At 31.6% G+C, this 60,293-nt stretch overlaps 2 protein-coding genes and 2 long non-coding RNA genes across 4 annotated transcripts; all 4 read right to left on the bottom strand.

Annotated features, from left to right (window-relative positions):
• Window positions 1–8,239: 8,239 nt before the first annotated feature.
• On the bottom strand, window positions 8,240–43,170 carry LOC111701743 (transmembrane protease serine 9). Its single transcript, XM_023473152.1, has 23 exons — window positions 42,144–43,170; window positions 41,651–41,683; window positions 40,839–41,059; window positions 40,662–40,707; window positions 39,999–40,084; window positions 39,458–39,537; window positions 36,510–36,603; window positions 36,062–36,140; window positions 35,421–35,524; window positions 34,989–35,042; window positions 34,280–34,369; window positions 32,810–32,882; window positions 32,441–32,516; window positions 21,970–22,042; window positions 21,822–21,867; window positions 21,142–21,227; window positions 20,603–20,682; window positions 20,086–20,179; window positions 19,659–19,737; window positions 19,020–19,123; window positions 18,584–18,637; window positions 8,963–9,052; window positions 8,240–8,338 (listed from the first exon to the last, which is right to left on the bottom strand). Exons 1-23 carry the CDS (start codon window positions 43,168–43,170, stop codon window positions 8,255–8,257), a joined length of 2,853 nt encoding a protein of 950 aa, XP_023328920.1. The 3' UTR covers window positions 8,240–8,254.
• On the bottom strand, window positions 16,521–17,969 carry LOC111701746 (uncharacterized). The gene is made up of 2 exons (XR_002765262.1): window positions 17,897–17,969; window positions 16,521–16,864 (listed from the first exon to the last, which is right to left on the bottom strand). It is a non-coding gene; the product is annotated as an uncharacterized LOC111701746 (long non-coding RNA).
• On the bottom strand, window positions 22,189–32,404 carry LOC111701745 (trypsin alpha-3-like). The gene is made up of 10 exons (XM_023473154.1): window positions 32,362–32,404; window positions 32,214–32,259; window positions 31,536–31,620; window positions 30,999–31,078; window positions 26,126–26,219; window positions 25,678–25,756; window positions 25,044–25,147; window positions 24,612–24,665; window positions 23,902–23,991; window positions 22,189–22,522 (listed from the first exon to the last, which is right to left on the bottom strand). Exons 3-10 carry the CDS (start codon window positions 31,608–31,610, stop codon window positions 22,430–22,432), a joined length of 669 nt encoding a protein of 222 aa, XP_023328922.1. The 5' UTR covers window positions 31,611–31,620; window positions 32,214–32,259; window positions 32,362–32,404; the 3' UTR covers window positions 22,189–22,429.
• Window positions 43,171–43,242: 72 nt separating the features above from the next.
• LOC111701741 (uncharacterized) lies at window positions 43,243–44,754 on the bottom strand. The gene is made up of 2 exons (XR_002765260.1): window positions 44,680–44,754; window positions 43,243–43,397 (listed from the first exon to the last, which is right to left on the bottom strand). It is a non-coding gene; the product is annotated as an uncharacterized LOC111701741 (long non-coding RNA).
• Window positions 44,755–60,293: the final 15,539 nt, after the last annotated feature.

Below are 60,293 nucleotides of genomic sequence, written 5' to 3'. Positions count from 1 at the left end.
CTCTCTCTTTGACACCTAGTAAGGGAAGCCAATAATTAACCCCTTAAACCCCTTTATAACCCGTTAAAGAGGCAGATTTATATCATATGTTCTTTCTTATCTATAGATTTATTCATTAATTAAACTCTCTAGCCATCTGTCCATCTGTCTATCTAACTAGATATCAAAAATCTAAATCAGTGAGATGTCAATTACTGGACTAAATAGACACCTTCCTGACTGCGGTGTTTATATTTAGAAACCCTTGAAATCTAGTTTATAACAGTTTGGATATTAAACATATGTTATTTCTGCATGGCTTCCAAAGAAGTCAATTCATTGAAACGATTTTCTGATATTTTTGATTATGTCACATGTTACATGTATTTCTTAAAAAAATTATATAATTTTATTTGTTTTCTTTTTTAAACCTCAAATTTGACGGTTAAAACGAAAAAAAATCCTTTTTACATGTTACTTTTGATTGTATACGGAGATTTGAAATTATCAAGTATGTCCATTGCCTATATATGAATGCTAAAATTATAATCTGCGGCTTAAATACGCAAAACAATTATTTGACAGCAGTGCACAGTGCAGTGCAGAACTGTGCTGCAGAGTGGAGGGAAATTCATCCAAAGAAACCCGTTTTCTGGGTCTGACGAGGACTTACAGAAATATCAAGTAGATATGATATGAATTGCCAGAACTACAGTAGGTTTAATATGTATCCATGGTTCGTTAATTTTCAAGAATTTGATCCATTAAAAATCAACTTTGAAATTATAGAATAAGTGGCATAGATATGAAGAGGGGAAGGTCAGGGAAGGGGAGGGGAGGGGAATATAGCAAAGTAAATGAACAGTGGCCGGAGTAAGGGTGGAGGTGGAAGTGAAGAGGAGGGTTGGTGAAAGTTAAGAGAGGGTTGAAGGAGGGTGAAGGGAGTGAAGTGAAGTGAAGGAGGAGGGTTTGGGTAGGGAAGTGTGGGATTAAAGATGGAGGGGGTAGGCTGGGTAAGGAAGCAAGGAAGTAGGGAGGGTTGGGATAGGGTATGACAAGATAAAAAAAGAACAATCTGATAGAAATGAATAATGATAATTTGCTAATTGGGTAAGTTTGTTATGGAAGGAGAAAATCAAAGTAGGATGGAGAAAAAAATCGGAGTAACACCACATGCCTTAGTTGTATTCTCCCCCCCTCCCCATGTTTTCACACGGGGACGCACAAAAATTTTCTAAAATATTTATTTTCTATCTATCTCCTACCTCCACACTTTTTTATACAGCAGTCCTTTTAAAGTTGAAATAAAGCATCGAGTTATTTAATTCCTTTTCCTGATTTATAACACTAGCTGATTAGCTTTCTATCTAGTATAGTTAATAATAGATAATTGCATGCGTACATGTCAAAAACTAACAAATTAGTGTAGAATCAGGGCGTAGCCCGGCTCAATATTAGGCATTTTATTATCATCATTATAACTACGCAAGTGTTAATGATTAAATACGCTTTTATTGCTGCGGAGCAGTGACAAAGCTAAACAGAACACCGGAAATCATTTTCTAACATTTAATAACTTTGATCAGGGAGGGAGAAAGGGAGGGGGAGGAGAGGGAGGTATAAAGAGTGGGTCAATTTAAAGGGACAGACCGGCTATGTAAGGTAGTTAGACTGAGTATGCTGCCAGTGTTGTGGACAAATTCTTTAGGATTCATTTGAAATGCATAAAACGTTTCCACGATGTATAATTACTGAGTTTTTAGCGCAAAGTCGACGTTCAAAATCATGAATTTGGATGCAGGTATGTTTTCAGAATCGGATTTTTTAAATTAATAAATAACGACGCCGAAAAATATAGTAAAAATTCAATAGTAAACTAATTAGATGTTTAGGAACATATTTCTCAAATGAAATTTGTCATATAAATCGAAGTTAGAATTAATTATTTCCTTTTCCATCATTATATTGAATTTCTTATTTTCTATGAGAATTTGTTCGCAGATTTCTTTAAATTCTTCAAATGTCGTCTTTTTAATAAAAATTCCAGAAAATCTTTGTTATTAAACAGATATTATAGAAACTAAAAATTGAATAAGATTACTTATTTTCAATGATAAGAGTTAATTTTTATTTTCTCAACCTGTTCCTAAACAACTAATCAGTTTACTGTAGAATTTTGTTTACATTTTGTCGTCGTTATTTTATAAAAAACAATTCTGGAAACGTATTCACTCAAAAGTACGATTTTGAACGTCGACTTTGCTCTCCAACTCAGGATTTACAGATCTTTCAAAAGTTTTATAGGTCTCAATAAATTCAAAGGTTTTGTCCACAACACTGCATAGTCAGTTTAACTGCCTAACATAGCCGGTCTCTCCCTTTAAGAAAAAAACTTAAGAAATACTTAAACTCAGAACTCGCCTCAAACTCTTTTTCTCAATGAATCTCTAGACGTAAACTAAACTATTTTAAATAAAAAAAACAGACCTTTTGATGACCATAGCAATATACAGGGTTACCCACAAAGGATGAGACTTCAGAGACGACTTTACAGAAGTTCTGCTGCATGTTTACTTATGTTCATGAATCCGTGCAACAATGAACTTTTTTCGTTCTGTACCATGTCAAAAGTCCAGACAACATTTAAGACAGAAGTCCTAATTTAAACTTGAAATTATAATATTTAAATAACTTCAAGTCGTCTTTACAGTCTCAACCTTTGTGAGTAACCCTGTATATTAAAGATTTGTTTTTTCTTTCCGGTGATTTTTAATTTTTCTACCTCTTAAAATAGATTATACATTTATAAAATACTTCTTAAAAGATTTAAACTTTAGCTTTTTTAGTTTTTTTTGCAATATCGCTTTATATAAATACACATTTTGAAAAATACATTTTAGTTTATGGGAAGATTGCAATGCCCGATGTACCAAGGTACCCTGAAAAATGTTGTCTGACGAAGTATGACTTAGATTTGCATATTTTAATTCATTAAAATTATTCTTTTTTTTTAGTTCTCTCATCAATTTAACTACTTTTTATTTAATTTTTTATTTATTTTTGATTTTAATAAAATTTCACACCATTATCAGAAACATTTTCTGTTTTCACTTCATAATTCATTCTTTCATTTATTACAAATTAGATAATTAGATATTTAAATAATTAAGTTGTTAATCTCATAATTCAATGGAGCATTGTTCCTGTAGCATCATGCTGTCACCAGCACCCTTTACTCCAGATTTTATAAAAGGGAGTGGACACTAATTTCGTTCCAACCCCTTAAATTCTAAACTTATATAGTAATGCTTGTAATACTTTTAGGTTGATCTGAAGGTTGTATTAGAGATTAACCTTCCGGTATATTGGGATAAAAGAAATGCTAAAACAAACCCAAAAAAAACTGTATATTCTCCTAATTTGAAATTTTGAAATTACTGAACACTCCCTTTAATGTTTATATAATAACTACACAGCTCATCTCATTTGTTTAATCACTCATCCTCCCCTTTTACTTCCTATACCCCCTCCCCTCCTGCACTTCCTACATCCCCCTCCCCACCCCTCGCCCATCCCGAAACCGGAAGTCACAAACCACAAAGCACACTTTTCCATGTTTGAACCAGGAACTAGGATCAGATGTGGGGGCGTTACTAAGGTGGCGGGGCATTACCAAGGATGGTGAGCAGGGTTGGGTTGAGGATGGTTTTGATGAAACCCTAACAAAAGAAATTTAACCCAAAGTGACACCATTGAAACAAAATAAAACGGGAAGATTGAAAAAATATAAAAGGCTGGAAAATTTTTATCTCTTTTTTATTAAAAAAAAACAAAATTTGTGAACTATTTAATAATTAAAGTATTTATGAATATTTATGTTTGAAAGCTTCCTTATAGTGTTGAATAAAAGAGCATATGCGTGTTCAGTTATTTTATTATAAAATAATGTGACAAATTTGTTAAAATTTCTCTAAAATTTTTCAATTTGAATTGTGTTGAACATTTTTAGCATTTAATAAATTATATATTTAAACATGTTCTCCACAAAAACGTGTTATTACCTACTTTCAATTTAGCTAACAAAAGAAAAAGCTGTATATTGTATAGCTTTGTGTGTATCTGTATCTTTGAATATGTATCTCTGTATCTGTATCTCTGTATCTGTATCTCTGTATCTGTATCTCTGTATCTGTATCTCTGTATCTGTATCTCTGTATCTGTATCTCTGTATCTGTATCTCTGTATCTGTATCTCTGTATCTGTATCTCTGTATCTGTATCTCTGTATCTGTATCTCTGTATCTGTATCTCTGTATCTGTATCTCTGTATCTGTATCTCTGTATCTGTATCCCTGTATCTTTATCTATGTATCTGTATCTCTGTATATGTATCTGTATCTCTGTATCTGTATCTGTAACTGCATCTGTATCTCTGTATCTCTGTATCCGTACGGTATCCCTCAAAGCATACTGTGCACCATGGATTATACTGCTGTGTAAAATTAAACTGTAAAATTTAATTCCATTTTTAAATTAGTCGAAAAACTTTAAAAAGGATGAAATTTTTAAGGACTCTATAAAATATTTTTATAACTTTTGTAATTAAAAAAAAAATAAAAATAAAAGTAAATTTTTGATTTAAAAAAATTTACATTTTGGTTGTATAAAGAAAGTTATTCAAAATCCCTTTTGTTCAAATTTTATATCCTACTGTATTCAAAATTTTACTTCACTTACATTTATTTAGTGCATCAGACATTACCCCCTTGAGACATTGCCTACCAGCTAACCCCCCTTCTTTTTGGCCTCTGCAGACACCCCCCTCCCCCCTTCTATTCTAACACAAATTTGCACCCAATTTTGAGTAGTGTTATTTGATTGTGTGAATTTGAAAGATATATTTAATCTGTACAATGAAAATGTCCAGGAGGTGCAGGGAGGTTAACTAGTCTAACATAATCTATCTATCTATCTATCTATCTATCTATCTATCTATCTATCTATCTATCTATCTATGTATCTATCTATCTATCTATCTATCTATCTATCTATCTATCTATCTATCTATCTATTTATCTATCTATTTATCCATCTATCTATCTATATATTTATCTATCAATATATTTATCTATCTATCTATCTATCTATCTATATATCTATCTATCTATCTATCTATCTATCTATCTATCTATCTATCTATCTATCTATCTATCTATCTATCTATCTATCTATCTATTTATCTATAAATCTATCCCTCTATTTATCTGTGTTTATCTATCTAACTATTTTCTATCTACCTATCTGTATGTGTAAACGTGCTAGACATGGTTAAGTTTAGCTTAGCTTAAACTACTAATCATTATAAACTTTTACACTGGAATTCAGGGGACATAAAGGGAACTTAAAGGGCTAGAAGGGACATTAATTTCAAATTAGAAATAAACATTGATTTCAAAACATATGGTCACTGTATTATTTCATCAGCTGAACTTTTACAATAATTACTTATTTTTTGTATTTTAAGTGAATACCATTTTTTTAAGGAAAACAAAGTCTGTATTTCTGCATTTAATCCTGCACACCTTTATTCAACTGTAGTGCAAAAACTTGAAGAATTTTTACCAGTTTTGGAAAAACATTTTAGGGCATTTTTAATCCTACAGTCTTGGATGTCCCACGCCAACCTCAGAGATTGTTTGTAGAAGGAATATTCAATGTCAATTTTAATCAGTTTGAGGTGCATAGCGGTGCTCCTGAAAGCGGACTGCCTTAATCTAATGAAAATATAATAAAATAAAATATAAAAAGGAAGAATCAAAAACATATAAAGTAAGTTACAATTTCATATTAAAAAAGTATTAATTCTAGAATATTCGGTTATTCGGTCATTAATATATGCTGCGTACACCAAAGACGACTCCTTATGTTTCAATGAACAGAGTAGTGTATCTTAAAATAAACCATCGTTAAAACTGTCTGAGCTTCTTTAAGGTATTAATTTAACTGCCTTACAACAGATCTAAGCCTCTTATGCATCTATTGCACTGCAAATGCATAAACTGTCTCAAACTCGGCTTAGTTTAGCTTTGAACCGAGTAATTGAAGCGTTTAGGACTTAAACTTTAGGTCCATGTTGGGTATTTTAGGTCATGATGGGAAGTAATAAGGGTTCACATATATATTTTATATCTGGTAGTTTGAATGTTGTAAACTGTTTAAGTGTTTGGTATATTCTAGCGTATGCCATGTTGTGAAAACAGTGTGAATATAAAACTAGTTAGTGTATAATAAATCGATATAATTACTGTTTTATCTGGAAATTTTCCTTTTTTTATTATAAAATTCCTCTATAAAAGGCTGTTTCACAACGGTACCCTTAAAACCTTTATTTTTTTCAATGTCGTTTTATTAGATTTAAAAGTTTTTAATTTTGATAATTCCTGTATGTTTTCATGCGCTAGTAAAGCGCAAGTTACTTTTGTAAACTTTGATATATAATTAATACTTGATCAGACAAAGCTTTTAAAGGTACCGTTGTGAATCGGGCGCCGTATTTGCCTGGAGGTTCCCTTGAAAGTACGCTTACAGTCCCTTTAACTGTAAAGTTGACACTATTATAAAGATAGAGTTACGTACAAAGAGAATAGAATATATATTAGAGAGAAATTTAGAAAATCCCTCGGTATGAATTTTGTCAGTCCCTTTCAGCCTAAAAGGGAGTTCAAAGTGCACAAATCATGTAAATGTTCACAAATTATATGCAGTAGAGTACATTAATACAGTATGTTCCCTAGACTATCCAATTCAATTTCAAATTTTTTAAAGCTGTTAAATAAACTTTATAAAATGAATTAGGTGAATAAAAAACATCATTTGATTTAAATTTATAAATTATATATTATATTATATTATTATATAAATCATTGTTTGTAAAGTGAAAGACATAGAGTCTATGTGAAATGATCATTGGTCAATTATGAAACCAGCCTATTTCATAATTGGTTTTCTTTTAATATTAATTTTAGATTTTCTATGAAATGATGTTCCAGGGTCCAAAAGGTTAAATAGCACAAATATGTGAAGTACACCTGCAGTATGGAAACAGTACAATAAAATGGCCGTTTTACACAATACAAGGGACTTACAGAGGCAAAACTGAAAATTAAAAATTGTATGTCCGATCATAACTCAGAAACTCCTAAACCGATTTGCTTCAAGTTTTTGTTGAGGAACTTAGGAACCACGGGAATTTTCTTAGCTTGGTTTTAAAGTTCTAATTTGAATAGGTTGTCATTCATAAAGAAAACTTTGTTTCCAGGCAAAGGTGGGTTTCCAAGCTAGTAACATTATGAAAACAAAGTTTGAGGCTAGTTTTCAGTTTATTTGATGCCAGGTGTTTAAACCGAGATGGAAGTGAAGCCTTTCCCGATATAAAGATATCTTAGTTCCCCTTCTATTTATATTCAAAACCGCTGCAAATTCTACTTTTATGTTTATTGTGCGAAAATTCGCAGGTGGCGAAAAAATGAAAATTGCAAACCCCACCCGCAGATTTTATAACAGGGGATAGAACGGAGGGCGTTTTTATAGAGAATTGGTTTAGAGAAGATAACGGATTAGATAGATATGAAACGTAACTCTGTCCATGAGTTCCCTAATTTTATTTTTAAACAATCAAAACAAAGACGTTTACCCGCACTTGGTCTATTTTTACCGGAAACTAAATTTTCGCTCTAAAAGTCGACCCACTCAGCTTAGAAACTTAAAACAAAGCTAAGAATATTCCTGTGGCTCTCCCAACTTTCACAATCAAAATTTAAGGTAAATCGATGACGGGGGGGGGGGAAATAAACAGATATACAGAGAAACAGATTGCAATTTTATATATATAAATATAATTTTGAATTTTTAACGTAATTTTTTACGTAAAAACGCTGCGAACACCGGAAGTTGGGGTGCTTTATTCAAACATTGATCACTCTTAATCTATATATTGTTTTATCTATGGTTTTAATTCAAAGTCATGTTTTAAGAGAAATATTCAGAAAGGTTTATCACGGGGTATTAAAGCAAAAAAGTTTGTGCACCCACTTTATTAATAAACAATTCAATAAACATGTAAAACATATATATGCTATTTATTCTTGAAATACATTTTACATAATAATAAACTAAGGCAGAAATAACTATCAAAGATCAATTATCTTTCACTCAAATTTAGCTAGTAACTTAATTGTAAAACACACACAAACTTTAAACTTACGAGGCAAATATGATTAGAGGGTGAGTGTCATTCCACCGTTTTCAGCAAACCATTCACGGTAGTACGCCACATCAGCATATACTGCATACTTACCAGCCTAAACATAAATAAACTTGAGTTAAACTAAAGTAAACTGCAACCAAGATTGTAATGTTATATGTTATGATCTATGGGCAATGGTCATCTTTTTTGTGAACAAACAACATTTTTCGTAAATGATGGTCATTGCAGTGTTGTTCAGACATGATCGAAGATCGACTTAGATTGTCCAGAGAAATGAAAAAAACGATAGTTTTTAAAAACGAACAATATAAATTATTTAAAATTGAATTGAGAAAATGTTTACAATTGAAATAGAAGATGGGCTCAAAGTACCCTGAAAGCCTAGTATATCTATACTTTGCTTGTCTGTCTCTTAGAATCCAAACATCAAAACGTCTGAACCAAATGGGCCCAAATATTTTGTGATACCTCAAATGACAACAAAAACAGGTTTATAGAATTTGCCTTAAAAAATTAAGATTTTTCAAAATCCACAAAAAATTGATTAACTTGTGGAATTTTGTTGTTATTGTTTGATAATTAAAAAAGATAATAGTTAAAATCGAAGATGAGCGCAACCTGCCCTGGAAACCTAGTTTTAATTAATGGCTATGGTATTTTTGTTATGTACGTTAGTCTTTATATAAGGAATATTATTGCTTGAGCAAACAATATATACCTGTGCACAACCATCACCCCAACTGACAACTCCTGCCAATGAATGAATGTTGGTTGCATCAGGAACTGTGAATGGACCTCCACTGTCTCCCTAAAATCAGCAAGATTTGATAATATTTGATTCAACATAAATCTACTGTTATAACAGAAGCATTGTATTATTTGATTTAATCTTATGAGAAATAAGTTTACAAAATTAGCATTGTGTGGTTTAAAAACCTAGAACTTTCTTAGATCAGAGGACGGAACGTTTGTGTGGAGAATTGTTAATCTTGAACTTGTGTTCTCGAAATCCTCCGCGCGCAGGATATTGAAAAGGAATTAAATTGATTTGTAGTTCTGAATAGCAACGGGATTCATTCTTGATCCCAAGATTCAGAACTTAGAAGACCCGACTTTAGAGCTGGTAACTCTTGCATTGTGGATATCGAGATCAATGTTTGATCCTGATCTTTTGTTAATCTGCAGATTAATTAAATTTTTATACAGTTAGTGGATGAATAATTAAAATTAAGATATTGGAAAGTTATAGATTTTATTGATAGCTTTAATCCTTTGATTGAATGTGCACAATAGTAGATATTGAGATCAAGCAACCTGGATTATAAAAATAAAACACAAAAGTTCCCAGCTCATGTTGTACAACATTTAGCGCACTTTTCGCTACAATTCCTATAGCACTGAAGTGTACTTACTCTACAGGAATCCTTTCCTTCTACTCCTCCTGCACACAGCATACCATCAAGAATCTAGAAAATAATTCATAAAAGATAATTTACATCACAAATTGTTAATTTAGAATTTTAAACGTTATAAAATATATTAATTTTACTTACCTATAAATTCAAAAATTAAATTAAATCAAAAATTAAGTTTTGAACATTCTAGAGTTATGTGAACAAATTTATGTTTATTTATTTTTCAGGCAAAGGAAGAAATATTCTTGAGAAGATAATGAATGACACATTAAAAGGTTACATCTATACTAATTTCTTTCAGATTGTAAATTTTACCGTTTCATTAAAAGCCTTTTTACAAGTATCAGTGCTGACAACATCTTGGTTAACTTCCCTGAGAGGATTTATTTGCACTGTTGGCGGTGGTTTTGTTTGCACTGTTGGCGGTGGTTTTGTTTGCACTGTTGGCGGTGGTTTTGTTTGCACTGTTGGCGGTGGTTTATCAAAAAACTTGGACGGCTCTGTGTCACCCCAGCCTTTATATAACATATTGTAATTTTAATCACAATTCCTTAACCCTTTACCCCCACTCCCCTATTTGACTCCCCTCCTCTCATATTTTTTTGTGATAACCCTAACAGTATTTGAGCTAGGAAGCTATAGTTTTCTAAAACATGCCCATCACTTAAGACTAAAAGCTGGGCTTTTATACCTACTGTCTGAGTTCTCAGGCATACTGCCGACATGCTTTATTTTACTTATACCAGACTAAATCTATATTAGGACCTACTTCCAGTCATTGGATTTTAACATTTTATAGCTCTGTGAAACCCAGTAACAAAACCAAGCAGCTTGCACGATTTTGAAAAGAAATTTTGCACAGACTTTTGCACATACGCCTTTAAAGGGAATTTGCGCATTTTCAGTTTTTCTTGAATACACATTTATGTTTTCAAATTTTGCAAATTTGAATTGGCTGGGTCAAGGGTTTTTCAAAAATGTATAATTTGTTGCAATTTGCGCAAAACGCCTTTTTGCTATTTAACTAAATTTCGCAATACATATTTCTTGTAGTTAAAATCACAGTTCATTGGAAATAAGTTATTTTTATTGGAGACCCCCATCTTTTCATTAGAGACCCCCAGATTTTCATTGTAGACCCCAAAAAATTCATTTGAGACCCTAAGCTTTTCATTGGAGACCCCCAGTTTTTATTTGGAGACCCCCAGTTTTTCATTTGGAGACTCCCAGATTTTTATTGAAGACCCCCACAATTTCATTGAAGACCCCAAGATTTTCAATGGAGACCACAACATCTTTGTCAGACCCCAATAATTTAATTTGAGACAACAGAAAATTATGAAATTAATGGGTCGCTAACTAAAAGCTTGGGCTCCCCAATGAAAAGTTTAGACTTCCAAATAAAATTCTGGGGGTCTCCAATATAAATATTGGGGTCTCCAATGAGACTTCCATGAATGTCTTAATAGGGGTCTCCAAAAGTACTCTGATGAGGATGATTTCTTCCCAGACTCTAATTTATTGTCTTTTACACTTATATTTTAAAACATTTCAACAGAAGAAAAGAGATGTTTACCATAAACTGTTCCAGTTTTCCCAACAAAAGATGTCCCAGCAACTGGTAAGCATGCTGGTGTAAATTTAGTGAGATCAACCTAGTAAACATTATTCGTATCAAAGTAATAAAGTAGGAAAGTTAAATGCTGTTGCATATTCTCTGCGTACTTATTGAAACCAGTTCTCTCTGGACGGTGTTTGTAAACAATAATAGATGCATTAGTGTTACTCTAGTATCCGAGGAGGATAAAAGCATTTAATTTTTATAATTTTGATAATTCACATAAAAGTTTTCTATGACCAGAATATTTCATTGATTTGTTATGTGAAAGATGGATCCCATGTCAGGTTGTGACATTAGTCTTGTGTTTACATTACCGCCCAGAGACAGTACATTGCAGTTCAAAAGATGCGTACACCTCTAAAATAACTATCTTTACTTTATAATTCTTTAATTAATATTTAGTTTGATTTTACTGGAAAAAGGGATTTCATTTGGAGTGGCTCTTTGTCTAAAAGAAGATGCTATTTATTAGAATGAGATACAAGAGGTACTCTTACAACTGATTATCAATGATGAATATAGTTGTCTTAGACTTTGCTAAATTCTGAAAATTTACTTCATTATCTCTGTAAAGCATAGATTCGCAGGTCCCTCTTAAAGTGAAACCAGAACATTGAATGATAAATTTTCTAAAAATTAAAGTAGTTTATCTCAATAATCATTGATCAGAAAAAGGCTGAAAGGGTACTGTTCTCAACCCCTATAGATAAATGTCACCTTTGTCTTCAGCTTCAGAAGAGCAATGTCATTTTCGTCAGGAGGTGCTTTAATTATTATATACATATTGATCATGCTTAAAGATCTTCTCAACAAAATATTGCCTCCTAGATATTAAATCAATTTTAAGTCTTTAAAATTATTAATCACTAGCTTAAGAGCCCGGCATTGTCAGTAGAATTTTTTTTTTAATTTGAAAAAAGTGCTTCCTTTGTTTACTTTCTTATTTATTTGTTTTTATTTTAGGTGAAAATATCTATCTATTTCTCAGATGATTTAGTATTGACGCATACGCCAGAAATGCCTACTGAATATATGGTCTAAATATATGCCAAAATTGAAGTTTAAAACAAACCCCTGCAGACACAGCAGTATGTGTTCTATATGAACCCCACAATTCCTCTTGAAATGAGTTAGCTGAGTTTCTATTGTTGTCTATGGAGCCAACCAACTAATCAACTATAAACATGACAACATATACATGATATAGAATAGATATCCAATACCAAACCTGTTTAGTTCTGTAGTATTCAACTGATCATGCACCCCAAGAACAACTGATATATCGTTCTCAGATATACTTTGGCCCTGCAAATATTTATTTTTTGAAATGAACAAGTTCTCATTTGGATTGTTGCAAGCCTTTAACTCTATCACAATTTGGTGGAAGGGGGCTGTTTTCCAACCCCCCCCCCCCTGTGTGGTTTTTTCTAAATAACTCTATAACAGCTTATACATAAGAATCCTTCACTTTTTCAGAAATAGTTAATAACTATTTTAAATTAAGCTACAGGGCTTATATATTTAAAAACCTTTAAAAATGGATATAATAACATAAGTCACATGTTAATATTTGTCAAAATCTATATTAGACAAAAATATCCCGATTGGGATAGGGTTAATGCCAGCTACTGTGAATGTAAACATAAAACAAAAGTCCAATTACCACTGTCCAAAGTCCATCTCTAAAACAATGACCAGCAGACACCACCCACTCTACAGAAACTAGGGTACCTCCACATCCCCAGTGTACTGAATTCAAATTATGTTTACAGTTGAATTATGTCTTTTTATTAAATGTTTGGTTGAGTTTACAATACTGTTCACTCAGGTTCATATCAAGTACCAGGATGATTTGTTACCAGTTAGAACAAGCAGTAGTACTGTACAAATACAGACTAAATCGGAACAGTACACCAAATAAAATCTTCCCTGCTAGGGAAATTTTAGTTATTTTAGTTATTAGGATTTTCACCAAAAGCAAGTTTTCGCAAATTCTATTAGTGTGCATTTGTTGTTTTTCATGAATTCAAAACTATCTTGCAAAATTTGCGTCATCCGTGCCCCTACCGTTCACTTCAGCTATCAAATAGGTTTTAAAAACAAAGACAAAGTTTTTACCTATTCTGAAAGTAGACTATGTCTAGAACTAGCATGTAGGTTTTTAAAAAATATCTGTCAAGTTCTTTTTGAGGAAATAAATTCAATTTAATCTTTGTTGTATGGTTTAGACTGAAAAATTGTTTCATAAGATTATGAGGCCATCCAAAAGATGTTGAGATTTTCTGCTTAATTGTTGTCATCATATGATAAATATATCAATTATAGAATTAACAAATTTGAAGAAAATAACCATACAAACCTCAAACAATAAAAAGTCAAGTACATTTTAGTTGTATAAATTTAGTTTTTCCACTATTCGTCTGCAGAGGCTAAAATGTCAAAGTTGCAGACACTTTTTATGAAATACCCTAAAATCACTTCAATGTTTGGTAAGATATTTTAGAGCTCATTAACCAGGTGAAGCCTTATCAAAAAAAAAGAATTTTTATAAAGATACAGTGGTCAATGAAAATAAGGGATTTCTAAAAATCTACTTGATTCTAGATATGATCTACTTTTAGAATCGGTAAAAACTTCAGGTGTCTTTATTTTTAACACCAACTTTATAGCAAAGGTGAGCGGTGGCAGACCAATAAATAAATGGAATGCAAAAAGCGCCCAAACTGTAGACAGGCAACTAATTTTAGCTACATGGGTACTTACTTCCGTCAGGATAAGCCACCATAACCATCCAAGGGTACTCATTCACCTTTGTAAAACATGTTTTTGAAATTTAAGTTTTTTTGTTCAGTTAGTGACCATGCCTTGGTAAGAGAGATGAACTTTTGATTGAAATTTTGAGGTTTAAACCCACCTCTGTTTCATTGCCTCCCACAATTTTTGAGCCAGCCTTCTTCACACCACATTTGACTTGTGCAGCAGTGGAAACTGTTGTTGTTAATGATGTTTTTGTTGTACTTGTTGTGGAAACTGTTGTTGTTGTTGTTACTTTAAAACAAAGATTATTATAATCTCATCTTTTGCAGAATGAAAATGAACATTTCAGATCTCAAGATCTCTGGTAGAAAGTGTAATATTAAAATTTAACTATTCATGCAAAGTAAAATGATACACTCTGAAATAAACAAATTAAGTGCAACAAATACTATGTTTTTGTTTTACAAGGCTGTATAACAGTTTATATTGTTTTACTATAGTGATAACTAGAAAACTCTGGAATAGGAAGACGACTTTTAGACTTAATTTATGAATTTAAATAGTGCAAAGAACAGGAAAAACAACAATTGTTTAAAAGGCGCAATTCACTTTATAAGTCATTTAATAAATTACTCAAAAAACTAAATTCGCTTTGTAACAAAATCAATTGAATTAATTATTGCATAAATGTCGGCGTTCTATTCTATAGTTTTTTGGGTATCACTGTAGCTCTATTTTTTTCATATGTATAAGTTAACATTTAAAAACTGTCTGATTGAATACCTGCATAATCAGCTTGAAGGGTCGCTATTAACTGTTTCACTAGAAGAATGATTTGATCCAAAATAGCCAACAAAGCTCTTAGGCTTGTTTTTCTGTTGCTGTGCAACTAACAGTTACTGTTTCAATAGCAAGAGCGTTTACTGCAGAACTAGAAGAACTTGATGTTGGATTGTTTCCAGCATTGTTAACAACTGTTTCAAATGTTTTGATGTAAACAGTGCAAGTAACAGCTCTGTTACCAATGCTTCGGATATCTCTGGTTTTTCTTGCTTGATCAGCAATTGCTGTGGCAGCTGTCTTCAATTTTTCTAGAGCCTCCAAGGTAGCTGTAGCTGCATCTATTTTCTTCTTAACGTCTTCAGGGGATTTTGCACAATTGGCAATTACTTAAGATGCCTCATCTTGAAGTCCTCTACATTCAGAAAAGGCTGTAACACAACTTTTTTGTGTTTTTGTAACATCTGCATTTAGTTGTGCAATGTTGCATGGACTAAACTTGGTGTTGAGAGTCTCCAGGTTTGGGTCTTTCCAGCATGTGCAGATGTCAGCAGTTTTTTTTGTACAAATATCCACAGCGTCTGAGAAAAATTTTGCATCTGTAGCACATGTATCCAGAAGAGTAGCATTTACAGTAGGTAGAGCTGTCTCACAAGCTTGCTTGATATTGTCTTGGCAGCTGGTTAAGCTGGCAAAAATAGCTTGTAATCTTAAAGTTGCTGGCGAGGTACTGTTTCCAGAACAAACGAGTGCACTGGCATTTCCACCTCCTGACTGCAGTACATGTTTGACTCACTATTTTGTTGCTATTTTGACTTTTAACTCTTCTTGACTTTTTTGCATTCTTCTTCTTTTTGTTTTTTATTTTCCTTTTTTGCCTCTTTTCCAGTTTTTTAGCTTTCTTAGAGACTTTATTTTTCTTTGCTTTTTTCTTTCCTTCCTTTTCCTTCATTTTCTTGTTTCTTTTTTTATTGCTTTTCTTACTCTTTTTAGCTTTCTTGCTTGAAGAGAGTTTATTGTTGCCGCCTTTTATTTCTTTTCCATGACTTGATTCTTCAACATCTTGGGTTTTTTTTGCCAGCAGCTGTTGGAGCTTTAATAAACAAATTAATTAAAAACATATATTTTTTTCTTATTTAAAACAAATCTACTAAAATCTTCTCTAATTTTAATGATTTAATTTTCACTTTTTCTGAATGATTATACACCGTACACTTAAACGTCTTTAATTTCTTTACAATACCCCATTCTCATCTCAACTACCATGTCTAGTCAGACACTCCCTTTAACGCCAATATTTTTTCCCCACTAGAATTGATAGATAGACTAAAAACATCACAATAATCAAGGGTGTAATGCAAGGAAAGTTAATTGCGGTTGTGTATACTCTGCGTAGTCGTACACAACGAAACCAGTTCTCTTTGGGCGGAATTTGTAAATAAGAATAGATGCATCAGTGTTCGTTAAGTATCCGAAGGAGGTTAAAAGCATTAAATTTTGATAATTTTGATAATTCACATAATAGTTTCCTATGATTTCTTTTATGTGAAAGATGGATCCCATCCATCTTGTGTTTACATTACCGCCCAGAGACAGTACACTGCAGTACAAAAGATGTGTATACTTCTGAAATAACTTTCCTTCCATTACATCCTTGACAATAATGGCCTTCTTTGTTTACCACAATAATAATTTAATGAATATGTACACATATGCTATTTATTCTTGAAATACATTTTACATAAAAATGATAAACTAAGGCAGATATAACTATCAAAGATCTGTTATCTATAACACAAATGTAGCTAGTGACTTAATATACTTATGCATTTATAATATATAATACTTAAAACTTATGAGGTAAATATTCCACCCTCAACTAAGTTTTCATAGCGTACTGCAGCAATTTGCAGTACACTGACTGAAAAATAATCAGATTTAGTGCGGAGAGTGATTAGGTTAGTGTTATTCCACCGTTAGCAGCAAACTGTTCTTGAAGCCAGGCATTGTAGTAAGCCACATCAGCATATACTCCATAACTACCAGCCTAAACACAAATATATTCTGCCTTATCTTCAGGGGTTCCATTATTCTGGAATAAAATTTCCATCTTGGAAATGGAATGATTCAGAATTTTGTTGCTTAAAGTGGAATTCTGGGATAACTCCTGATCAAATGGAAACTGGAATGCTTACGGATTACATAACATAATCCGGAAAAATTCCCAGTTTCCATTTTGTAACCCGGAAATGGGTGCGGTTTACATAATGTAAACCATAAAACTTCTAGGTTCCATTTTATAACCCGGAAATTTTTCCGGTTTACGTGACAAAACAATTTTTATTTTAATTTATTTAGAGCCAGGTGGGATGTGTCCTGGTTGACTTGGATAGCGGACTGGTTGTGCCTGGACTGATACAGTTTGGGGGACGAACTTTTAAGAGTACGTCATTTACTACATAAACACTTTGCTTTCTATCAGGATGTTTGTATCCAATAAATGTTAAAACAGCTGGAACAATCGGCCCCAAATTTTGTGTGGGACCTTTCATGACCCTGGGAAGGTTAAGGGATGATCGGAATTTCATAAATTAGCCTCAAATCAAATCAAATCCACGAATTTCTTATAAAATCCTCGAAGTTTTGTTTTTTTATTATTTTACAATGTATACAATGAGAAAATGTTTACAATTGAAATAGAAGATGGGCTCAAAGTACCCTGAAAGCCTAGTATATCTATACTTTGCTTGTCTTTCTGTTAGAATCTAAACATCAAAACGTCTGAACCAAATGGGCCCAAATATTTTGTGGTACCTCAAATGACAACAAAAAAAAGGTTTATAGAATTTGCCTTAAAAAAATACAATTTTTTAGAATCCACAAAAAATTGATTAACCTTTGGAATTTTGTTGTTATTGTTTGATAATTAAAGAAGTGAAAATGTTGCAGATAAAAGCTGAAATCGGATATGAGCACAACCTGCCCTGGAAGCCTAGTTTTTATTAATGGCTTTGGTATTTTTATTATGTATGTTAGGGTTTATATAAGGAATATTATTGCTTGTGCAAAAAATATATACCTTTGCACAACCATCACCCCAACTGACAACTCCTGCCAATGAATGAATGTTGGTTGCATCAGGAACTGTGAATTTAGGCCTAAAGGGAGGGCTTTGGGTATGTAAGAAAAGTCAGAAAATTTCAACAGCCTCAGACCAATACTTTTTGAGTTATGTAAAAAAAACTACAGGGGGGGGGGACAAATTGACCCCCCCCCAGCGGGAATAGGGTTAAAAACCTAGAACTGTCTTAGATCAGAGGACGAAACGTTTGTGTGGAGAATTGTTAATCTTGAACTTGTGTTCTCTAAATCCTCGCGCACAGGATATTGAAAAGGAATTAAATTGATTTGTAGTTCTGAATAGCATAGAGATTCATTCTTGATCCCAAGATTCAGAACTTATAAGACCCGACTTCAGAGCTGGTAACTCTTGCATTGTGGATATCAAGATCAATGTTTGATCCTGATCTTTTGTTAATCTGCAGATTAATTAAATTTTTATTCAGTTAGTGGATGAATAACTAAAATTAAGATATTGGAAAGTTATAGATTTTATTGATAGCTGTATTCCTTTAATTGAAAGTGCACAACAGTAGATATTGAGATCAAGCAACCTGGATTATAAAAATAAAACACAAAAGTTGCCAGCTCATGTTGTACAACATTTAGCGCACTTTTCGCTACAATTCCTCTGAAGTGTACTTACTTGACAAGAATCCTTTCCTGCTACTCCTCCTGCACACAGCATACCATCAAGAATCTAGAAATTAGTGGTTAGTTTAAATTAAATAGCAAATTGTTACTCCTGCGTTAGAGTCTCTGAGGACCTAATTTAACCAATTTGAGCTGCATAGCTAAACTACCATCTGCCGGTTCAAATTTGAACCACTGTACCGCACCAATTCAAAGGTAAAGAATTTATGAAATCAGTGGCAATAAGTAACTCAATATAAATAATCTCCTCAAGATCTTTTTAAAATTTTTTTAATTAACACAAATCCCATTGTGAACATTTCAGAAGGACGAAAACCAATTTTTTGATCATTTCATAGTTTCTTGCAAAACAAGAAATATGCTTAAAAACTTAATGTCACATTAAAAGGTTACATCTATACTATGGTCTTTAAAATTAAAAAATTTACCGAATTATCAAAAACAGTTTTACAAGTAGCAATGCTGACAACATCTTGGTTAACTTCCAATAGCTTGTTAGAGACCTGTCCACCAGACGATGTTGTACCCCAACCTTTATATAACATATTCAAGTTATAATCAAAAGTGTTTTATATAATTATGTTCAAAGTTATTCCACAGAATTCACTAAATCAATTTTGCTTACAAAACATCCAGAGTGCAGCAAGGGATGTTTTTTCCGCAAAATTTGTCGATGGGTCGCAAGGGAAGAAACTTGATTTTATGTCCCTCTGTTTGGTATCATAATTCAGAAATGTTGGCCAAAATGCGGTAATGTTGGTAAATGTGGTATTTCACAGCTACTTTACAGGGAAGTTAAGGAAATTTAACTTTAAAAGAGGTTACCAAGGGCTATTTTGGAAACAAAACATCCAGACTGCAAGGAGGGATGTTTTTTTTTGGAAAAATTTACATAATTTTATCGTCTTTTTCATGAGATGACAATGGGCGATCTTTTCAAATAAACTTTGCAGAATGTGTTTTTTTAAATAATCATCCCAATGGACGTTAGGTAACTTAGCGCCCTATGTTGGGGGAATCATAGGTCGATAATGTAAAATACATTATTTTTAAGATAGAAAATTTACCATAAACTGTTCCAGTCTTCCCAACAAAAGATGTCCCAGTAGGTGGTAAACATGCTGGAGTATAAATCTTCAGATCAGCCTGGCACACATTATTCATATTTATTTTGATATTTTGTTGTATTGATTTTTGTATGGATGAAATTTCAAGTGACCCACCAATCAAAAAAAGAATGACCTGTATGATTCACAATGGAAATCTCAATCAAATAATGAGGTAAAGTATTGTTGTTTTTCTATCATAAACTTCTGACAATTTTATTTATAATCTCTGTTTAGCTTAAATGCGAAAGTCACCTTTAAAGAGGAACCAGAATATAAAATAATCAATCTTCCAAGAGATAAAGTATGATATCTCACTTATCCTTGATCAGACAAAAGCTAAAAGAGTATCCTTGTGAATTTCTTTATTTTTTCATAAAAATGTCACCTTTGTACTGAGCTTGAGAAGAGCAATGTCATCTTTTTGTTTACCCGGAACATATCCTGGATGTGTAATAATCTTCTCAACAGAAAACTGCTTCCTAAATATTAAATTATTTAGCATTTTGTGTCTGTGTGATTATGAAATATGAAATATAAATACAAATTTGTATCCTAACAGGCCAAAAATAACGTTGGGGCGAATCAGAGTTTAGAAAAATTGGAAACCCGGGTCGTTCGTCAATTGCATGGGCAGTACAAAATGAAATTATTTTCTTTCAAAATGTTATGGTGCACGTACAACAACAAGAAAATGGAGATCTAGAAAACCAGAAATGTTAAAATATTTGCAGCTGCTTTTATCTAATTATTTATAGAATTTTGCTAAAATTAAGATTTAGAAAACAAATATGTTTTAAAAAACGTCTTTGCGATTTTAAAACAGCATAGGGCATGGTGTTGATTGCCAACCAACTAATATGATAACAAGACAACATATATTAATGATTTATATATTTCCGAACCTGATCTGTGTTTCTGTAGTTGAGATTCGATCATGCTCTCCAAGAACAACAGATATTTGGCTTGGTGTGATTGCTTGGTCCTACACATACTTATATATAAATATAAGAATATTAATCAGAATGTCTTATATTGAATTTTTGCAAACCTGTCATGCTAACTTCTGTAAATGTAAACATCACCTTAAAGGAATATTAGCATAATTGCATTTGACCATCTGGCCTCTGTTCAAAGATGGCAATGCCTGATTTATAATTCAGTATCTTTGAAACCTTAAGCTAATCAATAATATGGCAGATGGCTCAAAAAGTGTTTATTTTAGTGAGTTTCTCCATAGCATCTTAAAAACAAAAATTGCAGAAGTCACTTTTGCAGAGAATCCATACAGAAAATTAACAGTTTAAAGAAACAAAAATATTGATATCTTATTCATACTTGATCAAACAAAGGTTTCAAGGATACCAATGTACATCAGGCCTGTATAATCTTTGAAAGCGTCACTTGAAATTATACTTGCAGTCCCTTTCAAACATGTTATTACCTGGTTTGGTCCATCTGTAAAAATACAATGAGAAGCAGTTACAACCCACTCTGCTGAAACTAGGGTAGCTCCGCATCCGTAGTAACCTAAAGTCATATTATGTGAAATATAATAGAATTAAGTCTTAATAGTAAATATTAGGTCAGGACATTGAGATGATAATACTGTTTGTGGGATTTCTACCAAAAGCAAAATATTGCAATTGCTTTGCTTATTATCTTTGCAAGGGGGGTTTGCCAAATCTATTGAGTGTAATTGTGCTGTGTGCACTGTACATAACTGCTTAAAATCATTTTGCACAATATTTGCACTATAACTTATCCACCAGAATAGGAATGGTATTTTCACTTGCTTGAAATGTATAAAAGCCTAAATAAAAGCAAATCAATTGTGCATTCCCTAACTGTAGGTAATTGTACGCATATAAAGTATTGCTTTTTTAAAGCTTGGGTTTCCATTTAAAGAGACTATAAGCTTAACTTTACATGACTCTCCACCAAAAAGATGGCAATGCCTGATTTACACTGGTACCCTTGAATAAACATGGAGTTTGAAATTATACTTGATCAGACAAAACTTTTAAGGGTACCATTGTGAATCAGATATTACCATCTTTCCATGGAGGCAAGAGACTTAAAATTATGCATACAGTGTCTTAAGAACAATCAAAGGGTACTTACTTCCCTGAGGATTAGCCATCATAACCATCCAAGGGTACTCATTCACCTGAGTAAAATATTTTTTTAAAAATCAGAACATTTTTTAGTTCGAGATCTTTCCTTCCCAGATGTAAAAATTTGAGATATGAATCTAAAAGTTTAAACCCACCTGTGTTTCTACGCCTCCCACAATTTTTGTGCCAGCCTTCTTTACACCACATTTGACTTGTGCAGCAGTTGTTGTTGTGGTGGCTGTTGATGTGATGGCTGTTGTTGTTGTTGTTGATGATGTTTTTGTTGTGGTCTTTGTTGTAGTGACTGCTGTTATTGTTGTCACTTTTGAAAAAAAAAAATATTATGATCTCATCTTTTGAATGCAGATTAAATTGATTAATTTCATTTGTCCGGAAGAAAGCGTTTTATTTAAATAATTAAAAAAATGTGTAATAAGCATGTAGAAAATTGTTGTTAAATAACTGAGTTGTTTTTTAAAATTTGTAAGATAAAGATAAAAAGGTTTTACAATCAGCTGTTTGGCTTAATTTATATACAATTATAAAGATGAATTGTTGCAAAAACGAAATAAAGGGATTTTAATATTATTCTTGCAAAGTAAAGATAGAGAGTGATTAGGTTAGTGTTATTCCACCGTTAGCAGCAAACTGTTCTTGAAGCCAGGCATTGTAGTAAGCCACATCAGCATATATTCCATAACTACCAGCCTAAACATAAATATATGTTTAGGGTTTCCATTATTCTGGAATAAAATTTCCATATTGGAAATGGAATGATTCGGAATTTTGTTGCTTATAGTGGAATTCTTGGATAAGTCCTGATCAAATCGAAACTGGAATGCTTACAGATTACATAACATAATCCAGTAATTTGTTCAGTTTACAGAATGGAAACCAAAAAGTTCCAAGTTTTCATCTTGTAACCTGGAAATGTGTACGGTTTACATAACGTAAACCATAAAACTTCTAGTTTCCATTTTATTACCCAGAAATTTTTCCGCTTTACAGGACAAAACAATTTTTATTTTAATTCATTTAGAGCCAGGGGGTTGTGTCCTGGTTGACTTGGATAGTGGACTGGTTGTGCCTAGACTGATACAGTTTGGGGGACGAACTTTTAAGAGTACGTCATTTACTACATAGACACTTTGCTTTCTATCTTTATGTTTGTATCCAATAAATGTTAAAACAGCTGGAACAATCAGCCCCAAATTTTGTGTGGGACCTTACATGACCCTGGGAAGGTTAAGGGATGATCAAAATTTCATAAATTAGCCTCAAATCAAATTCTATTTTCATTGAATTGTGAAAATCCAGGAATTTCTTATAAAATCCGATAAGTTTTGTTTTCTTATTATTTTGGCATTTGACAATCTATGTTGTGTGGGCATGCCCCATAAAATTCCAAAACTGAGAGAGGGGGATTGAATTTTGTAGATCTAGAAAAATAATATCCGTAGGATGCCTGCGTAGAGACAGGCAGCTGGTAGAGTCTTAATGTAAGACATGTAGCCACAGCACTCAGCCCCCTAGCCTATCCTAGCTGCAGAGCTTGGCACATAAAGTGCCTTAACCTAACCTAACCCTAGATCTATAAAATTCAATCCCCCTCTCTCTGTTTTGGAATTTTAAGGGGCATGTGCATGCAACATAGAATGGCAACTCCCTATTATTTTACAATCTATACAACGAGAAAATATTACAATTGAAATAGAAGATGGGCTCAAAGTACCCTGAAAGCCTAGTGTATCTATACTTTGCTTGTCTGACTGTTAAAATCTAAACATCAAAACATCTGAACTAAATGGGCCCAAATATTTTGTGGGACCTCAAATGACAACAAAAAATGTAGAGTTTGCCTTAAAAAAATACGATTTTTCAAAATCTACAAAAAAATGATTAACTTATGGGATTATGTTGTTATTGTTTGATAATTAAAGAAGTGAAAATGTTGCAGATAAAAGCTGAAATCGGATATGAGCGCAACCTGCCCTGGAAGCCTAGTTTTTATTAATGGCTTTGGTATTTTTATTATGTATGTTAGGGTTTATATAAGGAATATTATTGCTTGTGCAAAAAATATATACCTTTGCACAACCATCACCCCAACTGACAACTCCTGCCAATGAATGAATGTTGGTTGCATCAGGAACTGTGAATGGACCTCCACTGTCTCCCTAAAATCAGCAACATTTGATAATATTTGATTCAACATAAATCTACATGTTATAACAGAAGCATTGCATTATTTGATTTAACCAAAAGAGAGATAAGTTTACAAAAATAGCATTGTGTGGTTTAAAAACCTGGAACTGTCTTAGATCAAAGGACGGAACGTTTGTGTGGAGAATTGTTAATCTTGAACTTTTGTTCTCAAAGTCCTCCACGCACAGGATATTGAAAAGGAATTGAATTGATTTGTAGAAATTGATTTGTAGTTCTTCATAGCATACAGACTCATTCTTGATCCCAAGATTCAGAACTCAAAAGTTCCAACTTCAGAGCTGGCAACTCTTGGATTGTGAATATCAAAGATCAATGTTTGATCTTGATATTTTGTTAATCTGCAGATTAATTAAATCTTTATTCAGTTAGTGGATGAATAACTAAAATTAAGATATTAGAAAGTTATAAATTTTATTGATAGCTTTAATCTTTTAATTGAAAGTGCACCATAGAAGATAATAAGATAAAGCAACCTGGATTATAAATATACAACACAAAAGTTCCCAGCTCATGTTGTACAACATTTAGGGTACTTTTTGCTACAATTCCTAAAGCTCTGAAGTGTACTTACTTGACAAGAATCCTTTCCTAGTACTCCTCCTGCACACAGCATACCATCAAGAATCTAGAAATTAGTAGTTAATCAGAATTAAATAGCAAGTTACTCCTGTGTTAAGAGTCTCCGGGGACCTAATTTAATCAATTTGAGCTGCATCGCTAAACTACCTTTTGCCGGTTCAAATTTGAACCACTGAACTGCACCAATTTAAAGTTAAAGATTGTTTGAAATCAGAGGTAATAATTCAATAAAAATAATTTCCTCAAAATCTTTTTAAAACATTTATTTAATTAACACAAATCCCATTGTGAACATTTCAGAAGGACGAAAACCAATTTTTTGATCATTTCATAGTTTCTTGCAAAACAAGAAATATGCTTAAAAACTTAATGTCACATTAAAAGGTTACATCTATACTATGGTCTTTAAAATTTAAAAATTTACCGAATTATAAAAAACAGTTTTACAAGTAGCAATGCTGACAACATCTTGGTTAACTTTCAATAGCTTGTTAGAGACCTGTCCACCAGACGATGTTGTACCCCAACCTTTATATAACATATTCAAGTTATAATCAAAAGTGTTTTATATAATTATTTTCAAAGTTATTCCACAGAATTCACTAAATCAAGTTTGCTTACAAAACATCCAGAGTGCAGCAAGGGATGTTTTTTCCACAAAATTTGTTGATGGGTCGCAAGGGAAACTTGATTTGATGTCCCTCTGTTGGGTATCATAATTCAGAAATGTTGGCCAAAATGCGGTAATGTTGGTAAATGTGGTATTTCACAACTACTTTACAGGGAAGTTAAGGGAATTTAACTTTAAAAGAGATTACCAAGGGCTATTTTGCAAACAAAACATCCAGACCGCAGGGAGGCATGTTTTTTTTGGAAAACTTTACATAATTTTATCGTCTTTTTCATGAGATGACAATGGGCGATCTTTTCAAATAAACTTTGCAGAATGTGTTTTTTTAAATAATCATCCCAATGGACATTAGGTAACTTAGCGCCCTATGTTGGGGGAATCATAGGTGGATAATGTAAAATACATAATTCTAAGATAGAAAATTTACCATAAACTGTTCCAGTTTTCCCAACAAACGATGTCCCAGTAGGTGGTAAACATGCTGGAGTATAAATATTCAGATCAGCCTGGCAAACATTATTCATATTTATTTTGATATTTTGATATTTCGATATATTGATTTTTGGATGGATGAAATTTCAAGTGACCCTCCAATCAAAAAAAAAGAATGACCTGTATGATTCACAATGGAAATCTCTATCAAATAATAAAGTAATTAGTATTGTTGTTTTTCTATTATAAACTTTGTTGGATTCTGACAATTTCATTTATAATCTCTGTATAGCTTAAATGCGAAAGTCACCTTGAAAGAGGAACTAGAATATAAAATAATCAATTTTCCAAAAGATAAAGTATAATATCTCATTTATCCTTGATCAGACAAAAGCTAAAAGAGTATCCTTGTAAATTCCTTTATTTTTTCATAAAAATATCACCTTTGTACTGAGCTTAAGAAGAGCAATGTCATCTTTAAATGTAGCCCGAACATATCCTGGATGTGTAATAATCTTCTCAACAAAAAACTGCTTCCTAAATATTAAATTATTTAGCATTTTGGGTCTGTGATGATTATGAAATATGTAAAATATGAATACATATTTTAATCCTAACAGGCCAGAAATAACGTTGGGGCGAATCAGAGTTCAGAAAAATAGGGTCCTTCGTAGAGATGTCAACATTTTGATTTTTCTAGATTTTAGCTTTCCTTACGATAGTGTTCTTCAAAAGTATTAACGTTTGAAACGTTACGTTGCACATTATGAAATTTTATGGTATAGAGTAGCGTTACGTAATGAATTTTTTGCACTTGAATACCTTATACAACGTTAAGCTTTAGTAAATATTATTGAAAAAAACAGTAAGCTTCGTTATGCTTTTGCATTTGATGTTTTAAAAAACTTTCCCAACTTTGTGTTAAAGCTTATGTAATATAACCACAATTTTTTAACGTTCCACTTTCATGCAAGGTAAATATTTTCAAAGACCTTAAGTTACACTTTAACTTGGTTTAAGATTTAAAAGATGACAAATGTTTTGCTTTATAATAAAACGTCATTGGGGCATAGTTCTGTACGTTACAATGCATTTCAGTGCAAAGAATATTTTTTGTTAATGTTACGTTTTATCTTAACTTTTCCAATATAAACTCTTTTAATTAAGTTTAGAAATTTTACTAAAATGCACCTTTTCTTACGTTACGATTTATCGAAACGTTATTGTGAAAACTTTTTTGTTACACTTTTTTACAACTGACAATCAAAACTGTTTATTCGTTTCATTTATAAGAAAGATTTGAAAAAAAGGTTCTATATGTTGCGTTGTATTAAAATGTTCAAGCCTTAATGTTTCTAACGTTACACTTTATTAAAATAATATTGTTTCTAAATGAAAGCATTGAAAGATTTTTTCTGTCACAATTACATATTTTTACTCACCCTGTATGTTGCTGTTGTATTGTTAACCTATAGAGAATGTGTAGAAGAAAATGCATTATGCAATATAAAGATGTTAAAATATTATTATGATTAACGATTTTTAAAATTTGTAAATGAAAGTTTTAAGCATTAGACTTTCAACTCAAAGTGTGTCTTTAAGGGACTAGAGACGTAATTTCAAGTGATCTTCCATTTATGGAGTGGCATGTCCATTGTCCAGCAGGGGTTCAATATTGGAATAGAGCCAACTGCCCACCGGAAGTCGCTGCGTTTTCACCGTAAGGCCACAAAAAAAAATTTATTTTTTATTTTCATGTTTTACATCATTTTCTTTGAAATTCAATGCTAAATTCAAATGTGAAAAGCATTTAAAAAAATTGAAAATTGAGAGAGTCAGAGCTAAAAAACTTATCAAAAACATTAAAAAGTTTTAAAACCGGAATTTAGTACCGTTATTTGGCCATAACTTCTTTAGATTTTAATATATTTAAAAATGGTTTTCGAATCTGAATTCAGCATGACATTTCCAAGAAAATGATGTATCATATTTATTTTTTGCCAGATATTAGAGAATGTGTAGAAGAAAATGCATTATGCAATATAAAGATGTTAAAATATTATTATGATTAACGATTTTTAAAATTTGTAAATGAAAGTTTTAAGCATTAGACTTTCAACTCAAAGTGTGTCTTTAAGGGACTAGAGACGTAATTTCAAGTGATCTTCCATTTATGGAGTGGCATGTCCATTGTCCAGCAGGGGTTCAATATTGGAATAGAGCCAACTGCCCACCGGAAGTCGCTGCGTTTTCACCGTAAGGCCACAAAAAAAAATTTATTTTTTATTTTCATGTTTTACATCATTTTCTTTGAAATTCAATGCTAAATTCAAATGTGAAAAGCATTTAAAAAAATTGAAAATTGAGAGAGTCAGAGCTAAAAAACTTATCAAAAACATTAAAAAGTTTTAAAACTGGAATTTAGTACTGTTATTTGGCCATAACTTCTTTAGATTTTAATATATTTAAAAATGGTTTTCGAATCTGAATTCAGCATGACATTTCCAAGAAAATGATGTATCATATTTATTTTTTGCCAGATACAAGACAGGAAAACACTCATAATTTTCAAATCATCAATCAGATAAAGGTATACACATTATCATTGGGAATCGAGCATGGCCCTCTTTAAATGGAGGGATCACTTGAAATTATTGTGTATTTGACGAGCTTAAAAAATAGACATGTACTTGAACACCTTAGTAAAGTAGTTAAAATTCGGCAAGGCAAACCACTTTTGCATGTGGAGCAGTAGTTCAAAATTATTTTAGATTAGTTTGGGGTTAATTTTTTCTTTTTTTACGCAATGCAGACTGACCCTTTTTTTCTATTCATAGTTTAAAATATCTAAGGCCTACAACATTGGGTAGCAAAGATATATGGATTAAAAATATATGTTTATGAACAACTTGCAATTCCTTTAAACATTCTTATCTAACAGAAGTCATAGCTTGAAATATCAAAAGTCTACAACACCAGCTTGCAAAGATTATAATTTGTGGCGAATTTTTAGTTTTTTTTTTGTGTTTTTTTTGTGTTACTTACAAAGTGAGTAAAAAAGCAGCATTAGTTTTAGTTTACAAACCACAATGAAAATGTTTTCAGAGTTCATGTTTGGGGTTAAAAAATATTTAATATAGTGCTAAATTTTTTTTAACACAAACAACGCGAAATAAAATTATTTAACAATTTTTTCTTTTTTAAAAAGCTCGATTAAAAAATCAGCTTTTTTTTCTATTCTAAAGTTTCATAAAAATCTATTGATGAATAAAACATAACACGCATTTTCCATTTGATAAAATATTGTCAAATTTCTAAATTTTTCAATCTAAAACATGAACCATGCCAACTGAAGTTATGATTTCAAATAGTCAAATAAACATGAAACACAGCAATTGTGTTTGTTTGCAGACCCGTTCCACTTAATAAGTTGATTTTTTTGCAATTAGTAAATCATTTGCTTTATAACAGAAAATGCATATGTAAAATTTCTTAATGTCGTATTCCAGAGTTTTAGTGGGTATCATCAAACAATGGCAAATCAAAACCTTTAATGTCCAAGAAATATTTATAAGATTTGAATTTTCACTAATAGCATGTTACAAAAAAACTCGTTTACACTTTAGAAAGGAACTAAGTTTTTTTTTCAAATTTATTAACCCAACTCGATGGTTTAAACCTTGTATAATCAATATTAATGGTCTACGACATCAGGTTGCAAGGATATATTAAATGAAAATTAGATTTTTTGGCCTAAATTCATTTTCTTTAAACTTGAAATGAAAAACCATAAGTCTTTGCTTATATAATCATCAGTTCGAATCTCTTACATTGATATATTAAAATGGGGGTTAATGTTGTTCTTGATCCAACTTTTTGTGATGATTATTTTATGAATGTTTTGAGGGGACTGGGGTTTAGGAATGCATGATACACCGAGAAGGCAGATACTCTCCCAGTGAATGGGATTGGGCCCCAGTGGTGGATTACACATTCATCCCCCCCTCCCCCCTCCTTAATCTCTTTGTCGGAGTTGCCGTTTACTTTGAGCCCAAGATCCTTGTTAAAATCAAATATATTAGTTACTCTCTGTTCACATTATGAATCCCTATCTGTCTCCATGCCCAACCTTCGATTGATGCTGCACTGATTTTCTCTTTGGTTCTTTTTGTGTATATGTTTTGTTTTTTTTAAATGTTAAAATTTAATTAAAGAATTTGGTTAACAGGGGGGCTCAGCTATTGAGTCCGCCTGCTGCGGAAAATAATATTTTACATATTATGATTTTTAAAAATTAATTTGTAAATATTGTTTTTTTTCTGCAGAAATAAATGATTTGATTTGATATTAGAGATGTTTTGAAATGTTTTGATTGACAGAATTATTGTTACGCTTTTGAAATTAAAACTTAGCCCTCATTGTCTAACATTTTCATCAGACATATATCTAACGTTAGACTAATCAATTTAGTATTCTGAGAAAAGTTATGAAACATTTTGATTTTCTTAATTACATTTTTTTAAATTTTATACCTTACATTATTGAAATATTACTCTGTAAAAAAAACTTTTGTTTCCTGATTATTAAAATAATAACCCATTTCTGCAACGTTGAATTTTTCATTATACAATAAGGGAAAACGTTTCAAAACGTTTTCATAAACAGTAATGCATTTTTCAGTTATACAACGTTACACTTTTTATGCATTAAACTTTGAAATAGAAATCCTTTTGTTACAATATTCAATCAAATCACAATTCATTTTTCAAACGTTAGACTTTCAAGCACCCTGTGGAAACAAAACATTTCTTTACATTATGGTCATAAAAGTTGTAGATATTAGAAAAATAACATTGCATTTCCACAAAACGCTAGCGTTTGGGGCATATTCCTCTAATGTTAACGTTTAATGTTAACGTTAGGTATGAGCTCCTATAACGTTAACGTTTAAAGTTCACATTATATAGAATATACCCAAAAATTACACATTATTGTAACAAAACGTACAAAAATGTACATTTTACATTACGTTACACTATCGTTGACATCTCTAGTCTTTCGGCAAGTGCAAGGGCAGTACAGAAAAAAAAATTTTTTTTTATTTTTGCCAAACATGTTAGATATGATGCTCGTACAACAACAAGAAAATTAAGATCTAAAATAATAGAAATGTTAAAATATTTGTAGCTGCTTTTATCTAATTATTTATAGAATTTTGCTAAAATTAAGATTTAGAAAACAAATATGTTTTAAAAACGTTTTTGTGATTTTAAAACAACATAGGGCATGGTGTTGATTGCCAACCAATTTCCAAACCTGATTTGTGTTTCTGTAGTTGAGATTCGATCATGCTCTCCAAGAACAACAGATATTTGGCTTGGTGTGATTGCTTGGTCCTACACATACTTATATATAAATATAAGAATATTAATCAGAATGTCTTATATTGAATTTTTGCAAACCTGTCATGCTAACGTCTGTGAATGTAAACATCACCTTAAAGGAATATTAGCATAATTGCATTTGACCCTCTGGCCTCTGTTCAAAGAACAATGCCTGATTTATAATTCAGTATCTTTGAAACCTTAAGCTAATCAATAATATGGCAGATGCCTCAAAAAGTGTTTATTTTAGTGAGTTTCTCCATAGCATCTTAAAAACAAAAATTGCAGAAGTCACTTTTGCAGAGAATCCGCATAGAAAATTAACAGTTTAAAGAAACAAAAGTATTGATATCTGATTCATACTTGATCAAACAAAGGTTTCAAGGGTACCAATGTACATCAGGCCTTGTAATCTTTACATGGCGTCACTTGAAATTATACTTACAGTCCCTTTCAAACATATTATTACCTGGTTTGGTCCATCTGTAAAAATACAATGAGAAGCAGTTACAACCCACTCTGCTAAACTAGGGTACCTCCACATCCGTAGTAACCTAAAGTCATATTATGTGAAAAATAGAATGAAGTCTTAATAGTAAATATTCGGTCAGGACATTAGAGTTGATAATACTGTTTGTGGGATTTCTACCAAATGCAAGATATTGCAATTGCTTTGCTTATTATCTTTGCAAGGGGGGTTTGCCAAATCTATTGAGTGTAATTGTGCTGTGTGCACTGTGCATAACTGCTTAAAATCATTTTGCACAATATTTGCACTATAACTTATCCACCAGAATAGGAATGGTATTTTCACTTGCTTGAAATGTATAAAAGCCTAAATGAAAAGCAAATCCATTGTGCATTCCCTAACTGTAGTAATTGTACGAAATATAAAGTATTGCTTTTTTAAAGCTTGGGTTTCCATTTAAAGAGACTATAAGCTTAACTTTACATGACTCTCCACCAAAAAGATGGCAATGCCTGATTTACACTGGTACCCTTGAATAAACATGGAGTTTGAAATTATACTTGATCAGACAAAACTTTTAAGGGTACCATTGTGAATCAGATATTACCATCTTTCCATGGAGGCAAGAGACTTAAAATTATGCATACAGTGTCTTAAGAACAATCAAAGGGTACTTACTTCCCTGAGGATTAGCCATCATAACCATCCAAGGGTACTCATTCACCTGAGTAAAATATGTTTTTAAAAATCAGAACATTTTTTAGTTCGAGATCTTTCCTTCCCAGATGTAAAAATTTGAGATATGAATCTAAAAGTTTAAACCCACCTGTGTTTCTACGCCTCCCACAATTTTTGTGCCAGCCTTCTTTACACCACATTTGACTTGTGCAGCAGTTGTTGTTGATGTGGTGGCTGTTGTTGTTGTTGTTGATGATGTTTTTGTTGTGGTCTTTGTTGTAGTGACTGCTGTTATTGTTGTCACTTTTGAAAAAAAAAATATTATGATCTCATCTTTTGAATGCAGATTAAATTGATTAATTTCATTTGTCCGGAAGAAAGCGTTTTATTTAAATAATTAAAAAAATGTGTAAGAAGCATGTAGAAAATTGTTGTTTAAAATTTGTAAGATAAAGATAAAAAGGTTTTACAATCAGCTGTTTGGCTTAATTTATATACAATTATAAAGATGAATTGTTGCAAAAACGAAATAAAGGGATTTTAATATTATTCTTGCAAAGTAAAGATAGAGAGTGATTAGGTTAGTGTTATTCCACCGTTAGCAGCAAACTGTTCTTGAAGCCAGGCATTGTAGTAAGCCACATCAGCATATATTCCATAACTACCAGCCTAAACATAAATATATGTTTAGGGTTTCCATTATTCTGGAATAAAATTTCCATATTGGAAATGGAATGATTCGGAATTTTGTTGCTCATAGTGGAATTCTTGGATAAGTCCTGATCAAATCAAAACTGGAATGCTTACAGATTACATAACATAATCCAGTAATTTGTCCAGTTTACAGAATGGAAACCAAAAAGTTCCCAGTTTTCATCTTGTAACCTGGAAATGTGTACGGTTTACATAACGTAAACCATAAAACTTCTAGTTTCCATTTTATAAGCCAGAAATTTTTCCGCTTTACATGACAAAACAATTTTTATTTTAATTCATTTAGAGCCAGGGGGGTTGTGTCCTGGTTGACTTGGATAGTGGACTGGTTGTGCCTTGACTGATACAGTTTGGGGGACGAACTTTTAAGAGTACGTCATTTACTACATAGACACTTTGCTTTCTATCTTGATGTTTGTATCCAATAAATGTTAAAACAGCTGGAACAATCAGCCCCAAATTTTGTGTGGGACCTTACATGACCCTGGGAAAGTTTAGGGATGATCAAAATTTCATATATTAGCCTCAAATCAAATTCTATTTTCATTGAATTGTGAAAATCCAGGAATTTCTTATAAAATCCGCTAAGTTTTGTTTTCTTATTATTTTGGCCTTTGCCAATCTATGTTGTGTGCGCATGCCCCATAAAATTCCAAAACTGAGAGAGGGGGATTGAATTTTGTAGATCTAGAAAAATAATATCCTTAGGATGCCTGCATAGAGACAGGCAGCTGGTAGAGTCTTAATGTAAGATATGTGGCCACAGCACTCAGCCCCCTAGCCTATCCTAGCTGCAGAGCTTGGCACATAAAGTGCCTTAACCTAACCTAACCCTAAATAAATACGAATTTCTAGATCTATAAAATTCAATCCCCCTCTCTCTGTTTTGGAATTTTAAGGGGCATGTGCATGCAACATAGAATGGCAACTCCCTATTATATTACAATCTATACAACGAGAAAATATTACAATTGAAATAGAAGATGGGCTCAAAGTACCCTGAAAGCCTAGTGTATCTATACTTTGCTTGTCTGACTGTTAAAATCTAAGCATCAAAACATCTGAACTAAATGGGCCCAAATATTTTGTGGGACCTCAAATGACAACAAAAAATATAGAGTTTGCCTTAAAAAAATACGATTTTTCAAAATCCACAAAAAAATTATTAACTTATGGGATTTTGTTGTTATTGTTTGATAATTAAAGAAGTGAAAATGTTGCAGATAAAAGCTAAAATCAAGATGAGCGCAACCTGCCCTGGAAGCCTAGTTTTTATTAATGGCTTTGGTATTTTTATTATGTATGTTAGGGTTTATATAAGGAATATTATTGCTTGTGCAAAAAATATATACCTTTGCACAACCATCACCCCAACTGACAACTCCTGCCAATGAATGAATGTTGGTTGCATCAGGAACTGTGAATGGACCTCCACTGTCTCCCTAAAATCAGCAACATTTGATAATATTTGATTCAACATAAATCTACATGTTATAACAGAAGCATTGCATTATTTGATTTAACCAAAAGAGAGATAAGTTTACAAAAATAGCATTGTGTGGGTTAAAAACCTGGAACTGTCTTAGATCAAAGGACGGAACTTTTGTGTGGAGAATTGTTAATCTTAAACTTGTGTTCTCAAAGTCCTCCAAGCGCAGGATATTGAAAAGGAATTGAATTGATTTGTAGAAATTGATTTGTAGTTCTGCATAGCATAGAGATTCATTCTTGATCCCAAGATTCAGAACTCAAAAGTTCCGACTTCAGAGCTGGCAACTCTTGGATTGTGAATATCAATATCAATGTTTGATCTTGATATTTTGTTAATCTGCAGATTAATTAAATCTTTATTCAGTTAGTGGATGAATAACTAAAATTAAGATATTAGAAAGTTATAAATTTTATTGATAGCTTTAATCTTTTAATTGAAAGTGCACGATAGTAGATATTAAGATAAAGCAACCTGGATTATAAATATACAACACAAAAGTTCCCAGCTCATGTTGTACAATATTTAGGGTACTTTTTGCTACAATTCCTAAAGCTCTGAAGAGTACTTACTTGACAAGAATCCTTTCCTAGTACTCCTCCTGCACACAGCATACCATCAAGAATCTAGAAATTAGTAGTTAATCAGAATTAAATAGCAAGTTACTCCTGCATTAAGAGTCTCCGGGGACCTAATTTAATCAATTTGAGCTGCATCGCTAAACTACCTTTTGCCCGTTCAAATTTGAACCACTGAACTACTTCAATTTAAAGTTAAAGATTGTTTGAAATCAGTGGTAATAATTCAATAAAAATAATTTCCTCAAAATCTCTTTAAACCATTTTTTTAATTAACACAAATCCCATTGTGAACATTTCAGAAGGACGAAAACCAATTTTTTGATCATTTCATAGTTTCTTGCAAAACAAGAAATATGCTTAAAAACTTAATGTCACATTAAAAGGTTACATCTATACTATGGTCTTAAAAATTTAAAAATTTACCGAATTATCAAAAACAGTTTTACAAGTAGCAATGCTGACAACATCTTGGTTAACTTCCAATAGCTTGTTAGAAATCTGTCCACCAAACGATGTTGTACCCCAACCTTTATATAACACTTTCAAGTTATAATCAAAAGTGTTTTATATAAGTATTTTCACAGCTTTTCTACTGAATTCACTAAATCAATTTTGCTTACAAGACATCCAGAGTGCAGCAAGAGATGTTTTTTTCCGCAAAATTTTTCGAGGGGTCACAAGGGAAGAAATTTGATTTTATGTCCTTCTGTTGGGGAAATCATAGGTCAGAATTGTTGGCCAAAATGCAGTAATGTTGGTCAAAAGGCGGTATTTCATAACTACTTTACAAGGAAGTTAAGGGAATTTAACTTTAAAATAGGTTACCAAGAGCTATTTTACATACAAAACATCCACAGCACAGGGAGGGATGTTTTTTTGGAAAAATTTACACAATTTTATTGTCTTTTCATGAGATGACAATAAGCGATCTTTTCACATAAACTTTGCGGAATGGGCTTTTTTTTAAATAATCATCCCAATGATGTTAAGTAACTTAGAGCCCTATGTTGGGGGAATCATAGGTCGATAATGTAAAATACATAATTCTAAGATAGAAAATTTACCATAAACTGTTCCAGTTTTCCCAACAAACGATGTCCCAGTAGGTGGTAAACATGCTGGAGTATAAATATTCAGATCAGCCTGGCAAACATTATTCATATTTATTTTGATATTTTGATATTTCGATGTATTGATTTTTTGATGGATGAAATTTCAAGTGACCCTCCAATCAAAAAAAAAGAATGACCTGTATGATTCACAATGGAAATCTCTATCAAATAATAAAGTATTTAGTATTGTTGTTTTTCTATCATAAACTTTGTTGGATTCTGACAATTTCATTTATAATCTCTGTATAGCTTAAATGCGAAAGTCACCTTGAAAGAGGAACTAGAATATAAAATAATCAATTTTCCAAAAGATAAAGTATAATATCTCATTTATCCTTGATCAGACAAAAGCTAAAAGAGTATCCTTGTAAATTCCTTTATTTTTTCATAAAAATATCACCTTTGTACTGAGCTTAAGAAGAGCAATGTCATCTTTAAATGTAGCCCGAACATATCCTGGATGTGTAATAATCTTCTCAACAAAAAACTGCTTCCTAAATATTAAATTATTTAGCATTTTGGGTCTGTGATGNAGACAGGAAAACACTCATAATTTTCAAATCATCAATCAGATAAAGGTATACACATTATCATTGGGAATCGAGCATGGCCCTCTTTAAATGGAGGGATCACTTGAAATTATCGTGTATTTGACGAGCTTAAAAAATAGACATGTACTTGAACACCTTAGTAAAGTAGTTAAAATTCGGCAAGGCAAACCACTTTTGCATGTGGAGCAGTAGTTCTAAATTATTTTAGATTAGTTTGGGGTTAATTTTTTCTTTTTTTACGCAATGCAGACTGACCCTGTTTTTCTATTCATAGTTTAAAATATCTAAGGCCTACAACATTGGGTAGCAAAGATATAGGGATTAGAAATATAAGTTTGTGAACAACTTGCAATTCCTTTAAACATTCTTATCTAACAGAAGTCATAGCTTGAAATATCAAAAGTCTACAACACCAGCCTGCAAAGATTATAATTTGTGGCGAATTTTTAGTTCTTTTTGTGTTTTTTTTTGTGTTACTTACAAAGTGAGTAAAAAAGCAGCATTAGTTTTAGTTTACAAACCACAATGAAAATGTTTTCAGAGTTCATGTTTGGGGTTAAAAAATATTTAATATAGTGCTAAATTTTTTTTAACACAAACAACGTGAAATAAAATTATTTAACAATTTTTTCTTTTTTAAAAAGCTCTATTAAAAAATCAGCTTTTTTTTCTATTCTAAAGTTTCATAAAAATCTATTGATGAATAAAACATAACACGCATTTTCCATTTGATAAAATAATGTCGAATTTCTAAATTTTTCAATCTTAAACATGAACCATGCCAACTGAAGTTATGATTTCAAATGTCAAATAAACATGAAACACAGCAATTGTGTTTGTTTGCAGACCCGTTCCACTTAATAAGTTGATTTTTTTGCAATTAGTAAATCATTTGCTTTATAACAGAAAATGCATATGTAAAATTTCTTAATGTCGTATTCCTTTTCCAGAGTTTTAGTGGGTTTCATCAAACAATGGCAAATCAAAACCTTTAATGTCCTAGAAACATTTATAAGATTTGAATTTTCACTAATAGCATGTTACAAAAAACTCGTTTACACTTTAGAAAGGAACTAAGTTTTTTTTTCAAATTTATTTACCCAACTCGATGGTTTAAACCTTGTATAATCAGTATTAATGGTCTATGACATCAGGTTGCAAAGATATATTAAATGAAAATTAGATTTTAAGGCATAAATTCATTTTCTTTAAACTTGAAATGAAAAACCACAAGTCTTTGCTCTTATAATCATCAGTTCGAATCTCTTACATTGATATATTAAAATGGGGGTTAATGTTGTTCTTGATCCAACTTTTTGTGATGATTATTTTATGAATGTTTTGAGGGGACTGGGGTTTAGGGATGCATGATACACCGAGAAGGCAGATACTCTCCCAGTGAATGGGATTGGGCCCCAGTGGTGGATTACACATTCATCCCCCCCTCCTCCCTCCTTAATCTCTTTGTCGGAGTTGCCGTTTACTTTGAGCCCAAGATCCTTGTTAAAATCAAATATATTAGTTACTCTCTGTTCACGAAATGAATCCCTATCTGTCTCCATGCCCAACCTTCGATTGATGCTGCACTGATTTTCTCTTTGGTTCTTTTTGTGTATATGTTTTGTTTTTTTTAAATGTTAAAATTTAATTAAAGAATTTGGTTAACAGGGGGGCTCAGCTATTGAGTCCGCCTGCTGCGGAAAATAACATTTTACATATTATGAGTTTTAAAAATTAATTCGTAAATATTGTTTTTTTTCTGCAGAAATAAATGATTTGATTTGATATTATAGATGTTTTGAAATGTTTTGATTGACAGAATTATTGTTACGCTTTTGAAATTAAAACTTAGCCCTCATAGTCTAACATTTTCATCAGACATATATCTAACGTTAGACTAATCAATTTAGTATTCTGAGAAAAGTTATGAAACATTTTGATTTTCTTAATTACATTTTTTTAAATGTTATACCATACATTATTGAAATTTTACTCTGTAAAAAAAACTTTCGTTTCCTAATTATTAAAATAATAACCCATTTCTGCAACGTTGAATTTTTCATTATACAATAAGGGAAAACGTTTCAAAACGTTTTCATAAACAGTAATGCATTTTTTAGTTATACAACGTTACACTTTTTATAAGTTAAACTTTGAAATAGAAATCCTTTCGTTACAATATTCAATCAAATCACAATTCATTTTTCAAACGTTAGACTTTCAATCACCCTGTGGAAACAAAACATTTCTTTACGTTATGGTCATAAAAGTTGTAGATATTAGAAAAATAACATTGCATTTCCACAAAACGCTATCGTTTGGGGCATATTCCTCTAATGTTAACTTTTAACGTTAACATTAGGTATGAGCTCCTATAACGTTAATGTTTAACGTTCACGTTATATAGAATATACCCAAACGTTACACATTATTGTAACAAAACGTACAAAAATGTACATTTTACGTTATGTTACACTATCGTTGACATCTCTAGTCCTTCGGCAAGTGCAAGGGCAGTACAAAAAAAAAAAAAAAATTTTAATTTTGCCAAACATGGTAGATATGATGCTTGTACAACAACAAAAAAATGAAGATCTAAAATAATAGAAATGTTAAAATATTTATAGCTGCTTTTATCTAATTATTTATAGAATTTTGCTAAAATTAAGATTTAGAAAACAAATATGTTTTAAAAACGTTTTTGTGATTTTAAAACAGCATAGGGCATGGTGTTGATTGCCAACCAACTAATATGATAACAAGACAACATATATTGATGATTTATATATTTCCAAACCTGATCTGTGTTTCTGTAGTTGAGATTCGATCATGCTCTCCAAGAACAACAGATATTTGGCTTGGTGTGATTGCTTGGTCCTACACATACTTTTATATAAATATAAGAATATTAATCAGAATGTCTTATATTGAATTTTTGCAAACCTGTCATGCTAACTTCTGTGAATGTAAACATCACCTGAAAGGAATATTAGCATAATATTGCATGTGACCCTCTGACCTCTGTTCAAAGATGGCAATGCCTGATTTATAATTCAGTATCTTTGAAACCTTAAGCTAATCAATAATATGGCAGATGCCTCAAAAAGTGTTTATTTTAGTGAGTTTCTCCATAGCATCTTAAAAACAAAAATTGCAGAAGTCACTTTTGCAGAGAATCCGCATAGAAAATTAACAGTTTAAAGAAATAAAAGTATTGATATCTTATTCATACTTGATCAAACAAAGGTTTCAAGGGTACCAATGTACATTTGGCCTTGTAATCTTTACATGGCGTCACTTGAAATTATACTTACAGTCCCTTTCAAACATATTATTACCTGGTTAGGTCCATCTGTAAAAATACAATGAGAAGCAGTTACAACCCACTCTTCTGAAACTAGGGTACCTCCACATCCGTAGTAACCTATAGTCATATTATGTGAAAAATTGAATTAAGTCTTAATAGTAAATATTCGTTCAGGGCATTAGAGTTGATAATACTGTTTGTGGGATTTCTACCAAATGCAAGATATTGCAATTGCTTTGCTTATTATCTTTGCAAGGGGGGTTTGCCAAATCTATTGAGTGTAATTGTGCTGTGTTCACTGTGCATGACTGCTTAGAATCTTTTTTGCCCATTTTTTGCTTTTTCCTTTTTCCCCCGGATTGGGATTGGAATTTTTTAAAGGCTTAATTGAAGCCAATTCCTTTTTGCTTTCCTTACTTTTAGTTATTTTACTGCATTTTATGTTTTTGTTTTTTAAAGCTTGGGTTTCCATTTAAAGAGACTATAAGCTTAACTTTACATGACTCTCCACCAAAAAGATGGCAATGCCTGATTTACACTGGTACCCTTGAATAAACATGGAGTTTGAAATTATACTTGATCAGACAAAACTTTTAAGGGTACCATTGTGAATCAGATATTACCATCTTTCCATGGAGGCAAGAGACTTAAAATTATGCATACAGTGTCTTAAGAACAATCAAAGGGTACTTACTTCCCTGAGGATTAGCCATCATAACCATCCAAGGGTACTCATTCACCTGAGTAAAATATTTTTTTTTAAATCAGAACATTTTTTTTGTTCGAGATCTTTCCTTCACAAGCAAAATTTACCATTATTATTTTACAGATGTGAAAATTTAAGATATGAATCTAAAAGTATTAACCCCACCTGTGTTTCTATGCCTCCCACAATTTTTGTGCCAGCCTTCTTTACACCACATTTGACTTGTGCAGCAGTTGTTGTTGTGGTGGCTCTTGATGTGGTGGCTGTTGTTGTTGTTGTTGTTGATGATGTTTTTGTGGTGGTCTTTGTTGTAGTGACTGTTGTTGTTGTTGTTGATGATGTTTTTGTGGTGGTCTTTGTTGTAGTGACTGTTGTTGTTGTTGTCACTTTTGAACAAAAAATATTATCATCTCATCTTTTGAATGCAGATTAAATTGATTAATTTCATTTGTCCGGAAGAAAGTGTGTTATTTAAATAATTAAAAAAAATGTGCAATAAGCTTGTAGAAAATTGTCGTTAATTAACTGATTTGTTCTTTAAAATTTGTAAGGTAAAGATAAAAAGGTTTTACAATCGGCTGTTTGGCTTAATTTATATACAATTATAAAGATGAATTGTTGCAAAAACAAAATAAAGGGATTTTAATATTATTCTTGCAAAGTAAGATATCTCACATTTCCAGTTTGAATTTTCTATACAATTGGAAATAAACAAAATTTGTGCGACAAATAATTGTAAACACAATAATTGTTTTTATCAACATTGTTTCATATATATATAGGGTTACCAAGATTTTGCTTGCGCGCATTGCGGGCCCAGTAATTTCCGCGCAATTCAGCACAATTCCATGCAATACGAGAACAGGTGCATTCAGTTCTGCACAGTTATGCGGAACTGATTTCCAATTAGAAACCGTAGTTATCTAGCTGTATAAGCTATAGTTCTTTTTTTTCAAATTTATAAGTTAAATTATCACCTGGTGTAGAGGTAGTGGGGTTTTCAGAAAAAGCTAAATAAATGAAAATGATTATATTTTATAACATATAAAATTGAACTTGAATGATTATTAGGGTGTCAAATTTATTCCAGATCAATTTGGATTCATCCAAAGGCCTTAGGGAATCTTTCCTGATGCTGTTAAGAATGATAAACCATTTTTTTGGGGGGGAGGGAGAATTAATGGCGGAACATTTCTTCATCAAATTATGACTAAAACTACCTTTTTGATCCTCCACAGAGCTTGGTGTTACATGGTGAAAATGTTTAGGAGACTATAATTGTCCAGTTAACTTTTACAGAATGTCACACCGTCTAAGGGGTAGATTTTTTTTGACGATTAGTTAAGTTAGGTTTCGCCCTTAATTTCTAAAAGTTTGAATGGTGTTAATAGTCAGGAAAGGTTACAGAAGGCATTTACAAAACCAAAAGGAGCCAGAAAAAAATTAAAAACCCTTTTGCTGATTGAATACCTGCATAATCAGCTTGAAGTGTCGCTATTAGCTGTTTCACTAGAAGAATGATTTGATCCAGAATAGTCAACAAAGCTCTTAGGCTTGTTTTTTCTGTTGCTGTGCAACTAACAGTTACTGTTTCAACAGCAAGAGCGTTTACTGCAGAACTGGCAGAACTTGATGTTGGATTGTCACCAGCATTGTTAACAACTGTTTCAAATGTTTCGATGTAAACGGTGCAAGTAACAGCTCTGTTACCAATGCTTTGGATATCTCTGGTTTTTCTTGCTTGATTAGCAATTGCCGTGGCAGCTGTCTTCAATTTTTCAAGAGCCTCCAAGGTAGCTGTAGCTGCATCTATTTTCTTCTTAACGTCTGCGGGGGATTTTGTACAGTTGAAAATTACTTGAGATGCCTCATCTTGAAGTCCTCTACATTCAGAAAAGGCAGCAACACAACTTTTTTGTGTTTTTGTAACATCTGCATTTAGTTGTGCAATGTTACATGGACTAAACTTAGTGTTGAGAGTCTCCAGATTTGGGTCTTTCCAGCATGTGCAGATGTCAGCAGTTTTTTGTGCACAAATATCCACAGCGTCTGAGAAAGCTTTTGCATCTGTAGCACATATATCCAGAAGAGTAGCATTTACAGTAGGTAGAGCTGTCTCACAAGCTTGCTTGATATTGTCTTGGCAGCTGGTTAAGCTGGCAACAATAGCTTGTAATCTTAAAGTTGCTGGCGAGGTACTGTTTCCAGAACAAACGAGTGCACTGGCATTTCCACCTCCTGACTCTTTAAGCTTGACAAGAAGTGGAAGAAAATCACCTTTCTTATCGCCCTTACTTTGCGAAAGTTTGACAAACCTTTCAATTCTTGCCTTCTGCTGATTGAAATTCTTAATCTTGTTGCCAACAATATTCATGTATTTTGATACATTGGTCAAACATGCTTCATCTGCAGTACATGTTTGACTCACTATTTTGTTGCTATTTTGACTTTTAACTCTTCTTGACTTTTTTGCATTCTTCTTCTTTTTGTTTTTCATTTTCCTTTTTTGCCTCTTTTCCAGTTTTTTAGCTTTCTTAGAGACTTTATTTTTCTTTGCTTTTTTCTTTCCTTCCTTTTCCTTCATTTTCTTGCTTCTTTTTTTATTGCTTTTCTTACTCTTTTTAGCTTTCTTGCTTGAAGAGAGTCCATTGTTGCCGCCTTTTATTTCTTTTTCATGACTTGATTCTCCAACATCTTGGGGTTTTTTGCCAGTAGCTGTTGGAGCTTTAATAAACAAATTAATTAAAAATTTCAACAGCCTCAGACCAATACTTTTTGAGTTATGTAAAAAAAACTACAGGGGGGGTCAAATTGACCCCCCCCCCAGCAGGAATAGGGTTAACCTAACCTATTTAAAGCGGGATATTGTTGTGTGGAGTATCCATAAAATCTTGAATGCTTGATATCAAATCCAATTGTGGCCCTTTTAAATCTAAAGATCTATGCTTTATCCTTCAGTTTATAGTTATCCCTGCACTGTCTGGCTTGACCAACATGAGACACCAAAGAGGAATAAAATTAATCCGTAGATCTTGAGATCAATGTTTGATTCCGTGATTAACAACACAAGATAGTCTGATAGATTATAAACAGGACTGAAAAAGCTATTAGCAATTGATCACACCTCATATTTTAAAGTAAATAAGTAAACCCTCATTGTTTGGTAATATTTGATCAAGCTTACAGAGGATATATAGTTGTTAAACCTTTAAAGGGACTGTAAAGGAAAAATGAAAGGGGGTATAGGCTGAAAGCTAATCACTTTAGCTCTTGATCACAACCCATGAAAGTTTTATCCTGTCTCGAGAAATTGATATTAAACTGTATTAAAATTATACGAAAGTTCATATATGTAAAATTTTGAAAATCTGAAACTTAAATCACGTGACCAGAACTATCACCAATGGCAGAGCAGTATACTGGTCACGTGTCTCCGCCTATATCACGTGACCACTTTAATTATCACCTGGTGTAGAGGTAGTGGGGTTTTCATAGAACGAACGAATTTTTTGTGAAAGAGGGGGTCATTCAGAAAAAAACAAACAATGGATGAACGAAATGGCTTGTTCAGAGTAATGAACAATTATTGCTTTTTAAAAACAAACGAAAAAAAAATTTTAAATTGTTCAAATGATCTTCTCGTTTTTTACTAAACTAACAATTTTTTCAAAAAAAAATTGAAAAAACTATCCTTTTTTTCTGAACAAAGATTTTAATGAACGAACGATTTTTCTGAACAATTGTTGAGTGAGAAAACAAACGAAATAGATGAACAATGAACGAACGAAATAAAAGCCGAACGCGCCCATCTCTGCCATCTCTACCAGACTACCACCCACCCTTAATTTAAGTTCAAAATGATACAATTTGCTGCAAGGGGACTAAAATCGTGATTATTAGATCATAAAGCGGGTAGAAAGGAAGGGTTGGATTATTTCAGGTTTGTCCGTTCTCGGTTTGTCCGTTCTCTTATCTTTGAACCTTTCCAAAAATATAAAAATATTACTTGCTAGAGCCACAAGAATTAGCCCTACAAGGACCAGTACTAGTAGCTTGAACATTGTAGACCTACTGAATACACCAGACAATACATCCTACAGATATATAAAGATGAATTTGAGGCCAAGGTAATTAGAACCTGGAACATTTGTTTATAATTATTTAGTTCATCATAATTATTTAGGGTTTCCATTCGCAAAACTTTTGCGCAATTTTTGCGGAATGAAAGGAAATTTTTTTCTTTCTTTGCGCATCAGTTTTGCGCGAAAAACAACAATTTGCGCAATCATTCGCAAAAGTCATTTCGCGCAAAATTGCCCTATTCCGCTTTTGCAAAACTCAAGTTTTCTGCAATTCCGCAACGCAATTTCGTAAAAATCAAACGGTTGGTGACGGTGTGTGTTTCTTAGAATTCAATTCTGGAAAAATCTTAGGCCAAAGTAATTACAACATTTGTTAATAATTGTTCAGTTTATTAAAATTCAAGGGAAATTACTATATTTATCTTTACATCCAAGCCAAGTGGAAAAAAACATATTTTTGAAAATAAGGAATACTACATATTTAAACAAGAAATGCCATTTTTAAATTAAATATAAGGTGTGAGAATTAGTTTTTAATAATACTTGATTTCATTTTTGCTCTTATCCCTTTTTGCAACAGCTATACCGCATTTTAGCTCACACGGCTTTCAGAGCGCTTCGCGCCCATCGTCTTTTTCAGTTGAACATTTTCTCTTTGTGTACATTGCAAAACAAAACAAAACAAAAAAGTTCGTGGACTTTATTAAAAATTATAATTTTTTTGTGGATTTTCAAAATTGAATAAAAATCAAATTTTGTTAGGGCTAATTTTTTATATTTTCAACATTCATAAGCCTTCCCTGGGATCATGTGAGGTTCCACACACAATTTGGGCCCGATCGGTTCAGCCGTTTTAACGTTTATTGGATACAAACTGACTCCAAAACAGATAAAGTTTACATAACTTGACTTTTAGGGCGCTTCGCTCCCAATCTTCTTTTTCAACTTTTAATTGTGGCTTTATCTGTGAACATCTTTTCTTTTTACATAAAAAAAAGTTTGCGGATTTCATTTTATTTTTTGCGCATTTTCAAAATTTTATAAAATAAAAAACTTTTAAACACTAATTTTTGAAATTTTGATTATTCATAAACCTTCCCTGGGTTCACGTAAGGTCCCAGAAAAAATTTGGGCCCGATCGGTTCAGCAAATAAACAAACACCCAGACAAGGTAAATTTATATATAGATATTAGATACTAGGCAATTAGATCGCTTCGTGCCCATCTTCAACTTCAACTTTTAATTGTGGCTTTATCTGTGAGCATCTTCTCTTTGTACAGTATAAAACAAAAACAAAAAAAGTTTGCGGATTTCATAATATTTTTTCACGCATTTTAAAATTTTACAAAAGTAAAAAACTTTTAAACACAAAATTTGGGCCCGATCTGTTAAGTCGTTTTGATTGGATACAAACAAACAGACACCCAGACAAGCTAAATTATGTCTTTAAAACATATCAATGTTAATTTTCAAGCATAGTTCATAACAAAGTAAGATTTTTTAAAACAAAATAGAAAATAAAAACATCTTTTATAATTTTAAAATCAATATGGCATTGAGAAATCAAAATATTAATATTATTTTGTTCAAACAATGCGGATTTAACTAGATATACAGGGAATTGTTTATTAAATGCTTGAAAATAAGTCATCTTAATATACTCATATTTATAACAAATAAGATGTGGAAACTTAGATTCTAGAAATAATTCAGTTTTAAATCAAATCAGTTTTCTTCCAAATTTCAAATTTAAGATGCCTGTACTTAATCAAAAATAAAGTCTAAGTTTACAATTTTCTGTGATTCAAATTACAAAAAATTATGCAAATTAGACAATAAAATCTCCAGAATGGAGTGACATTTATAAACACCCAACATGAAAAAGTTGAGAATCAAAAATACTAAAATCCGAAGAAAATGTAAGTTTTAGATTTTTATGGTTTTAAATATATTTTTCCAGGGCCTAAATCAATGTTCAGTAATGGGGTACTATATGGCTACTAAGACACACTACTTATCCCCTCCTATAGTCAGCAGATCTAACCCTGCTCCAAATTAGGTAGCCATATAGTACCCCATTACCCAATGTTCTATAGCACAATCTTAAAATATTATCTTGAAAAATAAAGATATATTCCATTTCACTGATTTTGTTTTTAATGGCGGGAAACATTTGTTTTTCAGTTGGCGCACTTTATTGCGGCAAAACCCTTTTCTTACTTGCTTTATTGATTCTGAATACGGACAAAGTATTCATCAAAGAAAACAATGAAGATTAAAAATTTAAAACCTAAGAAAAAAGAAACAAAATCAAATCAGGAAGAAAATGACCAACCAAAAACACGTCCAATTTGTGCCTAACATTGGAAAAACTATTATTTTTTATAAAAAAGTAAGGAAAATGTTGTTATAATTTGCATTTTTATACAAAATCTCAAAAAATAGCTCCAAAAATTAAAGTGTGGCCCCTGCCAAAGGGTTTAAAGTAACTGTATTAATGGAAATTCATTTTTGGCAAATGTTTCTATGGTAAAAGTTTTATGGCAAGAGTAATTATGAAAAATGTTTTATGGCTGATGTAACTATAGCAAAAAAAAACGGTAGGTATAGAAAATTTAATTATGGTTAAAGTTTTATGGCAAGTGTAATTATGGAAAGTGTATTTTGGCAGCAAAGTACCTATGGTAAAAGTTTTTGGCAATTGTAATTATGGAAGATATGTTATGAGAAATAAAGCTTAGACCTTCAATACCATCCAGACAAGATTGGCTGAATTAAAATAGATGTTAAATATTGGCTTAAGGGGAGTGTCATTGGCATTTTTTGAGTCACATTGTTTATCTGAAAAGGGGTATTTCTGATTCACATGATGGATTCCCTTTAAAGAGACAGGAAACGTAACTTCAATATTTTGTTTAGCGTATTTTATTCCATAGTATTGTAGCGACGCTAAAATAACGAGATAGATGAACAGACTGAATAATATATTTTAATCAAACTTTCAACATGGTAAAAAACTATATAAATATATTTGGTTTGGTTCTCTGAGTTTCCTGTCTTTGAAGACGATTGTTCAGGGTCTCTACAATATTACCAATTGTTGAAGAAAAATGTTATGTTTTCTCATTGTACCGTTCAGATAATACTTCCAAAACTACAATTTTATCTGACTTTTAGCCTCAAATATATTTCCCTTGCCCTCCAGTCTGGTTTGTCTATGCTTTACTTTTTGATAAATTAAAATTATTCTTTATTGTTTTTTTGGAACAAAAGGTTTTTTCTAGTAAGCAACAACCTCAGGCACACTCCTGTATGCCGAGTCCATTAGCTCCTGATCCAATCAGGGTTCAGTCATGTGTTTGGTGTCTATTCTGAACCAATAGAAATTGCTTGGCGGTATCATTTATCTTTCTATCTATCTCATTATCCAATTAGAGATAATAGAGATAAATCCTTATATCGGCGCTATACACTAAATGGAAATATTTACTTCTACTGAAACTATGGTGGGCATTTAATAATAACAGTCTGCAACAATCAAGCTGTTGTAATCCTTTAAAATGTGAAAGAAGCTGGATACTCTTTACAATCCATTTATCTTTGTATTCTAAAAACTTTTGATTTTCAAACTGTGAATTCTGCTTGTTTCATAGTCTCAGTTTGAAATAACAAAAGGTTTAAACTATTAGCTTGCAAAGATAAAGGAAAATTTTGGAAAATGTTAATTTCCTTTAGGTTTAACATTGACGAGATTTTACCTACTAGGGACCCCATGTAGATTAAAAATTTATTAGAACGTAAAGAACCGCTGCACATTTTTAAAATAAATTATTCATAATTGCTCAATAGTTTGAAAACAACAACTGTAAGCATATTCATAATTAAGTATTATTAGAAGAAGAAATTTAATTTGAAAGAATGCAAAAGTTGTACAAAACTGAATACAAACTGCATTGTAAGAATTTCTTAATAGATATGTAGATACATTATGAATGCCACCGAGCTGCGGAAAATGGCAACATAATGCGTAAAAAAACATAAAGTTACTCTTATTAGAGCTTTATGAGTGTTCCCTCTAAATAATGAGTTACCAAATTATTATTTCATCGTAAGAAATTTCAAATATTTTTCAAAATAAATATATAAATAAAATTGACTAAAAGTGTACAAATAATTGTATTTTTTATGCCTATGTACGGATGACTAGATTAAATCATTTTGTAACTTTTGATATTTATTTGTTTCCAGTACAAAATCTTTTTCAAAAAACGTAATGATATGAAAACCTATTTTTTGACGGAAAATAAACAAATCTTGTAATCTTGTGAATAATAGATTCAATAATTTAAATTCATATTCAAAAGCTGCCATTTGTACATTAAAAATTTCTGTATTTACAAGAAGAAATCTTACAAACTTATTAATTTACGAAATTCTTTGACAAGCTCATGACATGAATTGAGGTTAAGAAAATGATATTAAAATTCAGAAAATAATAAAAGAAAGTGTAAAAAAATAATTGAAAGTATAAAGAAAAAAACAAAAGTGTAAAAGAAAATAATAAAAGAAAGTGTAAAAAATAATTGAAATTGAAAAGAAAAAAAACAAAAGTGTAAAGAAAATAATAAAAGAAAGTGTAAAAAAGTAATAGAAAGTGTAAAAAAATAATATTAGAAAGTGTAAAAAATAATAGAAAATGCAAGGAAAATAATAAAAGAAAGTGTTAAAAAAATAAGAGAAAGTGTAAATTAAAAATAGAAAGTGTAAAGAAAATAAGAAAAGAAAGTGTAAAAAAATAATAGAAAATGTAAAGAAAATAAGAAAAGAAAGTGTAAAAGAATAATAGAAGGTGTAAAGAAAATAATAAAAGAAAGTGTAAAGAAATGATATGCTTGCAGTGAAAAAGAAAAGTTAATCCAATGTTTGTAATTTTCATTTCAAACTTGCTTAATTTGAAAATATGGGGCGCATCACATTCTATGAAATGAGAACATTAAAAGTTTATGTGTTGGATAAAATAAACGGAAACCTGCATAGAACAGACAACAAACTAATGTTACAGATCAACATTTTATTCAAAAGTAAAATAAAAGACAAAAAAAATTTGCTTTTTGAAGTCTAGACCTGATACACTTTTTCTAAGGGTTAGTAATTTTCCCACAGCAAAAAGGAGCCGTCAAAAAAATTTGTTATTAAACAGAAATGGAAAAATATTTTTTATAGAGTTCTAATAAATACACCTCTTCTTAATGTTTTTTGAGAAGACAACAATTTTTTTGTTGCCTCCTTTTTTATCTGATTTCCCAAACTATAGGATTCAATGGAGTATTTATTCTAGTAACCCATAAAAGGGAAATATTGTGGGGGGGAGGGTTGATAAAAAGATTATTTGTTGATAAAACGTTTTCCCTGAATCTGTATTTGTAATTATTTCTCCGGCCTTTGTATTGAACAACCACTTCAAACCCTTATACAATCATTATTCAGATAGATAAATAGATAGATAGATAGATAGATAGATAGATAGATAGATAGATAGATAGATAGATAGATAGATAGATAGATAGATAGATAGATATATAGATAGATAGATAGATAGATAGATAGATAGATAGATAGATAGATAGATATATAGATAGATATATAGATAGATATATAGAAAGATAGATAAATAGATAGATAGATGGATAGATAGACAATAAGACGGATAGGGTGTAATATTTTCCCTTAGGACTTTTACTTTTATGTCAAGTCATAGTTTAATAATTTCCCTTTTAATACAGGGTTCACAAAATCAGCATTATATATAAAATGAGAAACTTCGAATAGGATTATTATTAATAATGTCCTAATCAATAAAAACTAAACTTGAACTCTGTATGTTTATATCCATATATAAGTTGGCTGTTATGTTTATTAGTTTGTTTCCAATAAAAGTCAAAGCTACTGAACCACTCGGGTCCAGCTTATTTTTGTGGCAACTTAAATGACCCCAGAAAAAAGTGCGCGCACATGGCTGGTCGTACATAGCACTTTTGCCTAAAAAAAGCTGAAAATTTATCAATTTAGACAGAACCATTCGCAAAATTCTTTGTTTGTTGGACTACAATAAAAAAAACGGATGCCTTAAAATCTACAGTTAAACGCTTTAAAGTTGATTTAGAAAGCATGTCTCGAACACTGTACAGAAATTAATAGCAGTGGAGTGCAGGCTTCATATGTATGGTAATTTGTTTTTACAAAAGTAAGCAAAACATATTGTAACTTGTAAGTAGGCTTCAGCCATAACCCACTCCCCCCCCCCTCCTGGTTCCACTTGTATGTTGTATCCCTCAGCTTTTATTTCCCATGAGATNCCACCACCACCAACACCAATTGTAAAAAATATATAAGCCCTTTTCTCCTTTGAACAGTAAAAATGGAATTTTTTGTTAGATTTTATCGTACAACTTCATCAGTACATTTTTAACTAATTTTTCATTTTTATAATTTGATCCATTGCTATTTAGTTGATTAATTACCTAATTGATCAATTAATTGATCAAATTGATTGATTACAAATAAAAGATACATTTATTTGGAAAATTTTATAATTTTATTGCCATAAAATTTTACTAAATTAAAGTGATTGTCGTTGTGATTAGGAAGATGGAAGATCAAATTTAAAAGTGTTTAATTTTGAAAATTTCAACAATTGCTTCTGAAGCAGATAGAAGATAGATGAAGATATCATGTACTTTTGATGAAACAAAGCTTTTGGCCCTTTGTAAATTAGACACTCAATAAATGGAGAGGCGCTTGAAATAACTTCTATGGCCCAAAATTCGATTTAAAAATAATTATGAACTAATATGATTCTGCAGTAACCAGTCTCTTATTTAAAAGTGTTTCCCGAACTTTATATTTAAAAGATTAAAAACATCAATTTGAAGTCTTTGTGTTTTGCTTCAATGGGCTTTGATTGAAATCTTTCTTTGCAAAATTTCTAAAAACTTTCATTCATTTCTTTCATTTCTTTCAATTCGTTCTATTCTTTCATTAGTTTTACTAAATTTTTAATGTTGTTTGATCATGTTTCTAAATGTTTAAAATCCATTTCAAAGTTGTGTTTGGTTTATGCTAAAAGTTTTTGTTGTTTATGCCAGAACTTTAATTTTTACAAACATATCCCCGTCTTCGTCTCTTCTCCGCGCTTCTATTTCATTCAAATTCTAAACTTTATTTTTTTAAATTTTCATTTCTCAGAATTGTTGCTTTAAGCTTTGTCTCTTTTTTTCAATTGTTATCACAGATTATAGATATTTCTTTATATTGATTCCTTTTTCTCTTTCTCTTTTTCCTATAAACTGAAACTTCTTACATCTTATTTTTCTTTTTCCTGTTTTATGGTTTTCTTTACCTTTAAAATATCCCCCTTTTAATATTTTCTTTCTCTTACATGCACCTCTGAGTAAAGGTTGAAAGGTTGACCCGGCTCGGAAATTCAAATGTACTACGGCTGCCCGTGGTTAAATCTCTGATTCGGCCGAAATCATAACTTTTTGTCTCTTTTTCTCTTTCCTTTGATTTTATGGATTTCTCTTTCACCTTTTTTCTGGCTTTCCCCCCCCTCCCCGTTGGGTATTTTAGGGGGTCAAGGGGGATGACTGTTTTGTCACAATAAAAAATGCATTTGTCTTCTGCTTTACGGTGAGAATGGACAAAATGAATATATTCTGATAATCTTTTCATTTACAAACATTGTATATTGAATGGTAGCTTACATTGATTTATAATGATTTCAATTCATAATTACTTCTCCCGTTCATATATTTATCCTTGAATGACTCCTGTAAACCCGTAATATATTTAGATGTCGTCTTTGTTGCAGTGAGTATTTTGGAAGAAAAACATGTATTTCATAGTAAAAGCACAAGAAAGCACAGGAGTTTAGAGATAATCTAAATAAATAAATAGATTCCAACAGACACATAGAAAAGATTAGGGGGCTTCAGCAGCACCCCAAATCCAATTGATTTTGGTAGAGTAGTGTGTTGAAAATTCTATTTTATGAGTTTTCTATGAAATAGCGGGTTTTCGGTCAAAATTCTTAACTAAAACATAACATTTAAACAACTAAGAGACTTCTCTCAACAAAAAGTTCTTAAGCGGCCAAGTCTTATTTGATATTAATAAAAGGTTTATGGAATAAAATCATTTAAAATACCCCCCCCCCATAATCCCCCTCTATCCCCCCCCCCCACTTTAGACTAATATTAGACGACCCTTCATTTATTAACTACTGTATGTCCAATTCAGAACGGTACCCTTTTACCTTTATTAGATCAAAACTGAATGAGATATTACAAAACTTATTTGAGGCTTAAAGTGTAATATTTAACATCTCCAATCATTTCGACTTTAAAGCTTTTCCTTTATTGTCTTGATCTATCTCCTACTCTTTGCTTTATGTCTGAATTGTTTTGTCTGATCAATTTCTTGTTTCTCTCTTTATCTTTTCATCTCTTTAGATCTGACTTTAACAAAGATTCTTTGTCTTTATCCCCCTCCCTTTCCTTTCTTTTCCCGTTTAATGAAAAACTTTAATTTTGTGTTACACTTTTACAGTAATTGAGGCTGTGCTTCCATTCTTTAGACCGGTCAGCATTTAAAGTGTTGGCAAACCTTTCACGGTATTTGATCTTAAACCCCATACAATTTTAAGAGATTTCAAAGCTGGGCATTTCCTGTTCTATACGTGTCAGTTATAAAGTGTACTTCGACAAGGTTTTTATCATAGATTAATTAAAAGAATAGACAGGAGATTTTAGAGATTTTGATAAAAATAGTTCACAATAACCCTGGTCCCCGAGGCAGACGTCGAGAGGAGTTTCGCGTAGTCGGCGTAGAATTACTAGACAGAGAGAGTCTGTTCTACGCCGACTGCGCGAAACTCCTCTGGGCTTCTGCCTCAGGGTTATTGTGAACGATTTTCATCCAAATTTTGAAAAGACGACATTTAGTGTCTTATCTGTTATTTTAATTAATCTATGGTCTTCACAGACGTACTAACATGTCAGAAAGTAATTGCATTAAATCACATTTTACGTAACTCTAGAGTTACAATTATTACATTAAATACATTTTTATTTAATTTTTTACTTTATCTCAAACTTCGTATTTGTATACGTAAGTAAAAATATAAAATGAAAATACATCTAATCCTTTATTAAATTCTATGCGCAACTTAAACAACTAAAAGCTTTGTTAATGATTCTTAGTTAGTAGTGTGTACGCAAATTCGAATATGTAAAAAACGTGGGTGATATGCGTAAATATTCTGTTTGGAATAAAAAGTGTGGGGTGTTATGAAGAAACAAAACAACGCCATCTGTTGGCTGTGCTCTTAAACATGGTTAGCTCTAATAATTAATTATTCCAGAGTGACAGATCAAACACAGGGGATCAACCAGGTATATAGATAGATAGATAGATAGATAGATAGATAGATAGATAGATAGATAGATAGATAGATAGATAGATAGATAGATAGATAGATAGATAGAGAAATAAATAGATAGATAGATAGATAGATAGATAGACAGCGATCGTTTTTTCATTTCTCTGAACGATCCAAGTCGTTCGTCCATCGTTCGTTTTGTTCAGAACGACTCCATCATCCCTTTACGAAAAATTTAGTTCGTTCAGGAAACCGATGCAGCCCACCTAGTCTACATTTGCGTCTTTTGTTGGCAAATTTCTCGTAAAAAAATATTTTTGGAAATGATTTAAATATTATATTTAAATAAGATCAAATTTAAATTAATATCAGCTTGTCAAATATTTTAAACACATGTTTTATAGATAAACTATGCGTTTAACAATGTTATTAACTGTAATTATGTAAATGTAAAAAGTCACTTTTTTGAAATATCCAGAACAATGCTTTTTAAAATGTTGACAACTATACTGTCCACACGTTTATCTTATTCTATACATTGCTCGACAAAACACAGAAAAAATCCGAAAAAAAAATATTTAAAGCTCCAGAAAAAAGGGCTTTAGAATTTGAAATATTTTTTACCATTGTATTTTTAATTCCTTATACGGGTTCATAGTGTACATACTAATTAACCTAAATAAAGGTTAAGTTAAACATATGTTAACTAAGATGTTCAAAAATTTTGAAAAATTAATAACCTTTTAATAACTTTTTTGTACCATCCATTTATAGGATGAATTATTATCTGTTTCAGCTGATTAGTTCAGATTTATAGTGATATGGCCCATAAGGAATTGAGTCCTTCCCACAAATTCTGATTCTCTAATCCCAATATCTTTTTGAACCCTATGTGGAAAACCTTTGATATTTCAAACTTATATTATTTGATCTAACAGAAGTCATAGTTTGAAATATCACATGTCTACAACATTAGACTGCAAAGATATAGGAATTAGAAAATCCGAGTTTGTGACAAAGACTCAATTCCTTTAGGTTGTTTTTCAGCGACTTTTAAAATTTTTTGGACTTTTAGAAAACACCAGAAAATATTTTTCATAAAATGAGATCCTAACAATTCAAATATCTCTTTTATGTAAAGTTTGCTTTTATCAACTATAAAAGTAAAAATGTTTATTCTAAAAAAATGGAATAATTTTGGTTTGTTTTTGTCTTATCTTCCTTCACTCACTTTAAATTTAGCAAGGGCAAGGCAAGCAAACTCCCCAAACACTTAAAGTCTGTTTTTATCCTTTATATCTTTGCAACCTCACAGCTTAAAAGTTTAATTTTTCAACAGTTTCACTATTTGATCTAACAGAGTTACTATAAGAACACTATTGAGCTGCATCTTTTGACAGTTTTGGGACATCGTATAGAATACAGTTTCTGTATCAATATCAACGTATTTTTCTAAGAATCTGTAATCATGTGCATAGTAAAATAGTTATTTGATTTATTAAGCTGTAATTTAAGACCAGGAACAACATCAAACAAGACAATGTGGAGAGTCCGCGGTGCCCTACTTTCTATGATTTTTTTTACTTTTTCTTTAAAGTTTTGAAACTCAAAAGATATGTTGTATGAAAAATAGAATGCCAGATTTTTACTTGTGGTTTGATTGCATGATACACATTTTCAAATTTTTGTTCATTCGAACTTAATATAATTTATAGTAAAGCTATACATTCTAATTTTATGTACGGAAAATTTTAAAGTTCAAATTATTGTTTTTAAAAAGTTTATTCCGAAAAATTGTTTGTTCAGTGAAAAAAAACTATATTTTTTAAAATTTTTATGTAAATTCTTTCTTTTATTAAAAAAACTATAGGTTTTTCTAGTTCGTATAAACGATTTTAAATCGTTCATTTGTGTTTTTTTCTCGTTATTTCATTTCTCTGAACAATCCAAGTCGTTCGTCCATCGTTCTTTTTTCTAAACAAAACCCATTGTTTACGAAAAATTTCGTTCGTTCACAAAGACGATGCTCATCAGGACTATAAATAGATAAATAGATAGACAGATAAATATACATATATATAGATAGATAATTATTTAGGTTGACAGATGAATAGGTAGATAAATAGATAATGGACAGAAAGCTCTAAATTATATTGTTTGATTTCCTAAATTTCATTGTTTAAAATGTTTCTGACTTGATTTTGGATTTAATTAATTCAAAATATCCGGTTGAAAGTGAAACCATGCAGATGCCGCAAATATTTTTAGATACGTAGACATTCTGACATTTGCTAGACACTGGACCCCTCCACTAGACACCATAGACATCTCTAGACGGTGGAAAGAGAGACACAGGATGGACACCAGACAGGAAGATGACCAGTCTTAATTATACATGTTTAGTTAATACATAGACATAATTATCAGGATTATTAAACCATCTTTATTAAATATAACCCCTTCCCTGTACCCGTCTTTTTTACATTTATTCCATTAATTTCTGGAAAATTCGGCGCAAAAACATCCTTTCCCGTCGTATCATGAAACTCTGAACAAATTTAATACAGCTACAATATGTCAGGGCGGCTGGGTGCGAGGAAAAAGTTGATAATTTGACACAAAAAGTTTTACAATTAATTTGTAACATGAACCTGGAAATTTGTTGACATGTTCCGCTTACATTCATTTCTCAACCCTAGATCAGACTTTAGAACCATAGATAGATAGATAGATAGATAGATAGATTGTATGTTGTATCCCTCAGCTTTTATTTCCCATGAGATATGAGAGCAGACGTGTATTGAAAGGGTTGATATTGAAGATGATTGCGAGAAAAAGCGGGAGATGGCGCTGGTAAAAACCCGGGAAATATGAGTTATGTTTGGTTTGGTTTGGTCAGCACGTGGTCCCATGGGGGCAGTTTATCTACCAGATACAATATAAACTCTTTATTTAGGATTACAGGGGAAATAGATTCTAACAATATTAAAAAGTAAAAAAATGAGACAAAACAAAGACAAAAATGTTTATGGGGGAGGTAGGGGGAGGGGGGTTGTAAAAAGAGAAAGCTATTAATCCTAGTTTAATTGTGTGCACACTCTCTATAAAAGATTGAACTTTATAGTTGATGTTAAGACTGTTTCAAGAAACTCTCAAGTATTTGGACCATAAAGGAAACACAATGGAAAGAGGAAGGGTTCTGGAATGCTCGCTTCCCGAAATTAGTTTTAGAAATTTGTTTTGAGAAATGAAGTAAAAGTGAAAAGGCAAATTTTGGTATGCTGTAAAATGTTGGACTTTCTAAATATCTCAAAAATAATCGAAAACAAAAGAGAAATACCGCCAACTTTAATCCTCTTCTCATTGTCATAGTTAATTACTACAATAAAAGTGGACTCGACCGGCTCAGCGCCGTTTTAACGTTTTTTATACACAAACAAACCAGCATAAAAACAGACAAACCATGCAAATATGAAAGAGAGAAAGTTTCCATCTTAAATCCCCCCCACCGCCCCCAATATTGTTCTTAATCCTCCCAGTCTTCAAATATATTTGAAATCTAATTAACATATCATTTGATATCTTATTGCATCTTAAAGGGATATTATCGGGATTTAACAACGAATAATTTGACAAAATATATATCTCATAAAACGCTGTACTTTGCAGAACATCCTCCATGCAAAACGCTACCTATTAAACGTTATCCTATCAAACATGTGTAAATGTAAATGACCATATTACAATTATTTTGATATTTTTTTTATTCTTTAACAAGTAAGTATATAAAATTTGTTATTTTTTATTCAATAGAATCAGAGGGGAGGGGGATTTCAAGCATGTGAGGGGAAATTGAATCAAGGAGATGAAAAGAAAGGATGTCGAATTTTAATCTTATATCCAGGATTTCATTGATACAAAAGACAGTTTTATTAATGACACCCATTAGATTATGCAAAAAGATAATTGAAGTTTAAACACTTCGTTAATCAAGGGTTCAAACTGTCAGGGAAATCTAGTAAGATACAGTAATAAAACATAGATTTAAATTCTAAAGAAAGAATAAAAGAAAAAGAGATTAAAGTTGAGAAAGGGTGAAACTGGAGTGGGTACAAAACGCCCAAAAACAAAACACCCAGTAACATTGGGCATTTTGTTTCATTGGTCGTTTTGTAATTGGACGTTTTGTTATTGGGCGTTTTTTACACATTCCTGAAAAACCGAAAGAGAGGAAATGAATTGTTAAAGTAGTAAAAGTTGGAATGATGAGGAAGAATGAGGGAGAATGAGGAAAGATTAGGAAGAATGAGGAAGAATGAGGAAGAATGAGGATGAGGAAGGAAGGATGAGGTATGAATGATGGAGGATGAGGAGGAGTAGGGGATGGGTATTGGGTTGTAAATCTAGAATCTAGAATTATTACCAGTTTTTACTTCGTCTATAAAATAGAGGTCAGTGAACATAAATCAGGTTAATGTCTCAGTTAAGCTCTGTCTAGACAAGTATTGCACAGTGTATGTCAAATTCCGCAAAATTAACCTGGTGTAAAGTGTCAGCTTTCATGCCAAAATCTACAAATATATATTACAAAATTCAAATAAATGCATATGGTACTTATGAGAAGTTAGAGAAAGTAAAGTCAGGACAAAGAGGTTAGATGGATTCTTAATCGTTTTTTAAAAAGATCGAAAAAACGTTCTAGAAACGATCGTTTCGTTTTTAGAAAACGTTTTTGTAAACTAACCACTCGTTTTAAACTTAAAAAAACGAAAACTTTTTTTGAGAAAGATAAATTTATGAATGCTGTCTTAAATGTTTTTTTAATCGAGAGAAATAACCTTAATGTTTTCTGACTAAAAATGTATGTTGTCTGAAAAAGGTCGTTAACGTTCGTTAACAAAGGGTTGCCGTTAACGATCATTAACGATCTTTTTTAAAAACGAACGTTTTTAAAAATGACCGTCTGTTTTTAGTTTTCTTCGTCGTTTTTAAAACGAAGTGAAACGATCCATCTTTAGGTTTTGAATACCCGGCCCGTTTCAAAGTAAAAAATATGTGATATGAAATTGTTTGATTTATAAAATTTGGATTTAATTTTGAAGGATTTTTTGTAGAATTCAATTTAATTTTTTTCCGTGGTTTTGCTAAAGTATTTAATTATACAACCTAACTTTACATACATATTTGTATACATCGGGTTAATGCTTTTAAAGTGGTTAGGCTCGTTTTTGAAAGAATGGTAATTTAGCGACAAAGTTAAAGTTTCGATTTTAATCAATGTGACTACTAGACTGGAATATATGTATACCATAATAGATTATCAAGTACAATAGATGGCAACGTAGAATTTGTACACTCTTAGTGCAGTTGTATTATTACGTCACAAGTGTCAACAGTTTGATGCATCTAACAAAAATAATATTGATAGTGAGGTTAAAGTGCTTATCTTCCAGTTAAATAAGTGTAAATAAGTTCTGTGTTCTTTCTTTTCTGTTTTTACACATTTTTATTTAATCTTGGAAAACATCTAATGGGAGAAAATGATGTCTTCCTTGTTATATTTGACACTTGTGACGTATATAATTTGTCCATTTCTCTGTTGCCACCTATTGTACTTGATAATTCTATTTGTGTATACCTAAAAATTAGACTTACAGGGACTGTACCCGCGTGATTTCAAGGAACCCCTCATGCAAAGATGCCAATGCCCGATTTACAATAGTTTATTTTCATTTGCGGCAGTAAAATATGTATCATAAATTGCTGGCTGAAAGCTTGTTATAAAGATTACATTTAACTATAAAAAAATGTCCGTAGCTGTTCATCTTTTGAAAATTATGGACAAAATCCTTTAAATTTATAAATGAATATTCTGTACTGTTTACAAGGTGTGAGATGTTTGTAATTTTCCTGGTAACTTTCAATCCTTTGACCAAATATTTGCAATGCGAGTAAAGTATGCAAATTACAAACATTGTTTAGATAAAGGGACTGTACGCGACGATCACTCTGTGTAGATCAATTACCATTCAAGGGACTACAGACGTAATTTCAAGCCAGTCAAAGTCAAGTCCACTTTACACAATGCCCGTTATACA

The sequence above is a fragment of the Eurytemora carolleeae genome, unplaced genomic scaffold (assembly GCF_000591075.1).
Source record: "Eurytemora carolleeae unplaced genomic scaffold, Eaff_2.0 scaffold228, whole genome shotgun sequence".
Lineage (NCBI taxonomy): Eukaryota > Metazoa > Arthropoda > Copepoda > Calanoida > Temoridae > Eurytemora > Eurytemora carolleeae.
The sequence above is the reverse complement of the archived record's forward strand: the minus strand, read 5'-3'. Positions and strand labels throughout refer to the sequence as shown.

Bases quoted from the DNA above. Each gene is read 5' to 3' on its own strand.
- LOC111701743 (XM_023473152.1), bottom strand. From the start codon at position 43,170: ATGAAAAACAAAAAGAAGAAGAATGCAAAAAAGTCAAGAAGAGTTAAA. The intron at 40,708-40,838 runs GTGGGGTTAATA...TATTTTACTCAG, and splicing joins TGGGAGGCATAGAAACACAG to GTGAATGAGTACCCTTGGAT. The intron at 22,043-32,440 runs ATCAACAACAAC...AGCCACCACAAC, and splicing joins ACAACAACAACAGCCACCAC to AACAACTGCTGCACAAGTCA.
- LOC111701745 (XM_023473154.1), bottom strand. From the start codon at position 31,610: ATGTGGAGGTACCCTAGTTTAGCAGAGTGGGTTGTAACTGCTTCTCAT. The intron at 25,757-26,125 runs GTGATATTTTTA...AATGTTTGCCAG, and splicing joins TTCTTAAGCTCAGTACAAAG to GCTGATCTGAATATTTATAC. The intron at 24,666-25,043 runs GTAAATTTTTAA...ACTAATTTCTAG, and splicing joins AAACTGTTTTTTATAATTCG to ATTCTTGATGGTATGCTGTG.